Source organism: Euphorbia lathyris, chromosome 1, assembly GCF_963576675.1.
Source record: "Euphorbia lathyris chromosome 1, ddEupLath1.1, whole genome shotgun sequence".
Lineage (NCBI taxonomy): Eukaryota > Viridiplantae > Streptophyta > Magnoliopsida > Malpighiales > Euphorbiaceae > Euphorbia > Euphorbia lathyris.
Genome location: NC_088910.1, coordinates 119,778,744 through 119,850,832, shown reverse-complemented (window position 1 = coordinate 119,850,832; position 72,089 = coordinate 119,778,744). Strand labels below are relative to the sequence as shown.

Here is a 72,089-nt window from a genome sequence, read left to right as displayed (position 1 = left end):
CAATTTCAATATCAAATCAGTTAAAAAAAAGATGCACCAAGGATCTCAATGATAATTAGCTAATTAATATATCTTATTTATGTTTGTTTAGAACCCTGATGGAATGATAACTAGCTACAACTCATAACAATTGAGTATATAATCTGATATTGGTTAACTTATCTATAGCTAACAAACTTAACATTATTCTATGCATCTTGATGATATAGTTACTGTTAAAACAAAGTTACTATCATATGGATAAATAACATACCTTGCCCTATTGAAATGGCGCTTGACGATGTGATTCAGTGGCCGATACAATGTATACACGCAACTGATCCATCTCAGCTCTCATCTCTGCAAGTGCTCCTAACACTTTTTCAAGACTAGAATCAATGCCATCCATACGTGACTGATCTGATTGACGTCCAACCATAAGAGTTTGGATGTCACGCTGCATTTGCTGGATTTGGTCAGTCATCTGTGGAATTTGAAGTATGGATGGACCAGATGAAGATGATACACCAGCTGTAGACCTAGACTGAGAGGTGTAAAAACCACATCCATCTCACAGCCCGTAGACTCTAAATCTATTATTGAATCCTCCAACCGCATCAAAATAAACTCTATACTCGTCAATAGGGGTGGCAACGGTGCGGGGCGGGGACGGTTATGCAATTACCACTCCGTCCCCAAATGTTTACGGGACGGTTTCGGGGAATCCCCATTAAGTGATTCGGGGATTTTTTCATCCCCATCCCCTCCCCATACGGTTTCGGTACGGTTTCGGGGAATCCCCATGCCCAATAAATTAATAGTACTATTTGTAATTGACAATTAAAATAAACCTAATTTAAATAAACTAATTATATTCCGTTGAAATTAGCTAGTTCTCAAAACAAAATAAACCCAATTAAAATTAATAATACCTCTAGCAGAATTTAAATCACAAATCTATTTGAGCTAGAAGAATTTAAAATATAAAATGGTAAATCTAATAATACTTTGTGTAAAGTCTAATATGAGTTAGAAGAATTTAAATCACAAATCTGAGTTAGAAGAATCTAAACAATCACAGATCATCAACATAAAATTTGATATGAGTTAGAAGAATCCAATATATGCTCAAGTAAAGTTTGATATATATATTATAAAAGTCCGTGTATATATTCTGTCATCCTGTTACTAATTTATATGATACATTGGTATAAAAATAATAGTTAGAAATTAAAATTAATAATTTTATTCGGGGATCCTTACGGGAATTTACACGGTAACGGGGCGGTGATCCCCACGGGGCGGATATAGCACTCCCCATCCCCATCCCCATTTAGATTTCGGGGAAAAAAATTTCCCCATCCCCGTCCCCATCCCCAATTTTTACGGTTTTTCCCCATCCCCGTCGGTTCGGATACCCACGGTTTTCGGATAATCCCCTCCCCATTGCCACCCCTACTCGTCAACTTGAGTATCCACTTCCTGCATCCTATCTCGTGCGGCGATAACCCTCTCCTACAAATATTATTTACACCAATAATTATTTAACATCCAAATTATATGTAGTATAACCATATGTATATTGAATAATTATAATATCACTTACGTTTATTGCACGAGACCTATCATCAACAAATGTGACGCCATCATGGTTCCGCGTGTGAGTATAGACAAATAAAGTATAGGGATCTACATGCCGACCTAATTCACGCGTCTGCCAAACACAATTGTCAAATATCAGTCATTGAAACAATTATCAAAATTAATAAATGAAGTTTTATTATGGTATAGTAGGGTGTGATGATTGATGATTAAATTATACAAGAATAGAAGTGGTTCCATTAGACATGAAAAATAAGTTATAATACTAACAGGAAAATTAGTTATAATCTATCTATGTATATATTTTAGCTATTTTAAGCTCTCCAAATCCACTAAATTGTAGAAGCAAAATGGAATCTCAAATAAGCCAAAAAAATCCAGTTCTTGTCCATTCAGTAAGTACCGACTGGGTGTTTATTAAATCTGATTCCCAGCCATATAATGCTCTAAATATATAATAAAATTAGCTGACAAACAATTAAGATAAAGAAAAATGAGAATTAACTATCTAGTCCTATTATTGATTGATTAGAAATTAAAAAGTGGACCCTTAGATTTCAACAGGTCACAGGTTCATAAAAGAAAAGTGAAATTTTGTGGAAGAAGCCCAAAAAGAAGAATCTGCAATTTTAAGGGAAGAAGGAAAAACCAATTTAGGGAATTTACTCATGCCACAAGTTATATCTACATTTGCAGCAAATTTTTGGTAGAGCATGACACGTTTCATTATAAGATTTTTCCTCTGCCTAGTCCATAACTTTATTGAGAGCATCATAATTGAATTTACAACTTCTAGGCTCTACATATTCAACCAAATGAAGGAACAACATAGATATCCATTTTATTAATTAACTACTTACTAGTCGGTCACGATGCTCGAGCATAGATAAGGATCCACCGGTATGACATGACATTTCTCCATCTTCAGTTCCACCACGTCGACAAAGTTTACCAAGCTCTGATTTCTTCTTTCCTTCAGGTGACTCCCAATATGTAACCCACGAGTTATAAACATCCGTAGACATGAATTGTTGGCATGCTTCGTAAAAAAAATAGAATTAAAATATTAAAGTTAAAAAGATGTTGAGTTCTAATATTAGTAATTAATAAATTAATATAAACAGAAATTCCTTACGCCTATGTTTCACTCCATATACAAATTGCCTATACGCCTTCCCCATTATGCTTGGGTAAGCTCTCTTCACTAATTGCTCTATAGCTTCATCCCACATGCATCTTTTCTGCAAATGCACAATTATATATACAATCAATATAAAATAAAACCTTAAACTAACAAAGCCATAAGAAAGTATATTATGAAATGTTACCTTAAATTTTTAATGGTCATTTTAGTTGAGTTTTGGTTGCTGGACTATTTTTAGTTAGAAACTTAATTTTTAGTTAGAAACTTAATTTTTAGTTGAGTTTTGGTTGCTGGACTATTTTTAATGGTCATTTTATTGTCTAGTTGGCTAATATGCATGCTACAAGTGGTCATTATTAAACTATAAATTATCATTACACAAAGTGTAATTTCGTCTGTTTATTATAATTTATAATAATAACAATAACAAGAAGACAAAATGGAAGAGAGAATATGATAAGAAACAAAGTGGAAATGAAATGAGCAGATGCCTTTTTTAATGAAATGAACATATGTCTGGTTATGTATTTCTATGGATATATGAATTTCAGTTTAACAAAAATCAGCCACTTCCTTTTTGCTTGCTTTATTTGGTGGCTTCCTCTCATACATTTATTTGTGAAGATTCAAGACGGTTGTCTCGTTTGCTTCCTTTGAACTTTCGGTATGTATTTCTTAAATTTTAATTTAGTAAAATTTAACTCCAATGTTTATTAACATGTTTTTCTTAATGGATGAAATTATTACGTTCGAATGCTACATACTTACTCGGCTTTTGTTCTTTGCAAATGACCCGGTTGAACATTATTTTCCGGATAATGTTAGATTAACTTGGATAAAGTCGGACGAAGTTTTTTCAACATTTTTATACCTTAGTGTAACACAAGCATTAAATTTACATTACACTTCCCAACGGGAAAAGTCGGATGAACTTCATCCAAGACTTCCTTGTATTAATAAGTCCTCTATTGAAAATGTGTTTTTCTAAATGAAGATACATTCAGTTTAAGTTATTCAGTTTTTAGACCTAGCAAGATAAATTAGACAATAAAATGGCCAGCAATCAGCTATTTTGTGAGATCAAGTCTCTAAGTTGCCATTGAAAATTTAAACATTTTTATAGAAAAATCTAATAACTAGTTGTTAATAGTTGTTATGTTTATAAATTATAATGGTTTGACACATTTTATATCAAGTAAGCTAGTCTTCTGAAACTTAAAATAGTCTTATATATATTTGAAACTTTATGCATATAATAGGAGTAGGTCACACTTCACATGAATTTAAACAAACATCTTAAAAGAATTAAACTAAATACTAACAGAAATTCTCTTAAGTTATAGAGTCGAAGAGTTTATTTATAAATCTAATTAGAAAAAGTGAGTTTGTTCTTAGAACTGACATAAGTTATAATTGCAAATCTAATTTCTACTTGAAACTATCTTATCATCCTCCCTTATAATTTAAATTAATCATCTTATTAATATTTACTTATAATTATATATCTAATTTTTTTATTAAGATTGATTTCAATCAGTTCGGTTAATTCGGTCTTTAAAAACCAAACCAGCCGAAATTAATGAAATATTACAAAAATAAAAGAGAAACTGAATCTAATAGATCGAAAAACAGAATCCAAAAACCGAAATTATTCTATTCGATGGTTATTTCGGCCATGTTCGGTTTTTTTAACACCTCTAGGCTAGGCTATTGGTTCATGCACCTTGCAGATTTGACCAGTTTTTCAGAATTTCATTTCCAGTAGTAGAAGAAGGATATATAATTAGATTTGACCAGCAGACACCATATTATGTTTGGATCGAATATTGACTATAACAAAAAGTGTGTTTCTGCACATTAGAGGCGGGCTTTTGAATGTTCTGGGATTTGTAGGCTTCCTATGAGATTTATAGATTATCTATAAACTCCTATTGCTTCAGCGGAACCATATTCTGCAATTTTGGTAAACTAAATGTGGCTTCTGATGAACCCTGGGAGAAGAAGCAGAAGGTGCAAGAGCTCATAAGCATTAGCATTGAGGAGAGAGTGAAGACAAAAAACAAAGGAAGCAACATACATTAAAGAAAATCATGTTTATATTACTAAAATTAAGAAAGCTTAAGCTTAATCATATTTATATTTTATTAAATCAGATTTTTGATGCTTAAACATATGTTTTAGCAGATATATTAATTAGGCACGTTGGTTTTGAAGCATCTTCTAAGATTTCCCAAGCTCTTCCATATGAAGAAGGATAGAGAGATACTTGAATATGGGTTCTCTGTTTTGATGTTTCACTTTGTCTTTAATTAATTTAAAGGAGATGGAAATTTCATATACTATATGAAAATTAAATTGTCATTTGTCAATTAATTTCATACACTTTGCATCTGTTTCTTGGAGTTCTACATAAAGCAATCCAAATCAGAGGCTGAAATGCTACTGATACAGAACATTGGATCATTTGATCCCCACCATGAATTTATCGACAAATTCTTAAACTACAAAGAAATGTTACCAGCAGATGTGGTTGAGATAGCCTTTCAGAGTCGGAATGATCGAACGACAGCTGAGGTAGGTGCCGGAGACATGAATTTCGACAATGCAGGTGTGAGGGACTTTGACCAGGACATGGCAGATGGTTCAACCAAGGGTGGAGGAAAGAAGAAAGGGAAAAAGGGGAAGAAGGTGAGTCCATCGGTTTTGGGATTCAATGTTGTGATTAACCGGATCATGATGGGTGAGATTCATTCAGTTGAAGATTAGGGAAGTCGGCACTGGTAAATAGAATTAAATTTATTTCAACTTGTTGTATAATTCCTTATTCCTCTTTAGGGTCTGTCTCCATAGCAACTACAGTTTTAGTTTTATCTGCTCATGCAATTTTATGGAGTGATATTCCTGTGCTAGAGTTTTGATATGCTCAGTTAAATTTACAACAGTAGGCAGAGTTTTGCTGTCCGAAATCAAGTAGACCTTTTTGTTCTCCTTTTAATACGATTTCTTCTAACTTCCATTTTTATATATTCATACACTTTGCATCTAAATATGAAACAAAGTGTGAAACTGTTATAGTAGATATTTGATGAAGACATGATATGAGGCCTGCTGGTCAAACTAACAGTTATATCTTTCTTATGCTAATTTAAATGAAAATGTGAAGATCTGTCTCTCAAATATTCACTTATTTGCATTAAGAAAATACAGGAAACCCATTGTAGATTAAATTTATTTTATCAAGATGGACATGACTTTGATTGTGGATAGCTAGTTATTCAAATTGATTATTCAACATTTTTCTCTAGATGTGCCCAAGAATGGCAATTTACATCGATTATATGATATGCAGGTAAGACAAGAAGAAATTAAGACAAACAAGAACAAAAAAGGTAAAAGATTAGGTTACCTCTCTTTTGCCCTTCCCTCCAGCCAAGAAGACAACCCAAACACTCTTCTCTTCAACCGTTCAGAGCTTTAAAACACAAATTTATAAACAATTAGCTTCAGGAAAAAATGCAAATATACACAGCAAGAAAAGCACTTACATTTTCAGTTTTAGTTAGGCTTTTAATGGTTGAAGTAGCAATTCCAGGAAGCTTTTGACCTAAGAGATTTTATGTCCTGAAAAATCAAAACAAACTCTAATCAACAACATAAATAGAACTAGAAGATGTTTGGGTTTCAGAGGTTAGTGGGCTATGGATGTTTGGGTTCGAGAAGTTAGTAAGCAGATTTACAGACTCATCTAATTTTCTTCCTATTTTTCTTCGCCTCGCTCTGTCTGATAACTTTTTTTTACCATTTTTAAAGCCTAAACCTTTTAGTCTCCAACAGAACAACAATAATGGAAGCATAAATCCAAAAGATTAATACACTAAACATTAACCCTAAATCCAAAAGACCCAATCGAAATTAAATCTCATAAATACAATAGCAAGGCAACTTACCTCAACTGAAGAGAAACCTAGAGAAAAAGAAATGGTAAACGCAATCTGGAACTCAACCGTAAAGACCTAAATCTGATCGTCTTCAATAGTTGTGGCTTTTGGAGAAACAAACTGCAAGTACATCTGGTTATTGTAAGGAGAGAGGTTTTGTGTGTTCGATTTAGTGATTTAGGGTTTGTAGAAGAAGAGAAAAAGGAGAAGAAGGTGAAATCGCAACATGAGGGAGAGAGTGAAAAGACCCATCCCGCGTTTGGTGAGTGAGAGAGTCCTGAAAATATCTTCTAAAAATTCTATTTATATATTTCATTATTTAATATTAATATATATAAATTCAGTTTATTTTATTTTTTTTTAAAATAACATTTTCAACGGAAATAATAAAATTGGTCAAAAAAAAGCGTCAATCTACGTTTGACGGAATAAATTCCGTCAACCAAAACGTCAAGCATGAAAGGCGGGAAATCTCCCGCTCAACATTTTGACGGATAAATAAATTCCGTCAACCAATTCCGTCAATCCGTTTGACGGTTACATCATTGACGGAAATTCCGTCAAAGATTTCTGACGGAATGTCTTCCGTCAAAACATTCCGTCAGTAAATGAGTATTTTCTAGTAGTGAACAATTGCTCGATCCTCAATTGACAGTGAGTACAAAGCTATTGTTAATGCCATGACTGAGCTTCTTTGGTTTAAATCCCTGCTTTCGGGCTTGAGCTTTCCTCTACCTACACATGTTCACCTTTGGTGTGATAACGTTGGGGCAGTATATCTCACTTCGAATCCAGTGTTTCATACTCGTACCAATCACATTGAGCTTGATTATCATTTTATTCGTGAATAAGTTCAAAGTGGATTCCTCAGCGTTCGTTTCATCCCAACTGATGATCAAGTTGCAGATACTCATCAAGCCACTAGCTACTGCTCACTTCACTATGCTTTGCTCTCACCTTTATGTCCGTGCCCACAATCGGCTTGAGGGGGGGGTGCTAGAGATAATGTTACACATTATCTCTTAATTAGATTCTTATCTAGTTAATTAGTGTTTATATTTATTCATAGCATATACTGTGTACTAACTCATGTATTTATCACTATAAATAGAATACATCAGGCCTAACCTTAATTAAGGGAATTCATTATATTCTTATATTTCTCTCTATCTATCTCCGTTTTACATATATTCTTATATTATATTCACCGATTATTTATTATACATTAACAGTAATATTATTTTACATGATATAATAGCAAAAAAAAATTAGGAAAATGTTCTTCGACAGTACCTTCGAACAATTTCTTTTTCTTACCTTATATATTTGTGTAAATAAATAAAGAGTTGTTATTGTTATTTAATTTTCGTGCATGCATGTCATCAAATATTTGATTGGATCGTTGATTATTCTATATTCTTTTGTTACTACTATACTATATATGTATCACGATGACCTAATAAGAATGGCCGTATATATTTTCATTAATTATATTCTATAATATAAAATGGTTGGTGCACTTGTTTATTAAAAGGAAATGGAAAGTTGCAAATATTATATAATTGTAGTTAATAAGTTGCCATCAATACAAAAAAAATAAAAGCTTAATATATCATTTGTTCTCTTAATTTATCAAAAAAAAAAAAAAAAAACACTTGATTGGCCTTTTTGAATTTTTAAAGTGTCTCGATAACCTTCTCAACTTGTATAATATGTTTAGTTAGTTCACTGAACTTGCATAAATGTTATTAACCGATTACTCAGTTACAAAAAAAAAAAAAAAGTTAAATACGGAAGATGTATTGCATGTGTCGTAGAATGTTATTACATAATTCACAGACTAGATTAAAAAAGAAGTTCTTATTTATTCAACTATAAAACTTATCTTCTCTAATGTTAGAACCACACACCCCGAACTTGATCATTTTACTTTTTTTTAGACGCGTGCAATACATTTTTCTTATTTAACTTACATTTTTTTTTGCAACCGAGTGATCAATTGATTACATTTTATATAAGTTTAAAGGGATAACTGAACATTTTATACAAATTGAAGGGGCTATCGAGATATTTTGAATGTTCGGGAAGTTCAGCTACAAGTGATGTATTAAGAGAAAAATAAATTAGTGATGAAGAAGCTCTAAAGCTTTGAACAAAGTGGGTCTAAACCTATTCAAATGAAGGCTTATATTTTGATTATCAAAGTAAATAGACTTAAAAACCATCCAACCCTGTTTCTGAATGGCATAAGGGTCTCTTAATACGACGTCGTCAGAAGGGTATTGTTGTACTAATGAACTTTCATCAATACTTATTTTATACTCCAAGTATCTTATATTCATATCCTTAGAAGGCTCTTCAAAATATCTTTTGGATACCCATTCTGCCCCTCCAAAGGGTACCACTTGAATCAAGATAGCATTTTCCGGGAGGAAAAGAATGTTGGTTAAACCAGCACCATGAACTCCCAAAACGACGTCGCAGGAGTTCATCACCTTCGCCGAAGTTGTAACATCTGCATCTGGTTCATGTACAACCACTTTGAATCCCAACGTTTTCGCCATTTTCGCAATCGAATCAACGTTCGTAAAAGCTCGAGATCGTTTCCTTGAAATGATTAGAAGCCGAGGCCGAGATCGAGATCGAGATCGAGTCATTGAAATGATTTTGAGAGCTCTTGTCTTTTTCAAGGAATAGGAACTTCTCAGAAACTGCCGGAAATCTTTCATCGGAATAGGATCAACGCTAAGCTCTCTGTTGGATTGGCGTTTAAGGCCGACAGTTATGCTATTGAAGCAAAGGATACCGGCGGTGCTTCTGTCGGCGTCGATGATGTCGAATTTCGATAAGGCGTTGAGGATTGTTCTGAACTTGGAAAGCAACCAGGGTTTGTTGTCGGTGACGAGGAGTTGTACGGAGCCGTTGAAACGTCGGGCGGTGGAGTAGAGAGGGAGAATAACGTCGGTGAATAAGTGGAAGTGGTTGCCGGAATATCCTCCGAGGGAGAAAAGGATTGCGGAAGTATTGTATGTTAGAGAGCATTGAGGGGGATTGGATAGGGGTTTCAGAGACCATTCTCGGACACTGTTCATTGCTTGGAAATCGCCGTTCCGGGCATAGGGACGTATTCTCCATTGTGGTTGTTCAGATGAAACGATAAACACAGTAGATATATTTCCATTTATTCTTATGTCCCCTTTCATCTCGCACAACTCCGTTCTTTCTCGCTTTTCGCACATTTCTGCATTTTCAATTTTAAAATGTATCAATAAAAGTATTTTTCACATCCACCTTGATGATCACGTGAATTTGGTTATTTGCCGTTAGATGTAGGCTGATTAAATCTAAATCTTAGGATGTTTTGAATCTCCACCTTAGGATTTTAATCAGCCTAGATCTAACGGTGAATGACCAAATTCACCATGATTATTAGGGTCCGTGTGAAACTACTAGAAAAAAACATGTCCAACAGTTGATACCCACAACCACTCAATATAAATGCTACATCATCAATTTAATAAACTTCATTTTATTAAACTATCTAACTTAAATAGTTATCAATTTAAACTTTATAATCACACGAAGGATCTACCAATTAATTAATTAGACCCTACTATATTATTTTAAAAATAAAAAAATATATTATCAAAATAGTTAAAAGCTCAATATCGAGTAGTTGATAAGTGTTCAATATATTAAACCCACTTCAATAGAAGAGAGTTTAATAAAGGAGTATAATAAGTGATTTATTAGAGCATCTCCAATGCAAGGTGCTTGAAAGAGTTCTTAATGAGTTGGAGAGTACTTGAAAGAATGCTTGATGAGGCTGAGGATAGGGGTGCACGTGGTCGGTTAACCAGTCCATTAAGGTTAATTCGGTCGGTTAACCATTTTATCGGTTTTTTAAATACACTAACCGTACACTAGTCCACTAAATTCGGTTAACCACTAATCGGTTAACCAATTATTCGGTCGGTTAACCTTTTTATTTCGGTTTCTAACCATTAGTAACTAAACATAAAAATAATAAAAGAATTCAAATTAAAATTTATTGCCAAATAAAATAAACTGATACATTTTAAAGTTTATGACATTAACTACCAACCAAATCAAAGTTTAATAAACTGACTTATAAATATTAACTGAAAATATCAAATCACATGATATGGTAAGGTTTTATTCTATCCTAAGTAGAGACATATGCAGAACTTTCTATCCCAAAAATTAAAACTATAAAAGAATAATGATCATGAACCCTAATTTTTTTTGCCTCATGTAAATTAAAATTTCTATAAACTCCATTTCAACATAGGATAGTTAATGGATTGTATATCAGTTTTTTTTCCGAAACTTAGTAACTTAGTAAGTGTAAATAAAATAGCATAATAATAAATTAATAATGGATGGATTGTATAATATAATCGGTGGAATAGAGTGGATTAATATTGTTAATATAATTGATTTTTTATATATTTTTAATATTTTATAAATATTCGGTCGGTTTCGGTTAACCACGGTTTTTGAAATACAAAAACCGTAACCGTAACCATTAACCACTATTTTTAAAATTAAAAACCGTACACTAATCCATCGGTTTCGGTTAACCTTATTTTCGGTTTGGTTTCGGTTTGGTTTTTCGGTTTTTCGGTTTTCCGGATTTTTGTGTGCACCCCTATCTGAGGATGCTTGAAAGAGTGCCTTTTATTGGAGTAACAAATGTTGTTTAAATAATTATTCCAATATTGTCGATTTTTGGCACGTATTTGACACCCTTACTTTTTTTTAATATACAAAAATAATTTAGTTGCCTACTATTAGTGTAATTAAATTACAATATTTATTATTAAAATAAATTATATATAAAATAATGATTTGTTGGACCATAGTAACAACTTTTAAAAGTTCTTAGCATTGAGCCAAAGGTGATGCTAATAAGAGAGAAAATAAAATATTATATTTTGAGATTATTTGTTAAGTTTTAACATCGTTTACTGTTACATTAAGACTGCCCTCAATTTAAAAATGTATCCATATTCCAAAAAATTCGGTACCAAAATAAATTATCCAAAGAAAATCACCTTTTAGTAGCATTGGGTGAGAATTTGTTGTATTAGAGAATATGAGCAGATTCTTGTCATTCTTTATGTCAAGTTTCACCTCTTCAACATAAACAAACATCATTATATATGTTACCAACTAATTAAGAGTTAAACATTAATATTAATTGTCAATTTGGTTAGAGTTGTTTGGGTAAATTACATCCATTGCCATTAACTTTATCCATTTTAACATTATGATCACCATACTTCAATTCTTAACGTATAACTATTGAACTTTACACTTTTTAACACCTGTAGCCACTCAATTTTAACCAACTCCTCAAAATAACCGTTAACGACCTCAAAATGAAAATATTCAAGAATTAAAGTTGTTCAAAATGATATTTACCATGAAACCAAATTTTTAATTTTCCAAAATCACATTTTCTGGAGCTTTATCTCTCCCAACCAAACAATACCTAAATGACCTCAAAACGAAAATTTTCAAGAATTAAAGTTCCTTAGAATATCATTAACTCTTTGATTTTTTTTTATTTTGAGACCGTCAACGATAGTTTTGAGACGTTGAATAACCGTCGGTATTAAAAAGTGTAAAGTTCATTGACCAAAATGTTAAAATAGGTAAAATTCAGTGGTCATGGGTGTAATTTACCCTACATATGCAACACTTTTTCTTATTTCTCTCTTTTTAAATAAAAGAGGAATCATTCTCTTTACTGCATTGAATTCTATCAAACTGAACTGATTGATACTGAAATTAAGTAACAAATAACGGGATCTTAACTCACTTACCAGTATCTAATTTCAATTTGTGAGATGTGCTAGTGTCATTAGTATCTAATTTCAATTTGTGAGAGGTGGTAGTATCATTTGGCAGGAGGAATGTAACTTCTTCTTCTGCATATTCAAAAAGCAACATTAGATTTAGACAAGATAATGGGAAAATCTAGTGATGATGTGTAGAATGGATGAAGAAAACCAACCCTTGTTAGAAGAGAATATGGCTGTAACATTAAGAGTGTTGAGTTTTTGGTCACTTTTAATGGACAACCTTAAATTCACTACAAATCAAACCAAACCAATTAGAATTAGACGATACCGGTTATGTTCACATGGACTCTAATGACTAAATAAATCTGTTCATTCACCGTTAGATCTAAGCTCATTTACAGAATACAAATTAGCCTAAATCTAACAGTTAATGACTAAATTCATACGATGACAGAAAAGAGAAAACTTGTATGAGAGTTGTAAAAACTTACAAACTGGAAAAGGAGTGAAAAAAGACTTAAAAACAGTAGAGAAACTGAAAAGAAAAACAAGAAAAACAAGCAATCCTCCATATCCCAACTTCTTCTTCTCTTGCTTGCTAAAGCTTCTGGAGAGCAAACTATCATACATCTTTGGTTTATTCAACCCTGAAATGAAGCAGAAAGATTGAGTGAGTGGCTATTTTTATTTAATGTGATATTATTGCTCCGCACGTATATTAATATATGCTAACAAACTTCATCAAATCATCATTTTTTCCAAATTGTTTTAGAGAATTTTGTGGTTGACTCTACTGACAATTATCATTTTCCATGATTAGTTAGGTATTACTTAATAAATATATGTTTTTGGATTCCAGCTTCTGATTGATAGCTACAATTTAACCAACTATATATATATATACTAATAATCATCACCATCACTACAAAGTTTTCCTCATATTCCTTTGTTATTTCACCTTCATAACATGTAAACTTGTATATAAATATCATTTTTATATGAAAATTTATTTAAAAGTTTAAAATAGAAATTTAGATACCTTTTACACCCCAAATATGAGTTCATTTCGTCTTTTTATAACTACGTTTATAATAACAACTTTTCATATATATATCATAGAGAGAGTAGACCAAAAAGTTGGGCAGTCCTGATTTGTGCCCAGCACCAACCTTGATAAACAGAAAATAAATGAAAGGAAGAAAAGAAAGAGAGAAGCAAATTAGATGAATTGTATTAATCTTAGTTTAATGAACATTGATATCGTACAAAACGAATCACGTGGTGGAATTGTGACCCTAAGATCAATCGCCATGTGTAACAAGTCAAACCTATGGGGGAAACTCCTATGCGGCTAGGTCAGGAGTTCCATATTACAAAGGACTTCTCCTATAACCATACTCCTAACATTTAAAGGATTCCTAGCAAACAAAGGATTCGACCTAACCCTATATATAGACAGGCATAACAACATCCTACGGTACGTTAATTATTATCTTACAACTAGTTCATACTCTTCAACCCTTCCTAAGCACCTAACTGACTCCGACCAATCTAACCTTGGTTTTGTTTTATAGGTTGATATAGTCAAAGTTCAGATATACACGGTTATCATTAGTGTGGTGAGCGTGGATTGAGAACAAAACGAATGATAAATCAAATCATTCAGAGATGGCAGAATCAAGTCGCATCCTTCCAGAAGTTTAGCGGAATAATAGAGAAGAATCCAATCAAGAAGCTGAGTGTCGGCCACAGTTGGAACCTCAATACCAATTATTGGTGGATGAAGTCTCTCGAAGATTTGGGCAAAACTTGGTGCGATGCAAAAAGAGACGGACGATGTAAGAGGTGCACACGAGATAGAGATGGCAAAGCTCAAGCAACAATTAAAGAAAGCGGAAGAGGATTTACGAAACAACCTCAATGACACGACAGAATTCAATCGTCGGTCTATAAAAACGCTTAGAGAGTGTTCCCAAAGCCTTTCCCACATAAGGAGATATTCCCGATCAAAAATCCCCCCAAACATAAAGAAAAAGAAAAAAGTCCCAAGGATAAGCGGAAAAACCATTCGAAAGAGCGAAGTAAAAGCAGAAAATGATCCCCTCAAAAACTTCCAGTTGATCATAATTAACAGGCACGCGAACAAGAACAGGCCGAATGAGGAGGATGAAGATAAGCTGGTCAGTAAAAAGGAGATAAACAAAATGCTTAAGAGGGAGGTATTAGGTAGACCTAGCACATACAACACACATTCAACCTTATCATACACGTGCACACTGTTATCGAAGGAAATTCGGCGTTAGCCGATGCCCAGGGGGTTTTGTATCCATACTTTCAGCCAATGTGGAGGTAATGGAGATCCGGTAAACCACGCCAAAAGCTTCTTGTCATGCTTTGATTAAAGAGTATTTTGATCTTTCAGAGTTGAGACTTGAGACTTTTATGAATTGGGTTTGGAGAATGTACTAAATTCTAATGTACATTAATTTTTTTTTTATGAATGTTGTAAATTCTAATTAATTGGTGAATGTTCTAATTTATAATAACAGGTCATTGATTTTTTTTATTTTTTATTTTTGTGAAAGTTCTAAATTCTAATTAATTGTTTATGTTTAAAGAATACAAGTAGATACTTTGTATAGAAGTGATAAAATTATATCCTGAAGATTCAAATTTGTTTTCTCATGTATCTTTATAGTTATTTATGTTGTCTAACTTGTATTTTGTGAATCCATGCTCCCATTTTTTTTAATATAATCTATTTACTCTTTTTTGTTTTTATTTCTTTTTTTTTTTGGTAACTAGAGGCTAGTGCTCTTATGCTTGATAATGACATTTGTTACATTGATGAATCCGATGAGATAGATATTAAAGACCAGATAATTTATCTACTTTTTAGACTTATATATCAATTGCACAACTATTTCTAATGTTAATATCATTAGATTTGAAAGTTGCAATTCATGAAGCCATGAAACAACACACAATAAGTATAAAAAATACAGAGGATTTTTTTGTATAAATATTGAATTTTATGCATATAGTAACTCTTGGCTATTTGAAGTGAAACTCTTTTTATATTGAAACCATTGTCTTGTTGATTAATTATTTACATTTTAGGATGTTGTGTGCATTTTGTGCATTAGACATTTCAAGAGTTGTTATTTTAAAGTGTAGGTGGCTAGAACTTCACTCCTCTCTTGAAATGTGTTTTCCATAAACAGATTGAGAAAAGACTAGTTTTAGTTGAGGAATTCTTTAGTATATAAGTATTTTGTATTGAAATTGTTATTGTTGTTGGTCTATTGTCTCTCGTTAGCATAACATGACAAACAATCCATAGATGTTCAATAATTGTATAGCTATTAGCAGATTTAAAAGTATTTTATATAAATTGTTACTCATAAGCATAAGCATGTAATACTAAAACGATTATGAATCTTATAAAATATAAATCTTATTATATTCTTCTAATATTTGTATTTCTTTAAATTCAACAAAAAAGTTGTTCTCATTAATATAAGATTAGTGTTGGGCTTTTCTGACCCATGAGGAGCCCAATTAGGGTTAGGCTCATGCTTTAACCCTAGGAGTATATAAGGGTAAGTTTAAGATAGTTTTTTAAACCTAATTTTCGGCCACCACAAAGAAAGGAGAAAGAGAAAACCTATTCTTCTTCCATTCCGCCCAGCCACACGAAATTGCCCATAGCCGGAGATTGAACGTTGGATCGTCGTGAACTTTGGACAGGAGCTTCCTAACACCTGTTCGCTTGTTTTCACCGGAGCGGTCGTCGTTCGGAGGCTTGGAAGACCAGTTCGTACCAGGGGCAGATTGTAGACAGATTGGTGACTTCTTTGAGGTTCTTCTTTTCTTTTGTGTTGTGATTGATTCCATACTTCTTGAGGGAAAATTCCAAGATTGTATGTTGATTGTGTATGCCTCTAGTGTTATCTAGGGATGAACTTATGTATTGCCCATTATTATTTGATATAGTGGAAGGTTTAAGCGGACTACGGTTCCCGTGGTTTTTACTCCTTGCATTGAGGGGGTTTTCCACGTAAAAATCGTGCTTGTTCTTTGTGTTTGTGTGGCTGCCATTTTACTATCGTTGTTGCTTCGTTGTGTTTGGTTATTGCTCTACTAATTATTTTCCTCATAGATTCATTCAAGTCGGGAAAGGATTAATAACGAAGGTTAAGTCCGCATTATTGTTGTTACCGTTGTTAGTCCGTTTTTCCCATCAGATTGGTATCAGAGCTTGGCTATTGTTGTTGTTGGATTTGTTTGAATGATGGAGGCTACTACAAGTAGAATGGTGAATTTAAATGGTTCAAATTACCATGTCTGGAAAGGGAAAATGGAGGACCTTCTTTATGTGAAGGATTATTATCTGCCAGTGTTCAGTAAAGATAGGCCTGAGGGTAAGTCTGAGTCTGAGTAGACTATTTTGCATCATCAGGTCTGTGGTTATATCAGACAGTGGGTGGATGATAATGTTTTGAATCATATTAGTGGAGAAGCAAATGCACAGGAGTTGTGGAACAAGCTTGAGCAGTTGTATGCTAGAAAGACAGGGAATAACAAGTTGTTCTTGATAATGCAGATGATGAATTTGAAGTACCGAGATGGGGCTCCTTTGTCAGATCACTTGAATGCCTTTTAGGGAATCGTAAATCATCTTTCTGGAATGGGAATCAAGTTTGAAGAGGAGGTACAGGCTTTATGGCTCCTTGGTACATTACCGGACTCTTGGGAGACGTTTAGAATGTCATTGTCTAACTCTGCACCAGATGGGATTATTTCCATGGAATTGGCGAAGGGAAACATGTTGAATGAAGAGATTAGAAGAAAGTCACAAGGTTCCTCTTCACAGTCAGATGTCTTAGTCACAGAGAGGCAGGGGAGAAGTCAGAGCAGAGGTCCAAGTAACAGAGGGAAACATCGCAGCAGTTCCAGGGGTAAGTTTGCCAATGTTGAGTGCTACCATTGTGGCAAGAAGGGGCATACCAAAAGGTACTGCAGACAGCTGAAGAAAGATAACAAGAAGGGTACTGAAAACAATCAGAAGAAAGATGACAGTGGTAATGGGAAAGCCGAGGTAAATGCTACTACTGATCATTTTCTGATTTGTGGTGATTGTGATGTTATTAATGTTGCCTATGATGATAAAAGTTGGGTTGTTGATAGTGGTGCTGCATGTCATGTTACATCACATAGAGATTTTTACTCATCCTACACACCAGGTGATCATGGTGATGTTCATATGGGTAATAATGGAAAATCAAAGGTTGTTGGTATTGGAGAAGTCTGTTTGAAGTTTGACACTGGAATGGAGGTGGTTTTACACAATGTGAAACATGTTCCAGATATGAGAATGAATTTGATTTCTACAGGCTTGCTTGATGATGATGGTTACCACAACAGCTTTGGTAATGGTCAATGGAAGCTCACTCGAGGTTTTTTAGTTGTGGCAAGAGGAAGTAAGCACTCTAGGTTGTACATTGCACTTCGAAAGATCTCCAAGAGCATTGTTAATGCAGTGGAGAATTATGATGTGGTTGACTTGTGGCATAAAAGACTTGTCCATATGAGTGAAAAGGGCATGTCTATTTTGTCAAAGAAGAAGAAGCTATCTAGGTTGGAGAATATACAATTGAAGAAATGTTCTCACTGTTTGGCTGGTAAACAGACCAGAGTTTCATTTAAGAGTCATCCTCCTCACAGGAAGGAGAAGATACTTGATCTGGTTCATTCCGATGTGTGTGGTCCTATGTCAACTAGGACAATTGGTGGTTCTCTCTATTTTGTTACATTCATCGATGATTATTCAAGGAGGATGTGAGTGTACACCTTAAAGACAAAAGATCAAGTGTTAGATGCTTTTAAGCAGTTTCAAGCATTAGTTGAAAGACAGACTGGGAAGAAGCTCAAATGTATCCGTTCAGATAATGGAGGTGAGTATATAGGTCCCTTTGATGCTTATTGTAGAGATCAGGGTATTCGGCACCAAAAGACTCCTCCAAAGACTCCACAATTAAATGGCATAGCAGAACGGACCAACATGACTCTAGTTGAGAGAGCCAGATGCATTTTGTCTCATGCAGGGTTGCCTAGATCATTTTGGGGTGAAGCTTTGAGTACTGTGGTACATGTACTAAATCTTACACCTAGTGTTCCTTTGCAATTTGATGTTCCTGACAGGGTATGGAGCGGCAAAGATGTTTCTTATGATCATTTACGTGTCTTTGGATGCAAGGCTTTTGTGCATATTCCCAAAGATGAGAGATCTAAGCTTGATGTGAAGACTAGGCAGTGTGTGTCCATTGGCTATGGACAAGATGAGTTGGGTTACAAGTTGTATGATCCAATTCAGAAGAAAATTGTGAGAAGCCGAGATGTTATCTTTGTGGAAGATCAGACTTTGAAAGATGTTGAGAAGGCAGAGTCAGTTCCTCAGCATATTGATGATCTTCTTGATAGGGTTGAGACAGCTCCTCAGCAGACAGATGGCCTTATTGACTTGGATCCAGCTCGACATGTTGATATAGGAGATGGTGTTCAGAATGATGACCAACATGGTATTGATGATGTTGATGCTCAACAACGGGAAGAGATGGATGAGATTATCAATGAGGAGTTACCAGTACCAGATGTTCCACCATTTGTTCCACTTAGGCGGTCTATCAGAGATCGTCATCCTTCCACCAAGTATCCTGCAGATGAGTATGTGTTGTTGACTGATGGGGGAGAACCCGAGAGTTATGCAGAAGCTATGGAAAATGAGCACAAGAAAGAGTGGGTTGATGACATGCAAGATGAAATGAAGTCCTTGTATGAGAATAATCCTTTTGAGTTGGTGAAGTTGCCTAAGGGCAAGAGAGCTTTGAAGAACAGGTGGGTGTTCAGAAAGAAGCAAGAAGAGAACTCTTCACAGCCACAGTACAAAGCTAGATTGGTGGTCAAGGGATTCAGTCAAAAGAAAGGTATTGACTTTGATGAGATATTTTCTCTAGTTGTGAAAATGGCATCTATCAGAGTTGTTCTCGGTTTAGCAGCTAGTCTTGATTTGGAGGTTGAGCAGATGGATGTCAAGACTGCATTTCTCCATGGTGACTTAGATAAGGAGATTTACATGGAGCAGCCTGAAGGGTTTCAGGTGAAAGGAAAAGAGGAGTATGTGTGTAGACTTCAGAAAAGTCTATATGGTTTGAAGCAAGCACCAAGGCAGTGGTACAGGAAGTTTTAGTCAGTTATGGGGGAGCAAGGCTACCAGAAGACTACTTTAGATCACTGTGTTTTTGTTCAGAGGTTTGGCCCTGATGACTTTGTTATTTTGTTGCTTTATGTTGATGACATGTTAATTATTGGCAAGAATGCTAGAAGAATTGCCCAGTTGAAGAAAGAGTTAAGCAAGTCTTTTGCTATGAAAGACTTAGGGCCAGCAAAACAGATTCTTGGCATTAAGATTGGCAGGAATAGAGCTGCCAAGAAATTACATATGTCATAGGAGAAGTACATTGAAAAGGTGCTTTGCAGATTCAACATGGATAAAGCTAAAGTGGTTAGTTCTCCTCTTACTACCAACTTTAAGCTCACTGGAAAAGATTGCCCTTCTACAGATAAAGAGAAGGAAGAGATGGATAGAGTTCCATATGCCTCAGCAGTAGGAAGTTTGATGTATGCTATGGTGTGTACACGGCCTGATATAGCTCATGCAGTAGGTGTTGTAAGCCGTTATATGTCAAATCCGGGTAGGAAGCATTGGGAAGCAGTTAAGTGGATATTCAGATATCTACGAGGTACTTCCAAATTGGGTCTTACATTTGGAAATGGGAAGCCAGTGCTTGTTGGGTACACGGATTCTGATATGGCAGGAGATAAGGATAACCTGAGGTCTACTTCTGGTTATTTGATGACTTTTGCAGGGGGAGTTGTGTCATGGCAATCAAGATTGCAGAAATGTGTTGCACTTTCTACAACAGAGGCAGAGTATATAGCAGCAACAGAAGCAGGTAAGGAGATTTTGTGGTTGAAAAGGTTTGTGCAAGAGCTTAGCTTTAAACAACAGCGGTATGTGATTCTTTGTGATAGTCAAAGCGCGATTCATCTTGCTAGAAACTCCACTTACCATGATCAAACAAAGCATATTGATATAAGGTATCATTGGGATTAGAGATGCTCTTGAAGAAGGGATGTTTGAACTTGACAAAGTTTATACCAATGATAATGGTTCTGATATGTTGACAAAGGCTTTAGCAAGGGAGAAGCTAAAGGTGTGTTGCTCTATCGTCGGGATGGCGGATTCATCCTCATAGTCAGAAAGGGGGAGATTTGTTGGGCTTTTCTGACCTATGAGGAGCCCAATTAGGGTTAGGCCCATGCTTTAACCCTAGGAGTATATAAGGGTAAGTTTAAGATAGTTTTTTAAACCTAATTTTCTGCCACCACAAAGAAAGGAGAAAGAGAAAACCTATTCTTCTCCCATTCCGCCCAGACACACGAAATTGCCCAAAGCTGGAGATTGAACCGTTGGATCGTCGTGAAATTTGGACAGGAGCTTCCTAACACCTGTTCGCTTGTTTTCACCGGAGCGGTCGTCGTTCGGAGGCTTGTAAGACCAGTTCGTACCAGGGGAAGATTGTAGACAGATTTGTGACTTCTTTGAGGTTCTTCTTTTCTTTTGTGTTGTGATTGATTCCATACTTCTTGAGGGAAAATTCCAAGATTGTATGTTGATTGTGTATGCCTCTAGTGTTATCTAGGGATGAACTTGTGTATTGCCCATTATTATTTGATATAGTGGAAGGTTTAAGCGGACTACGGTCCTCGTGGTTCTTACTCCTTGCATTGATGGGGTTTTCCACATAAAAATCGTGCTTGTTCTTTGTGTTTGTGTGGCTGCCATTTTACTATCATTGTTGCTTCGTTGTGTTTGGTTATTGCTCTACTAATTAGTTTCCTCATAGATTCATTCAAGTCGGGAAAGGATTAATAACGAAGGTTAATTCCGCATTATTGTTGTTACCGTTGTTAGTCCGTTTTTCCCATCAATTAGTTACGAAAATACTAAGGCTTTCAAAATATTAAGACTCGTAGAAGATATTATAAATAATACTATCTTTGTTTCATATTACATGTCTTTCTAGAAACTCTTTTTTGTTTTATTATACATATCATTTTATACGATCAATACACTTTAAGTCATCTTTTTTCATGCTATAAAATATGGGTCTATGAAAATTAATTAAATAATTGACTTATTATAAAATAAATAGATAGTGGAATCAGTAAATAAGGGGCAACAATGTATTTTCTCTAATATTCTTAATTTATATGCAATTCTATAAGACGACATGTAATATAAAACGGAATGAATATTAATTTATAGAATTTATATTGATATGTTGACACCACTATATAGTTTTTTTCTTTTTTCGGAAAAGGTATTGAAATAGTTTGTTTATTGTGTTATTATTAATCTTTTTGTAATATATAATTTATCTCCACCAATTGAAAATCCTAAACATCATTTATGTTTCAATTTTGACAAGTTAAAAGTATTTGCTATTCAACTTTCAACTTATCCAAAAACATTTTATGTGGCACTGACATATTATTGGATCACATTTGACTCCTGAAATATCTTGATTCGTGAATTTTATCCAATTTGGATAGAGTTTAAAGAATTGTGATCATATTGACATGCGACAAGTCTATGTGTCAAAATACTATCACGTATCAGGGCATATAACGGTTTTGTACTTTCCATCCAAATTGGATGAAATTTCAACTAAATATAATCAAATAAATGACAAAATTTTAAAATAAATTAGGGCTAAAATATATTTAAGTCAATGTATTTTTGTAACAAATTTCGGAGTCATCTTATCAGAGTAAACTAGACATGTTCATGAGCTGGGTCGGGTCGGGCCTAATCGGCTTGTCACATAATTACTTTGTTCAAATTCAATCAAGGCCGCACTATATTTACAGCAGGCTCGGACCGGACTGGACCAGGCTAAGAGAACTAATTTCCAAACCCAACCCGGTCGGTCCAACTAATATCTTTGTATTTTTGAAAAATTAAAATTAAACTAAAAATTAAACTATAATTATACAATACAATAAACTAAACTTTAAAGTATTATTTCAATAAGAATCAATTAACCCAATCCTAAATAATAATAAAAAATACTCCTTTCATACCAATAAATAAATCAATAATATAAATATATATATGTGAAATTAATTGCATATAGAGAATTTTATAACTTGTTTTGTATTTAAAAGGTTTGGAAATTTATAAGTTTAAGAAATTTAAAACTTCTATTTTTGGAATATAAAATTTATTAAATTAAAACTATTATTAAAATTTCGGATAGGACTGGATTTGGATTTTAAGATAAATTCTACTCTGTATTCGGATCTAAACGGATTTAAACCGGACTGTACCTATATTTCGTATATATGTCCAAGTCCGATCTTTGAAGAGCCAAACTTGGACTGTCTGGGTAGGCCTGTGGGCTTGTGACAGGTCTAGAGTAAACTACCATTTTCGACAATATTCCGGTGCTACTCCAGTTACGCGCCACCTCTACCGGCGGGGTAGTATGTAGAACTTTCGAGATTGCCTGTACCAAATGAACTTTACTGGGGATATCTCATTTTTTTTTCGGTGTTTGGCATATAGCTTTGTATACTCTGTGATATCTGCCGTTTTTTCCACTTTCATCCACCAACTGCTTGTCCGAAGTTGTAAGAGAAAATGGGCAAGAAAGGAGGTGCTAAAAGGCTACTGAAAGCGCCCAATCTGCCTCGCAGTTCAATTACATTAAGGCAAGAAACAACCGCCAGAATACAAACTAAAGGGGCTGCTCGCGATTCAAAGTCCTTAAAATTCGATCACTTGCAAAAGCTAGCATTATGGGCCAGCAGAGAAGCGTCAATCCCCTCTCTCGCTGTCTTTTTCGGGCGCCAATATGCATCTGCTGGGGAAGTTTTTGGAATCCTGCCTGATCCTTACCTATTTTCTTGCCAGAGATTGGTATGCCAAAACTTCTCGTGTATGTATGTCTATTTACTGTTGTTTTAACAATCATTGTTGAAATGGGATGTAACCAGGTTTAGAGTTATATGCTTCATTTATTAATAACTATTTAGTGGATAATTAGAGCAGTTCAGATAATATATTGCTTTTCCTTTTACCTTTGGGAGAAAAGGAGCTGCCTTTTCGTTTCTTGATGTTCTCATTGATTACACTTTAAGCTCGACCTGATAGTTAAAGGTACGATTTAATACTAATATCTGACATATATTACAATATCTTTCAATTAAATCAACAAATGCAGCTGCCAGGAATAGAACCCTACACCACTTGGTCAAGTTGGCTATGATACCATGTCATGGCATCATTTGAACTAAAACCTCACGCTGATAGTTAAGGCCATCTTATATTAATCCCTGACAGTTACAAATGCTAGTAGCAGTTTCTTTTGAACTTGTAGTTCTTTGAATTGAGCTTAAGATGTTCCACTTCTAGTTAATTGCAATACTTAGCTTCATGTGCATCCTCTTTGGCAGATGTGAGACAATGCTTCAGCCTGGTTTCAACTGCACGGTGCGAATTGAGAGAACTTCTGCAAAGGCGAGACTTAGGTGCAAGAAACCTAGTATCTCCTTGCAGAATAACGTGGTATACAACTGTCACTTCTGTTCCCACAAGAACCTGAAGAGAGGAACTCCAAAAGGTCATATGAAAGAAATATGTCCTGCTAAAGCCAAGCAAAAACCACCTGCCAAGTCAAAACCTTCAATTCCCCTGCATCAGAATTCTGCCAGCAAGGAAGCAGCTTTACCCCCTGTAACTGCAGAAACTTCCATTACAGACGATCCTGCAACTCCATCTGTAAGAACATTATTGGATGCGGCGAAAAGAAAGAGAAATAGATCAGGATCGAAAAGATCAGAAGGATCCGAAAGCAGTAATGCTGCAAACAAGGATGAAAGAACTGGTGGTGCATCAAGTAAAAGAAGAAAATCATGGATGAGCCTTAAGGAAATCACCGAGAGTAATGAACATGGCAGCAGTCGGAATTTTAGTAATTCAATCCCATTTTTAATATGAGTTAGCCAGGCATTAAGGTGTTTATTTAAGTGAACATTTATTGTCAATTTTTTATTGATAATCAACCTTAAATTTAGATGTACTTTATTTATTTATTTTTATATAATCTACTAATCTCTTGTTTTATTGATATTTGATGTCAAGGGTTCACTAACTGAGCTTTTAACTGTTTGATTTCACTTCCTTCACTATTGCCAAACAACATATTTATGATCCTTTATGGAATTTTTGATAGATGAAGTATGTGAAACCGCTGGCCTTGTTTCGTGACCTTCTAAAGGCAAAAGCAAAAGGAGGCTTGGATGTTGGTTTAGCCATTTCAGAGCTTGATAACAAAATTGCTTCACCTCTAGGGGTATGATTGATGATATGCTTTTTGTGTTTATTTCATAATGATGATTTATGTTTTTTTGTGCTTGACATGTTTTCATAATTGTAAACACTTTGCAGTGTTATGATGAGGAAGCAATCAAGCATAAACGACATGGCCAGTGATTTCCAAACTCTTGTGAGTTTTTTTTTTATTTCTATGTATTTTTCTTTTCCTTTTACATTTTGGAGGTTACTTACAAGTGGGTGAAAAATAAAATGAAATTTTGAGAGAATCCTATGGGCTAAGGAAATTTCATGTCTAGCTTCTTTTGTCTCATGTCTGGCCTTAGAAACCAATTGATTGTCATTGTAGACAGTGGACTTTTTAAAGATAAAGAATTTGGTAAACTTTTTAATGATTTTCGAACTCGTGGAGATGATATCCTCGTTAGAGTACATAACAAATTCCATACCTTTCTGATCATGTATTGCACTGATTCTATAATGTTTGAATAACTGTTGTTAGAATCTTACAATTCACGATTCGAATCATACGATTCAATTCGATTTAGTTCTATTTCGAGCCAAATCTATAAGATGAATCTAAATTGTACAGAATCTTACGATTCGATTCAGCTCTATTTCGAGTCGGATCTTCATCATTGTTCATCAAAAACTTCAACAACACTAATTACTAAATCCACTATCATCAACTCAAACTAGTTTCATTCCATCATTGTCAAGTTGACAATAAGGCCAAAAAAAAAAAAGTCAAAGCTCAAACTCTTCATCTCCGCTAAGTTATTAAATAGAGTCCGATTTGTGAATTAGTTTTATTAGGATTGTATTTGCATTAGATTTGAATTGTAAGTACTTGATTGATATGATTTCTTTTTTTTACATTAAAATTGCATTGCTAGACTAACATTTGATAATATTTTGTGTTCAACATAGTAAATATTTTATTTTTTTTATAATATTATGAATTTGAACTGAATCTTATGATTTGATTCACGAGTCACGATTCACAAAATGTGGATTTCAATCTCGATTTGACAACTATGGTTTGAATTGATGGTTACCTATCTGCAAATGTACGTCATTAAGTAATTAGGGCAATCAATTTCTGACACGATAACACGATTTATATAGACACCTTACTTGGCATGATTATCATTTTTGTTGCTTTTATATCATATGTAATCATGTGGCACATATATATATTTATATACAGTCTTGATCACGTGCACTTTAATGAACATGTAGAATTTGCTCATTCACCGTTAGATCTAGGCCTATTAGAATCCTAATGTGGAGATTCAAAACATCCCGATACTTAGATTTAATAAGCCTATATCTAACGGTGAATGAGCAAATTCACTTGCTCATTAAGGTGCATGTGAAAATTCCTGTATTTATATATATAAACGATTGTGACACAATAACCCATTATGACACCTCTATAAGTAACCATGGGAGGGTAGTAGGTAGCATAATGCTGAAAATATGCTTATTTGTATTTTTAGCCTATGCAGTATATGTAGACATTTTAATATATTCATCTAATGGATCTTAGTAAAACATTGACCCTCTTGAACACAAACAACAGAAAAAAGCATACTGTATTCATTATACAAATAGTATAGTATGTAATTTTTCTTATTGTTTGCAGAATGCGGAATTATTAATAAAGCCTCTACCCTAAGTTGAAGCTAAATCCATTCTCGAGAAGGAAAATTTCTACTAGTACTAGTCCTGTTGTTGCGTCAACCAAACTGTAAGTGATATTATCTGAATGGAGAGACCATTACTGATCCCCTGTCCACAGCAGAATTTCTCGTCTAAAAATATGCTGCTTGTGATACTTCAGAAATTTGTGGGTCCGCTAGGAGCTTTCTTTCCGTGACATTTATGGAAAATTTGAATTGCTGAACTGGTATTCAACGTGAATATAAATGTAGAGTGTTCCTATGTGGTAGTTGGAACACAATCAATGGGAAATACTGTTAGCCTGCATAATTTACTATATACTACTTTTGGGAAGAAAATAATTGAGTCTTCACATACCTTTGTGCATTCAAACTGCAAATTCTCTGATTATTTTGTTCTCTTTTGGAGAAGTTGTACCGGTGAAATGAAGAGCTGATTTAGCATAAAAAAAAATAATAATGTAATTTCAAGCATCATTATAACAGAAAATAGAAAATGAGGTTTTTTTTCTTTTCACATACAAATACAAGTTTATGTTCTGGGAATTCGTGTTTTGGTCATTCAATAAGGTTTAAAAGTGCACAATTGCTATTAATGATGTTTGAAATTGTACCTTCTGTTATATACATTTAAGCGGAACTGAATGGGATTTGATGGGTATACACAATGTTATCATGCTAAGCAGTTTTATAGTATGAATGAAATTAGTGATAAGAAAGGTATTAAAATATTATTATGAGTAATTAGGATTTGTGTAAAATGTAGATATGAAATGGTGGAGAAGTGAGACAAGAAAGTGGAAAATGGGGTCAGTAATAGCGGCTTAAGCAGGCACAAAATCAGAATTGACTTGACTTTAAGAGGGTGCATAATAATTCCATCACTAACAATAAGAATAATTCCCATTATCAAAATTTCAACACAAGACTCATGGCTTTTATTAACTTTAATGACCTTATTTAATATGCTAATTTGGTAACAAACTCTCACTTTCCCTATTCTCTCTCCAATTCCCCCCTCTCCAAGGATTCCAAGTAGTAGTAGTTTACTAACAATAAATACCAAAGCGAACTAAATAGGGATGGAAATGAGTAATTGTATTGACTCAGCGAAAATAACAATCGCATACGAATATTTTTCGATAACCCTCAAAATTCAAAGAACTTTCGAGAAAAACAAAATTTATCTATTCAATATCAAAAGCTAACTCTTATATCAGAGATTGTTCCTTAAATAGCATAAGAAAAACCCTAAACTGAATAGGAAAATACTAAAAAGCAAAATTACACAAAAATCTCAAAACAATAGTATTTTACAATTTTGAAGGATCAAATGAATGAATTTGGAAAGACACAAACATCACGGCGAAGTGGTGAATTTTGTTCATTAGTCTGTTTCCATCCAAAATGGGGTCTAAATTCAAAATCTGGCAGAAATGATAAAATTACCACTGTATTAAAATTTATCAAAATTCTCCATGAATTTGCAGGCTAATTTTTCAACCGCATTGTTCCCTTCAAGTTGAACAAAATTTGTTCTCGAATTGGCATCATCGTTAGAATCACCTAGATATGGAACAAGATGTTTCACATTGAATACATTAGCGGTGCGTATATGACTCGGGAACTTGAGGTGATAAACATTCTGATTAATATTCTTCAAAATCTTGATAGGTCTAATATTTCGGAAACTCAGCTTGTCATAACCACCAATAGAGACAATGTTTCTTATCAACAACCTACTTATATTTTAGATGACAATGTCATCTACCTCAAATTCTAGATGACAATGTTTCTTATCAGCAACCTACTTATAGTTTGCAGCAAAACTCTCCAAATTGTCACAGACAATAGGTTGAAAAGCTTGCAAACCTGAAAAAAAAATCAGCGACTTTCCCGTGGAGATGAGTATTGTAAAACACCATCAATAAATTCAAAGGACCCTTAGGCACAAAAGAATAAAATGAAACTCGAGCTATAGTTAACAACATGATTTTGTGCGAACTCAGCTTGGCACAACTTCTGATCACATCCTCGACAAAACACCATAAGAGATCACAAAGTGAACGATTCAGCACCTCAGTTTGGCCATCCGTTTGTGGGTGATAGGCACTACTGAATTTCAATTGGGTTCCCAGCATTTTCCTTAAACTATGCCAAAAATGGCTAAGAAAACAAGTGTCACAATCCGATAGAATTGACTCGGGCAGCCCAAAGAGGCGATAAACATCACGAAAGAACAATAGAGCCACATTAACAACATCAGTGATCTTCTTGCAAGGGATAAAATGAGCCATCTTGGAAAAACAATCAACAACAATAAAAATAAAATTGTTACCATGTTCTGTATGGGGGCAACTTGAGAACAAAACCCATGTTAATGTTGACCCATGGCTGTGAAGGAATAGGTGGCATCATGTACAAACCCACATTACTAGTTGTACACTTAGATAATTGGCAAATGCGATATGTTTCACATAGCGATATACCTCTTTATCCATTGAAGGCCAAAAGTAAGAAGTCTGAATAAATTGTAGGGCCCTGTGATGCCTCACATGCCCCCCCATAATGAAGTTCCTGGATTATCTTCACTCATACCCTACAATCTAGTGTACACAACTGATTTCCACGAAACAGATATCCATCATGATCGCTAAAATTTATGGATTTGCCTGCTCGAACTATGTATAAAATACCAGCAAAGTGTGCAGCAGTCATAAACAAAATCTCAAAAAGTCAAAACTAAGTACCTCAACCTGCATGGTAGTTAATAAATTGCTCCTACGACTCAAAACATATGCAACCCGATTACTCACTTTCGCTGTATGTTTCACCACAAATGTGAAACGTTGCAAATATGAAACCAACAAGCAAGGTGATGAGCCAATTTATCCTACATGTTCAGATGTGTTTAATGCTTTATGATTTGTATACAATACAAATTCCTGCTAGAAAAGATAGTGGCACCAATGTTTAATAGCTTGCACAACAACATAAAATTCCATGTTATAGGTATTATACTGAAGCTTCGGGTTGGACAACTTCTTACTAAAATAAGTCACGTGTCTGACATTTGACTAAGCACAACACCAGCGTCGACTTTGAAAGCATCATTATGTAACTCAAAAGGCTGTGAAAAATTTGGAAGCACTACGATTGGAGTGGAGAGGGCGAGCCTTGGCGCAACGGTAAACGTTGTTGTCGTGTGACCAAGAGGTCACGGGTTCGAGTCTTAGGAGCGGCCTCTTGCCAAATAAATTGGTAGGGAAAGGCTTGCTCCCAGTACACCCTTATGGTGGGACCCTTTCCAGGACCCTCGTTCAGCGGGGACGCGTAGTGCATCGGGCCACCCTTTTATGATTGGAGCGGACATAAGGCGCATTTTGATTGGGTGAAATGCTTGTGCAGCTTTATTTTTCCAAATAATCTTCCCACCCTTCATACAGCATATGATTGGTGCCATGATACCAATGCAAGAAAACTACACACTTCCTTGAGAGTCCTCGGTTGTGGCCATTGTCGAACTGCTTCCACCTTGGATTCATCAACATGCAATCCATCACCAGAGATAATATATCCAAGAAATAAAAACGTATGGGCCATAAAGATGCACTTCTGGCTAGCGGCGTAAAATTGCTCTCGCCTCAACGTGGTAAAAAATTCCCTCAAATGTTGCATATGCTCTACCAGATCAACACAATAAATCAAAATATCATCAAAGTACACCACGAAATTTTTTCCAATAAAAGGCCTCAAAGCTTGTTCATCATACACATAAAAGTACTCGGGGGCATTAGGCATTTTAAATGGCATAACTAGCCACTTATACAAGACCTCGCGAGTTTTAAAGGCAGTCTTCCACTCATCTTAGTCTAATATGAATTTGATTAAATCCGCTTTTCAAATCTAGCTTTGTAAAAATTGTGGCATCTCTAATCTGATCAAGCAAGTCATCAAGTCTAAGGATGGGAATCAATACCTAATAGTAATTTTATTTATGGATCGGCTACCAATGCACATACACTAGGCACCATCCTTCTTTGGTGTTAACAAGGTCAGAACTACACAAGGACTCAAACTTTCAGGAACATTGCCCCTTAGCCACTAACTCTTTTACTTGCATGCGCAACTCCTCGTGTTCACTAGGGCTCATCTTGTAGTGTGCTCAACTAGGGAAGGTTTTCCTCAGCTCCAAATCAATACAATATTAGATATCACATAGTGGAGCTAAACCATTGGAAAGCTCTGTGGAAAACACATCCTGAAATTCTCGAACCAAAGAGAGAGCTACTTGTGGAAATTGAGTGGTCTGAGCAACCTCTATACTGACCAACACGTATACTGTTAGCACCATTTTATATAGTGTTTTAGGCATGGTTTTAGCCCTATTTTGTGTGTTTATCATCTATATACCTTAGATTATGTGGTATTTTTTTCCATTATCTGCTTGGTATGCGCTTTAAGGTGTTTCAGGTACAATCGGGGAAGAAACAGAATAAAAATGGAGCAAAACAAGGAATGAATAATACTCTACTCGGCGAGTAGGGCTTGCTACTTGGCGAGTAACATCAGCTTCTCAACGAGTTGAAGCTACTCATCCAGACCAGACACTTATCAAGCCCAGTCAATGAAATAGAGCTAAAGTCAACCTTAATTACCCGATCTTGGATACCTACTCGGCGAGTAAGTCTTTCTACTCGGCGAGTAGAGATCGATTCATGCTCCAATTCTACTTCGGATATTCCACTCTAAATCAAACTCAAACAACAGAATCCAACTCTAAGATGGGAAGAAAACCTAGATAGAGGAGGAATATGAAGAAGAGCACTATAAATAGAGGCTTATGTTATGTAGTTATTATTCAGTTTTCATTCAATAATTAATTAGACTAGTTCTTAGATTAGCTTAGTCTTAGTTTAGTTTTATTTCCTGTCTTTTATATTTCGGTTTAATTTATTATTTTCATTATGTTATCAGTTTAGTTAAGCAAACTTCATATTTAATTGTTTTTCACCTTTTATGAATCAAGTTCAGTTTATTTGGTTTCAAGCTCCATCTTCCTTCATCTTATCTTGAATTAATAAACCTAAACTTAATGAATAAAAGTTCTTATTCGGCCCATCCCATTATGCCTCTGTGTATTAGCTCAGGCATGAGCTAAAACACTATAGGCTAGGATGGCGGTGAACTATGTTTAACAAATAAGGATCATTAAACAAGTGTTTAGGTTGTATTGTAGGATTAAACGAGAATTAACTAAAAGCAATGCTTATCTTTATCTAAGAAACCTAACCAAGTAATTGGGTAGAGAAATTGAATTGTGAAACCTAATCAAGTAAACGAGTCAATTGAGCATATTAATTAATCATATACCCTAACCGGATAGTGCGGCTTCGTGGTCTAGGTTACGGCTTAGCCTTGGTTTTCATAGCGTCTAATGCCTTCAAGCAATATTAGGGATTTTGCCTAACCAAGCATCGGCTTGATAATGTTTGAGGTAGATTTAGTAAGTTGTTGATAAGAGTTACTATTTTCCATTGGAAGATCACCGTCTCGAGTTAACCTTTAAATTCACACACTTATCGATTCGTAGGAGTTAGCATAGGGATCCTAAATCCTAGTCTCTCATTCATTTATTTAAACTAATTAATTGTTCAATTGCTTTGCTAGTTTTATTGCTTTATTAGTAGTTAAATCCTTAGATAATATAGATTTCGAATACGAATATGGCATTAGATACTAGTCTTTGTGGGATCGATACTGTTCTTCGAAACATTTACTACTTGATACGATAGAGTTCACTTGCTCTTTAGGAGTTAAGTAGATTTTACCCCTATCATATACTACCTCTAATTCATGAATCTCCTTTTCAAATCGGGCCAGTGACAAGAGATTCTTATTTTTCCCGATAGTTGCATGTTTCTTGCTAGACTTACTAGGAACCAACATAATTTTAGCATTGTCAAACACAAAAGAATAAATATTAGCTCGTCCATTATGGTTGTATGGCCAAGGTCTCCCCAATAATAAGTGACAAGCGTCTATAGGCATAACACCACACCAAATTTCATCGTTGTACTTAGAGCCTATCGAAAAAGGAATACGAGCTCGTTTAGAGACATTTACCTCTCCTCTCTTTTTAATCCAGGCCAACTTAATTCCCAGTTTCTACACAACCACGACAGAGATAATATTCTCCCGACATCAATGACAACACGATTTTTTTCCCATAACAGTGCAAGTGGATTTAAAAATGTTATGGCGTAACCACTCACCGATGTTTGCCCGCGGTGTAAGGTAAGAACGTCGCACCATTAAGTCCACCTTGTTATTACTATGTTTGATCCACTCCTCTGCCTCCTCATCACCTCCATTCTCCTCATTGAAAAGAGGTCCTTCAACAGTCACATCTTCCTCTACCCCTCATCAATATCAGTAAAAAACGCCTTCTTCCCCGTCACTCTCTTAAAGAATTAAAGTTGCTTAAAATATCATTTAATTTTTTTATTTTTTTATTTTGAGGTTGTTATCAACCAAATTTGGAAAAATAAAAATTTTGCCAACAAGAGGTACCAATCTATAAAAAATATGAAATCACAGGGTTTTATTTAAAATTAACCATTTTTAAAATAGAAGGTTAAGTAGTATTATATTTAAAAAATACTAATAAATTATTAATCATGATTTTTAGCAAAAAGTAAAAAAAAACATGTGGTTTCGAGCTTTGTGATGACCGTCTCGAGCACACATTTAAAAGACTACAAAGAGACAGGTGTATCTCATCGTTATGAAGTAATAAAATTCCGATTAAAACTAGATATCGAATCTACAAAAGTTGCATTATAACAAACATTAAACTAACATGCTATCAATGTTATTTCGATGACTTAAAAGTCAAGATTGATATCTAATTATCTTACAGTTTATTTTAACAAAATTTAAAGATTATATTATGTGATTTTTTTATAATAAAGAGATTAACTAGTATTATATTTAAAAATACTAATAAATTAATAATCTTGATTTTTAAAGAAAAGTAAAAACATGTGGTTTCCATCTTTGTGTGATGTGATTTTTAATATTTTTTTTATTAAAACGCGTTTTAAGGCCACGTATGAAGACTTGACTTGAAATCATTGCAAGGTGATATGGTTAAGAGTTGAAATGGAGATTTCACTTAACATATCTATTCAGAGTTAATTCTATCTGAACAAGTGAAACAGACCTCTCATTATATGTAACTTGACATAATCCATAGTTACAAATTCGTTTAAGGATATAGCTGGTGAAAGATCAAATTATATTGGAACTAATACGGAAAAGTAAACAACGGATTCGATATGTCTTCTTATTACTCCGGGAGAATGTTTCTACTATCCACAATCCACACATTCATTCCGTTATACAATCGGTTGAATATAATTTGGAGAAATTAATTCAATAACTGTATACGGCTAGTAGTAATAAGAACCTATTGGGTCATCCATGAAACTTGAAACCAGAAGGGCAAAATGGTAATTATAGTAGGGGTGTATAAAAATTAACCAACCCATCAAATATAACCAATCCAACCCAACCCAATTCATATTTTTTCAATCTAATGGTTTTATCTATGGGTTGGATTACTCATGTAAGGAATTGATTGATTGGGTTGAGTTGGGTTGGATTGAATTTTTATTCAAATATTTGTATGTATTTTTTTTATTCTCTTATTTTCCATTTAAAAACAAGTTTATTACAAAATATTATTATAATTTATATATTAAATTAAGAGTGTTAAATAACAAATTGTAATTTAAAGTATGTGCAAATGGAAACTTTATTTATTTTAAAAACATAAAAAATGAGAAAAAAATAAAAAAAGTTAGAAAAAAGTGAAACAAAATGTGAAAATCGTGAAAAACGAAAAAAATGGAAAAACAAGAACAATAGAAAAAACAGTAAAATAAAAAAATGGTAAAACGAAAAAAACATGAAAACATGAAAAATTGACAATTAGAATCAATTGATATGCAATTGAAATTGAAAATTAAAAACAAAATATCTGTGTTTTTTAATAATATGTGAAATTGATCAAACTTATCAATATTATAAATAAAATTGGTTATAACTGTCAACTTTATGGATAAAATTGTTTATACCTATCAACGTTACGGAAATTTTTGTATCTAATCAGAGGATAGGTTGAACCTTATCCCATTAAATGATAAACTTTTGTAAAATAAATTCTGAATTTTAATTATAACAAGGAAGAAATCTAAGCCTCTTGTTAAAGATATTTTAGAATTTCAGATTTCTGGAATTTTAGAAAGTCTACAATTCTAGAAATTCTGGAATTCTGGGATTCTAGAAATTCTGAAATTTTAGAAATTGTAGAATTAAAAAAATCTAGAATTTCGGAATTTCAGAAATTCTAGAATTCAAGAAATTCTGGAATTTTAGAAATCCTAGAATTTAAAAAATTTTGGAATTCTAGAAATTCAAAAATTTTGGAAATTATGGAATTTTTAAAATTTTGAAAATTTAATTTCAGAAATTCTGGAATTCTAAAAATTCTGAAATTCTGGAATTTTAAAGGTGTGAGTCATTTGTTTTGGAGCAAAAAAACTCACATGTACCGATCTATGAAAACGTGACATGAATCTTTTTTTCCAAAATTAACTCAAAAATTAATATCATTTACGTTCTATTTGGTGCAAATATTTGTAAGTTCATTAATGTAGTCCAATGTTTAATAGCTATAAATTTATATTTAAAATTATTTGAATTAATAACCAACCCAACCTAACCGAACCCAATATTTTGAAGTTCAATATTTAATGGGTTGGGTTGGTTTTAACAACCAACCCATGAATTATTTCTTTTAATGGGTCGGATTAGATTGTAACCCAAATGCAAGAAATTAATTCATTGTACACCCCTGAATTATAGGATGGAGTAATTGAATGAGCCGAAATTTATAGGTATATATATTAAGTGAGAATAATTGATTTGTTCGCATAATTATAATTAGATTATAATTATAGTTAAATCGATAAAATTTAATTAGAATTTTAATGAGATTAAATCTCTAATTAATATTATCCTAATCTAAAGATAAGTTATCTAATTTTGATTAGAGATGATATTTATATTTATATTTATATGGGATATAGATATAGATAATATGATAACTAATCCTATTTATCTAATTGACAATCCTAATTAGAATGAAATTCTAATTAAGTGTTTTAATCTAATCCTAATAGGGTTTGGAATCAAAATTAAAACTATATATACCCCTACTATATGTATTTCAGCCAAAGCTTTTAGAAGAACAAAAAATTCTTATCCTCCAGACTAATTATTATTCTCGTCTTCTCTCTTTGACCTCGTGTTAAAGAAAATAGGTAAAAAAAACTTATATTTCCGCTACACACTGTTTGCCAAATTATTATTTTTTTTTTTTTACTTATTCCTAACTTTTATTCGTAGAACCAATTATTCATGTACAAAAAATAGACCCAATGTATATTCCTCCCTCCCTCCATGTGAGTTCAAACAAGTATGTAAAAGTAGTTTTTGAAAATCATACATAAGAAAATAATGGCATACATTTGAAAAAGTGGGGCTATCTATGGGTTTGTAAAGACAAGATTGTAGTCTTAGGTCTGAGGATTGCATAATGGAAAGTTAAAAAAAAGTGAAGAAAATTAGAAAAATTGGGGGAAAATTAAAATAATGGAGGGGGTGCCCCAAGACTTGGTAAAATCTGATAAGGACATCTGGTGAAGTGGTTTTTAGTACTACTTTGGTAGGCCACCACACTGTCACAGTGTCACTCACTCCCACTCTTTAGTCAAAATTAACTTACAACTCTCAATAAACAAACAAAAGCTTCGCTCTTTATTTCTAAAGCTCCTATCTTTTTTCTTTTTTTCAATTCCTTCCTTCCTTGTCTTTTCTATGCCTTCTTTTTCTTTTCCTTTCCCTTTCCCACCTGCTTCTGCAATTTTTCTCTCAAAACCCTAGATTTTGAAATCTAGGGTTTTGTTTTGTTTTTCCCTTGTTGGGTGGTTTTGGGTTGTTTAGGTTATTGGGGGTTGCTGTTTGTGTCCTGTTTTTTATGCTCTTTTCACATTGGGTATTTGTTTAGTTTGAGTGTTATTCTGTTTAATGGTGATTATGGAACTGGTTACTGTTTAGCATCGTTTTTTTTCTTTACTGGGTTTTAGTTGAATTTGTTGTTTATTTGTGTTGATCCTGTTTCTACTGATAAAACCCATGTAAAACCCTCCTTTTTCTCAAATCTTTCTGGCGTTCGTTTTTCGAAGATTTAGGGTTAAGTTTTGAATTTTTTGAGTTAAAAGTTTTGAAATTGGTTGTGTTCTTGAGCATTTGTTACTCTGAGAAAAACCCTTCCTAAACCTTTTTTTTCATTAACTTTGCTTGTGGCTTTGTGGCTTGTTTAATTTAATTTCTGTTTTCCCTGATTTAGTTTAGTAGTTAGAGCCAAAGGGGATCTAAGGAAGAAAGGGAAAAAAGTGATCTTTTGTTCTTGTGATCTTACACTAAATGCATGGATGGAAGAGAAGCCATGGCATTAGCTAGTGGGTCAACACCATATTACTTTCATAGAGGTGGTGCAATTGGTGGTTCTGGACCACAATCTGGTGGATATAACCCTAATCATGGGTTTAGAGCCTTGTCGAACCCGAATTTACCAGTTCAATCCAATGCGAGGCCAGGTTCATCTGGACCAGCATTTGCTATGGAGCCATCACATGCCAATTTTGGTCACGGCATTGACATTGCTGTTCCTTCTGGGGGCTCAATGAGTGAGCCATCAGTGAAAAAGAAGCGAGGGAGGCCACGGAAATATGCTCCCGACGGGCAGGTTTCTCTTGGACTGTCTCCTCTTCCTGTAAGACCAAAGCCCTCTTCATTACAGGATCCAATGAGTCCTAAACGGGCAAGAGGGCGGCCACCCGGGAGTGGGAGGAAGCAGCAGTTGGCTCTTCTTGGTGAGTCTTCTTTCCAGTTGGATATTGATATGTTTAAAGCTTGTGAAACTTTTCATGTAAAGTTGCTATCAGTTAGTATGCACCTTGCTTGTTCAAATTGCTTACTTTCCATTTTAAGTGTAATGTTTTGCGTTATGGATTAATCAAGCATGATGTGCAATGAAGTATGTATTTGTTCTTTTAATCAAATTCTGCTATTGTTTTGATTGTTGAGAACATTGTTGAGCGCTGCATTACCTTTTCCACCAACCCTTAGTTGATGCCAAGTCCATTCTTTATTATTAAATGAAGAGATAAGGTCCATTTGCCCCTTTCGATTCTGGGAAAGTGCAGATTTATCCTAACGTATTAAATGGTAAAATTTTATACCTAACGTTTCCAAAACAATATCAATTTCGGCCCTCTTCCCCTTCAAATTTCACAAGCTAAAAAATTGAGGTAAGCTGAAATTTTGCAACTATGCTTATCAAGATGTGTAGACCTGACGGTGTTTTTATCTGAATATGATATACCAGCAAAGGTAATTGTACCATTTCGTACAATTTATCTTGAAGGTAGGTAGGGATAAAATTGATCTTGCTTGGAAATGTCAGGACTAAAATGTTACCATTTCGTATAATACATTAAGGGTAAATCTTCACTTCACCTAAAACCATAAGGGCAAATTCGGAACTTATGCCTTGAATGAATAAAGAAATGACTTTTTGTATTCATTCTTCAATGGGTAAAGAAAGACATGTTGTAAACCTATTCCTTCTAGGTGATGGTGTGGAGTTTAGACCTTGATTTTATATTGCAGCTCTATTGTAATCTTTCGTGTGGATTAGGAATGAGGTCGCTGATTCTTGTCTTGTCTTGTTTACTTGCTTATTCTCCTCAAGAAGTTTGGTGGTTGTCTACTGGTTTTCTTCCTACCCAGATAATGTTTATTAGGACTGGGAACTTCTGTTAATTTTTTTTGTTGCTTCGTTGATCTTTCTAGGTGAGTGGATGAATAGTTCTGCTGGAATAGCATTTTCACCACATATAATCCATATTGGAGCTGGAGAGGTATGGTGTATCCTATTCATTATCTTTATTCTTGCACTTTGGATTTCAAGTGTCTCGACGCAGAAAGCCACATCCTCAATCTGAGGCACCGGATACACACTTAGCCGGGTTGAGTCGACTTACAGAGTCTTTCGATTCTCAAATTGACGATTTGGCTTTCTGCGTCGAGAGACTTGGTGATCATATCGTCTACGTAGACTTCTATCTCGCAGTCTATAGAGGAGTTTCTTAATGCAGAAGGCTTAGGGCTGTCAATTTCTGACTTGATAACATGATTTACAGAGACTACCTGCTAGACACAACCCTTTTGACATGGTTATCATTTTTTGTTCCATTTATATCATATGTAATCATGTATAGGATTAGAATATATAGATCATATAACACGATTATGACACAATAACCCGTTTTGACACCCCTACTAAGGCTCCATGCTTTGCCATAGTGGGTTGGGTGTTGTCTTTTCACTACCTTCCCCTTGCCTCTCGACTTGAACCGACGACATACAGTCATGTAGGAGCAATCTTACCTTTGCTCTAATGCTTAGCTTGTATGATCAATTTGTGATGATATGTTGTTCTTTGGGTTTAAAGAATGCATATATCTATAAAGATGTCCCATCCTATTTGAATATTAATTGTTTTAGAACGTGGAGCTTGTTTAGAACTGTTGGAATTGTATTAATGAAAAAGGAACCTTTTGGAGAGGGAATAAATGGATGCTATGACCATTAGACATGTACTTATTTCCCCCCGACATTGCAGCCTTTTGTTCTGCACAAGTTGAGATATTGTTCTCCTGTTACATAGATGGTTTTAACTGCAGGCTGATCAGTCAAATCGTTAAGGTGTTAATTCAATTTGGAAAAAAAGGGTTAATGTAGGAGATCTTTTGGGTGCATGCATACATGCTCGTCCAGATAGAGTTTCATATATTCACTTCAGTCAATTTCCCTGAGGGTGTTGATTTTAAAGTTTTCCTGTTTTTTTATTGAAGGATGTTGTCGCAAAAATACTGGAATTTGCCCAACAGAGGCCCAGGGCACTCTGCATCTTGTCTGCAACTGGTACAATTTCTTCAGTAACACTTCGCCAGCCAGCATCTTCGGAACCATCCATCGCATTTGAGGTGAAATAATTATATTGCTTTTGTGCATATTGACATTTTTTTTTGGAATTTTGCATGTCTTGTTTGATTGCTTTTTTATTTCTTTATTATTAATGCTATGAAGTTAAGCCTGTCTGTTTGGCGTTATTATCAAGTGGATTTGTAGTTTTCTTTTATAACGTGTAAGCTATGTGTAGTCAACATAATTGTTGTAATCTGATAGTATCTAATTACACCTCAACAAATGAACGGAATGAGATGAAAGTTTGTTATATTAATGGATCATGATAATACTAATCTGTCAAAAGTTTGGAAAACAGCGGAATTAGATAAATTAGATGCAGCTAGGTGTGGAAAATAAATATGGAACTCAAATTGAATCCTTCATAAAAAAGATTGGATAATCAACTTGCAGATTGGTGTCTTATATGATTAGGAGCTCTGAGCTTGAATATAGAAAGGGGTAGAAGAAACAGCAATGCCTGATTTATAGGCTCGTATAGATGTTTAAAGTTCGGCTTTATTTTGGTGCTGAGCATGGGATTAGATGAACTGCACAAGGGCTCAGGATATATGAAATGGGGGTAGGTACATATGTCATGGTGACATGGGCCTTCATTTGAAAATCAGTGTGGGTTTGGGCTGCACAAAACTAACTGCAAAACCGATTTCCGAAAACCACACCAGAAAGTAGGTTAACCCTAACCGATGGACTAGGGAATAGTTTTCATTTTGAAAACTGATGGTTGAAAAATTAACTGATTATGTATATATATATATATATGGTTAATCGACTAATAGGTTAATCAATATATGGTTAATTGAATCTAATGGACTGATAAATTTTTCGTTAATGGACTGTTCTGCTGACCATGTGCATCCCTAGCTTCATGTATTGCTGTTTCATGATGTGATTAGATTTATAACGTCTTGCTTAGTGAGTTCTAGGGATAGAAAACACGGTGAAGTCCAGTTGATGTGGAGTGATAGTGATACATGAAAAGAAAGTTATGGTAATTGATCTTTGAATAGACAGAATGAACAACGTTGGTGCAGTTCACGATAAAATTATCTTTCCTGGTATATCTTTCTTGGATGTGTGGTCATACGAGAAAGGATCGGGTGAGTAATGAAATAATTAGGACAAAAGTAAGGGTCACATCTATTGAGAATAAAATGAGAGAAAACCGACTAAGGTGGTTTGGCCATGTGAGACGTAGAGCGCTTGATGCGCCGGTTAGGAGAACCGAAGAGTGGCAAAGGGATGTAGTGGTGAGGGGTAGGGGAAGACCTAAGCAAACTTGGAGGAGGGTGATCGAGAGTGATATGAGTTTGCTGGGAATTGAGGAAAATATGGTAGTGGATAGGACGGAGTGGAGGGAGCGAATTTGTGTCGCTGACACGACTTGATTTCACGGTTTTATATGATGGTTCATGTTAGCCGACCCCGAATCATTTCGGGACTAAGGCTTTGTTGTTGTTGTTGTTGTTGTGGTATATCATGTTCGAGATAAAACACGGTGAGACAGTGGAAGAGATATGAGAAGAATAGGAAAGACCCGAACTTTGAATATGCTGCTGTGTGCTTTAATCTGCATAAGGGCTTTCGGACCCAAGTTGTGGAGATCAATGTCTGCTCTTTCTTTACCTTTGCTTCTATGTTATTATTTTGATAACACGATTTGAATCAATTTATCACATGTATCATGTGCAGGGTCGTTTTGAGATATTATGCTTGTCCGGCTCTTATTTGGTTGCTGAAGAAGGGGGGCCTCGAAATCGAACTGGTGGTGTAAGTGCTTCTCTTGCGAGTCCTGATGGTCATGTCGTTGGTGGTGCACTCGGAATGCTTACTGCAGCTGGCCCTGTCCAGGTATTGTTTTGCTTGCCTGATATTGCGTATTCATTTATCTGTTTAAATAATGCACCTGCATAAGTTTTCGATATCATATATGCCCTATAACACCATGAGATGTTGAAACTGCAGGTGGTGGCATGTAGTTTTGTATATGGTGCTTCTAAGGTGAAGGATAAACCGGTTGGCCGCCCCAAAACAAACCGGGACGGGGAGTCTACACCCCAGGGCAGCAATGATAGATCAGGTACCTCAAAATCAGGTTTCCCGGTGACAAATACAGCAGCACATCAAAATTTCATGCCGTCAACAATGAATGTATGGTCGGTCTCACCACGGCCAGTTGACTTGAGAAACCCTCACACCGATATTGACTTGACTCGAGGATGACAGGAGTTGCAACAGACACATGGCAAATTTGTACATATGTGTTGTTGTATATGGCTCAGAAACCTGTGGTAGATTTGAACATTACGAGTTCCTTGTTAAATGTGGTTGTTTCTAACGTAGTTTGTAAGAGAAGCCATGATTTGAAGACTGAAAAAGTGAGAATTTCTTTAAATTTTTTGTTGAAATATTTATCAATTTGTAGGATGAAATAGGTAATTATACTCCATTCTCATTCTTTCAACTCAGTTTTGTTAATTGCTGTTCTCTTTTCTAGTATCATATTATATATTTTTGCATTGCGTTACATATCTGTAATTCCTGTCTAATATAGTTCGATCTTTGTGATGAAACCTCTTTTTCTTAGAAATTTTATTGACATGGGATCAATTTTTGTGAAGAAACCTTGATTTCTCTCTTGGTTCTTTTGAGAAATTCTAGAGGTTGGTCCTGCATCATGGCAGATGACATGTTAGCAGAGCAGAGAAGTTTTATGGTGGTCTAGGTGTAGTTAGACATGTACATGGCCGGGCTCAGGTTGGGTCTAACGGGGTTTATCTAAAAATATTCAATGCGAGTTCAATCTAGTCTGCTGTATAATTTAGGTGGGTTCGGGTTGAATTGAGTTCAGACTTAAAAAAACAAATTTAATTTATATAAGTCACCTAAAACAAATACATAATGTTTAATTATAAAAAATAAATTTATATTTAGAAGTAAATATTTAATATATAAATTCATTAATTAATATTAATAGAGCAGGTTGGGCTGGATCGTTTTATCAATCCCAATTATTAATCCTAAGCCCACCCGTTAAATAAGTGGGTTTTAAAAGGTCTGGGTTTAAGGTCCAGTTTCCTTGTTCAAGATCAAATCAGGTTTCCTTGTTCAAGATCAAATCAGGTGATACCTGGGTGGTGGATATCAAGACCCGTGGACAGGTTTAGGTAATGGATTAGACTAATAAAATAAGATATGTAACACTTATTGTAAAGTGATTGGTGTAAAGAATAAAATTGTAAAATTGTTATTTTTTTATTAGTAAATCGCGACCATAGTGGATTAGGTGAAATAGATCCGACTAGGTAGAGAATGATTTGATTAAAGGAATGAATCTTCAATCCTTTATTTTGTATTTATTTTGTATTTATAGTTATCGGTTGATAGAAGATTGAAGACTAGAATAATAAAATATTAGTAGATAATGTTTAACTTAAAATATTATAATAAATATTTTGATTTGTCAAAATAAGTAGTTTTTAACTTAATTGATTAATTTAAATAGTGAAGAAATAATTGTTTGTTGTTATTATTAGCATATAAATATTAATTGATATATGGATTGACTTGAGTGTTTAAGGAATTCAAGTCGCTTAAACTAGATCTCGATATATAGAAAAAGCTTTAATTGAAAAAAAATCTGCCTAAAGAGTGCATAACGAGCCACTAAGAGCATGCTCATCTCTATCATTGAGCAACATCTTGCCACTCTTAATCACCTCCTTATTTCATTTTTTATTAATAATTTTTTTATTCAGTAGTTTCTTTTCTTTTATTATTAGTAAATATAACAATACTTAATAATTTTAATGATAAAATAATAAATAAAGAATGAATATGATAATATTATTAGAGATGATATATATTAGTCATTTCTTAAATCGCTAGTGAATTGTTTAAATCAAGAAATTTATCATGAAATTATATATGACATGGATAATAGTTTGTAATCTGTCACTACTCCACTGGCTCATTGTAAGTAGATTCTCACTGATGTTTTGATATGTCCAGGCAGGAGTAGTCAGATTGACAATGAATTTGTATCTATTTCCATTTCATTTACCCTAAAAACACTAAAACTGGAATCTATTACATTTCTAATTGTTAAGTTAGAGATAATTAAATTATGTTTTATTCATTAATTTAGTGCACTATGTGATTATCATCTACCTAGTTAAAGGTAATTGTTTATATTCTTTGTACTTATCTCCAAATATTAACAAATCTAGGACGTTCATATACAGTAAAACATCTATAAATTAATAATGTTGAGACTGTGCGATATTAATTTATAAATTTATAGAGTGATGAAGTTGGAGATAAAACTGATGATGATTCAGTACATTTGGAACAGGTCACAAGAAATGAAGCAATTATAGCATCAACCATTCTTTACAATTTTTTGTTACAATTTGACAAGGGTACACCAAAACTTTTGAATGCAACGAGAACAATTAGGGATGAAAATCAACTAGATTTAAATTTCAAGAAAAAACAAAGTACTATAGAGTCATATTTTGCTAAATTATCCTAAATATATATATATATATATATATTTGAGAAATTATTAATTTATAGAGATAATAAAATAAGGTATTTATAAATGGTTGTTAACAAAAATTATTATCTTATTAATTTATTAAAATTGATCATTTTTTGAACTAGCTCAAGTAGGGACTAGAAGAAATTATTATTTTAAAGAGATTATTAATTTATCAAGTATTAATTTATGAAAGTTTTACTGTATAGGTACTATTCAATGCACATCTAATTAAGGGAATACTAAATCTTCAGTTTCTGCAACCCTAACTAATGTGTTAATTACAAATCTGACCCATTTTGAAAGTCCATTTACATATTAAACCCAGTTATTCAAAATCTTATAAATATAGACATTTTTACTACACTTGGACAAACATATCCTTATCTTCATGTCTTTCCTTTTTTTTTCATATATGTGTAAGATGATGTATATAAGATGTATATGTTTCCCTCAAAAAAAAAAAAAAAAAAACAAAATGTATATGTTAAGGATTAATGAAAATAATTTAGGTTTATCCAATTCAAAACCATACATCCCATTAAAACTCTGCATTTTCAACAAATTCTCGTAATTCTGCAATTTTCTGCAATTCCCGACATTTATCACATCTGTCGCATTTCGACCTAATGAAACAATAGTGTAGCGTTTTTAATGTTGTCGCTTCTATCGCATTTTATATTCAATATTGGATCATCCATGGATATTTATTTTACGAATATGTTAGATAATCCTTTAATTTGATATAAGTTTCTCAACTTGATTTACAGTATCACTAGATAGCAGAAGTTAGCCAGCTAAATTTGTAGTTTGTTTCATCAGTAGTGATTTATTCATTTTGGTAGATTCCAATTTGATGATTTAGCATAAAACAAAATTGGTTTCTCAGCATGAATTGATTAAATTCTATTTAATCTTCTAGATTCCATAGCCTTTAATGTCTCAATCACAATCTACCAAATAACATTCTAAGACTACACTATGTTCTCGTCCAATTAAGGATTAAAATGATTTCTGATATTCAACATCAACTCAACTCTAAAATTTGAAACATCATTAACTCTTTCAATCCACATGGCATGATAAAAAAGAATTTGAACAAATTAAACTTTATATTATTTTAAACAAATTACGAGGATAATAGACCAAACACTAATAACAACAATAATTCAATATAATTTTATCAAACACTAATAACAGCAACAATAAACAACTTATTGTAACCGCAAACAGCTAACAGCAATAACAACCGCTATTAGCTAACAGCTAAACCAAACATGCCCTACATATATCCAGATGACCAATATATATCACTTTAAGTAAGTTTTTTTTTTTAATTAAAAGCGGAGGACTGGAGGAGGGATCACTTTAAGTAAGTTCAAAAGCTAACAAAATACCATATGAAAAGAGTAAAGTGACCTTTTAACAATGACAGAATAAGGGAAACAGACCCCTGTTGCCCCTCTAGATCCGCCACTATTAAGAGCATCTCCAACAATCTCTTAGTTTAGCTTTTAAATTAAAATTTGAGGAGGGAGAGTTAAAAATCAGCCCCGACAGTTTCTTAGTGACTCATCAAATTACTAAAAGTTTATCCATCATTTCTATTAATAGAGAGCGTCTATCCACCTCTTAGTGTCTTCTTATTTCATTTTTTTTTTTGTTAAATAACTTATTATTGATGAGTCTCTCTCATCTCATTATTGGTAAATATAACAATAATTAATAGTTTTAGGATTTAACCAACAATTAAAAGAATAGCAGGAGAAACAGTACCTGAAACTGAAATTGCAAACAATTAGATTTCACTTTGGAGAGGAAATTGATGAGATGATGTCAGAACTAGGATTCTGATCAACTAGAAATTTGGAATAGGAAAACGAAATAAAAATAAAGAGAAGAATATATAAGAAAGAAAGAAAGATTTCATTAATTAATTGCATAATCAATTAGTACATGATGATTCTCTTAAATAGAAAACAGGACAAGGAAAGTACAATTGGCCTAATAATTCTAATATACCTTAAATAAGAATAGTAAATACAATCTACCTTAAATCGTTCTAATAATTTTAACCTACCTTAAATATAACCTACCTTAAACAAAAATAGAAAATACAACAATTCACTAAATAAGAAAAAATAAAACTTCATATATAAAATATAAATTTAATATGATAAAATTTCAGTTTTTTCAATTTAGTTCTTTTAATTTTAAAGATAAATTTAAAGCTACTAAATTTTACACTTTTTAACACCCGTTGCCACTTAACGCCTCAAAACGACTGTTGACGATCTCGAAATGAAAAAATCTAAGAATTAATGATATTTATGCAACTTTAATTCTTAAAATATTTCGTTTTGGGGCCATTTAGGTGTTATTTGGTTAGAAGAGAGCGAATTTTTAAAGAGAGAAAGCTCCAAATACGGTGATTTTAGAAAATATAAAATATAGTTTCATGGTAAAAAGTCATTCAGAACAGTAGCTATCTAAAGTTTAATGGCACCGATGTTAAAAAATTTTAAAAGTTAGTTTCTTTTATACTAACGCAGTCATTTTTCTATATATACCTCAAATTTATGCATCTCTAAACATCATTAACATCACAAATTCTTAAAAAATGAAGCAAGTTGGCCTTCATTTTACTCATTTTCTCCTACTCCTTGTTCTTATTGCAGCTGCTGCTGCTCTAATGGCGGAGGCACAAAATTGCAATCCTAGCGGCAAAGTGAGGGGAAAGAAACCCCCAAACGATGAATGTAACCATCAAAACGATTCAGATTGCTGCGAGGAAGGCAAGCTCTACAACATCTATAGATGTTCGCCGCGGGTTTCAAAGCAAACCAAGGCGACTTTAACCATCAACAGCTTCCAGAGGGGCGGAGACGGAGGCGGAGCATCGGCATGTGATGGAAAATTCCATGATGATGATACTCCGGTGGTGGCGCTTTCGACCGGATGGTTCAATAACAGGAAAAGATGCCTTAATTACATTAGGATTAATGGTAATGGAAAGAGTGTGAAAGCTATGGTTGTGGATGAATGTGATTCGACAATGGGATGTGACGATGAACATAGTTACCAGCCGCCGTGCCGGAATAATATTGTGGATGCGTCGAGAGCTGTTTGGAAGGGGTTAGGTTTGAAAGAAAGTGATGATCGATGGGGATGGATGGATGTTACCTGGTCTGATGCTTGATTCTATAATGATTCGGCTACTTAGATGATGTCACGTGATTCCGGTCCATAATAAAATTTATGTTTTCTATGTTTCTCATGTTTTGTATTCACTAGGAACTTCACCGAATTTCAAAACCGAACATTATATAGTCTTTGAAAATTTTCACTTTACTAATATGACTCAGTTTATTGATGACAAACTCAGAGTGAAATACTTTAAAATTTAAAGCTGCTTAGAACCACATTTCAATAAAAATATTATTTTTTATTTTTCAAATTACAATTTTCGAAGCATTTTTTTCAAAAAACATTTTTTACTTTCTAATTAAACACTTAAAACCTCAAAATAATAATAAAAAAAGTTGTATAAAATATTATTTCCATCAACTTTTCAATAAATAGTTATCTCTTATTTGATTGATCATTTGATTAATGGTAAAACGAGTTATTATATTAGTGAAGTTAAAAGTTTGGAGACTACAATATTCGGATTTGAAATTCAAATACCACAACGAAAATAAGAAAAAAGTTTAGTCATGGCGGATATATCCAACCTTTTATTGATATTTTCAGAATTATTGAAGCTTTTCTTGAAATGAGAAGTAAATTCTTGTTTGATTGATTAGTTCGGGTAAAATTTACAGTAGTGCAACTGAACTAAAAAGATTTGCATCTATTTTTGCATGAATCTATCTTTCATGTTGAATATTAACCATGTTAAAAACCATATATATACTAGGTAGTAGATCCATTATAAGGATTTGTGTTTTGATTATGCCAAAATTCTCATTTAAATAACGTAAAAAATTGATTATATAATCTCAAAACTGCTGCTGATTTGTTGATTAAGTAGTCAGAGTCACCATTGATAAAAGAATCGAAATAGAACTTTCTGATTGAAGAAAAATATGAAATCTCATCTTGAGAAAGAAAGACAGAATCAAAACGAAACTCGAACAATGAACAAAAGCTTTACTTCTTCTCTGATACCATATCAAAATTACTCAAAAATAGAATAAATAAAGAAGAAACGCAAAAGATTTCCATCATATTGAATTAGAGAACAAAAAAAGTTAGATTAACTGTTAACTACTCTTGTTTATATATTGAGCTGAGTGTCAAACAGTCAAACATTCAAGTAATGACAAAATATCATAAACAGTCCGTAAATTATCTAAACTATCCTAACTACCCCAATAATTAGGGGTGCATAAAAACCCCGAAAAACCAAACCGAAAATAAGATTAAAATTGAAATCGATAAACTAGTGTACGGTTTTTAATTTTAAAAATTGTGGTTAATAATAACAATTACGGTTTCGGTATTAAAAAACCAATCGAATTTCAATTAAATATTAAAAGAATATAAAAATACATTCATATTTTCTTCAATTCGTGAAAATAGGATAATAAATAAATAATATTTGCATAAATTCATGTATTTATTAAATGATTCATACAATGAACTCAACATGCAATCTGAATAACTTTAACATCAGGTTTCTTGACTATTTTCTCAATTACAGAAATGAGTTGTTTTTCTTTTCGAGTAAATTCCAGAAGCTAATATATAGTTTAGGACATATCGGTCTATCTCTATCACTTTGGTATGGTCTTGTGCTTTCATCAAACATTGTTGGTTAATACAAACAGACTCTTAGGTTTGACAAAATTTACTGATGGTTAGAAATCGAAATCAAAGATTAACCGATCGAAATAATTGGTTAACTAAATTTAATGGACTAGTGTACGGTTATTGTTTTTTAAAAACCGATAATTATATCTTTTATAACTAAAACAAAAAATCATTTTAAAATCAAATTTAATAAGTTTAGATTTAATGATAACCGATCTTCGACACACAAGTAAAAACTACGGTATTTCAAAATAGCTCAATATATACATAAAAGAATGCGATTTTAGGTTGTGCTTGCAAAATTATATATTCATTTTCGTTAATTCCATTTTTTTTTATCATTTGCAGCAAAAAACAAAATAGGTCAATTCCTCACGTTTAATTTGTCTGCAAACACCTAGAATTTGAGGTTGGGATCTTCCTTCTCTGCGGAGCTCTGGGGTATTCTCTCTGGTATCAAGCTTGCTAAAAGGCTGGGCGTTAAAAGGCTATCTGTGGAGTCTGATAACATGGAGGCCATCAAAATGATTTCTGATAATCATGTTATTGGTCTTAATAGCCGCAACCTTATCAAAGCTATTAAAAGACTTTGCTTTTCCTTTGAGATCTTAGAGTTCAGTCACATTTTCAGAGAGCAGAACTGAGTTGCGGATCATGTTACTACTAGACCTGTTCAAAAGCCCATTGGCCCGTCCAGCCCGTCCAAGCCCACTCTTCAAAGACTGGGCTTGGACGTATATGTTTCGTAATAGGCCCGGCCCGGCCTAAGCCCGCTTAGGCCCGAATACATAGTAGGTTGGGCTTGGGATTTGTCTCAAAACCCAAGCCCAGCCCGGCCCGAAATTTTAATAATAACTTTAATTTAATAAATTTTATAGTTTAATAAACTTTATATTCCAAAAATAAAAATTTTAAATTTCATCAACATAAAAATTTCCAAACCATATATCTTTTAGAATTGATGAACATGTACATATTTTTTTATTACTGTTTTATTTATTACTATCAAATGAGTATTTTTTTTTTATTTGTCTCTAAAGTTTAGTTCATTGTATTGTATTATTTATATTTATAGTATAATTTTTTTAGTTTAATTTTAATTTAAAAAAAAATATAAAGATTAGTTGGGTCGGGCCGGGTTGGGCTTGGGAATTAGTTCTTTTAGCTTGGCCCAGCCCAGCCCGGCCCGAGCCCGATGTAAATATAGTACGGGCTAAGTTGGGCTTGGACAAAGCAATTATGTAACAAGCCCGCTTAGGCCCGGCCCAAGCCCAGCCCGGCCCAGCCCATGAACAGGTCTAGTTACTACCCTTTCTGATCCCCCTATCTTTCTCTCTTCTCTTCTTTTATAGGATAGGATTGGGGTTAGCTTTCCTAGACTAATCCCATGATAGTCGTTTTTTGTTTGTTTTTTCCTTTCATGTTTCTACCAAAAAAAAAAAAATTGTCTGCAAACTATTGTCTGGATCACATGGATCCTGAGTGAAACTTTCAAGGGAATACTTGGTGTGTTTTCACCATTGGATTGATTTTATACTCTATCATCCAATGGTGAAAACACACCAAGTAACGGTACTTTGTAAAAAACAAAGTAACCATAGCGGGCACCCCACACCACATATATGACAAATTAAAATAGATTTAATATGTAAATACATACCTAAACTTATTATATTTTTCCATTTGATATACTAAATTTATACTTAATCTATCACACCCTTAACACGGTTAATTTTGGATCTCTGTTATTTTTATATATTGACATAACATGTGACGTGTTTAGAGTAAAATTTGATTTTAAGATGTCATGTCAATTTTGAAATATATCGAATATTTAAACTTATTAATAAGTTTAGATGTGTAATAAATTTGATTATAAGTTGAAGGTACATAATTATATATTAAGTAGCATCTCAAACACAATGCAATTATAATTATTTACCGTTTGCTTGAGTTATTAGGAGAAAAGTTAAAAAGGATAAATAAAATAAATAGAACAATTCAGTGTTTGTTTTTATTGTAAAAGAAAACATGTGATTGAGAATTTTGATAAATGGTATTTTGATTTTCTTTTTATTAACGTGTGATGTTGACTTTGTTTATACTATATTATATTGAAATTATAATTTTATAATGCGATCGACATATTAAAATGATGATTGAGTATACCACATCAATTAATTGTAATTTTTATATTCCATGCTGTAACATGGATTCTTGATTCCTTGGTCTCACAAGTATTTGTATCTCCATCTTCAACTTAAGTTATATCTAAAATAGAATTCCACGTGTCAGTTTCTTGCAAAATCAATATGCTATATGCTGATTTATAATTCATATTTTTCATAAAAAAGAGAAAGAAAAAAATAAAATATATGATTTTATTTAGAACTTAGACATAGTTAATTCTAATTAAAGCTTCTCAACCGTTCTGCTAGGAATATATTTAATAGAAATAGAATCCAAGATTTATAAACTCACTATTGACTTAAATTATTTTTTTGGGTAAAATATAAATTTAATCTTGCAATGTTTTTTTTTTATAACCAAAATTGCAACTTCATTAAATAATAGGACTATCATCCTCACGAATAATGTTTTCTAGCCATGGAGGCATTACACTAAAAAAACAATCGTTAGCATCGGAATAGACACGCCTTGCTACTAAATGTGCGGCCCTATTTGCTAAACGAGTAATAAAACATAATTTAAAATCAGAGAGCGAGTTGATGATAGTCCTGCAATCTAGTATAATCGAACCAAACTCAGTATTGTCTCGTCGTTATGAATTAACTGCATCAACGACTAACTTGGAGTTTGATTCAAAAACAACTTGTGTAAAATTTTGACTAACGAGCCAACTCAAACTAGTACGTACCGCTAATGCTTCGATAATCTTTGGTTCCTTTACTGCATGAATTAAACAGCTGCTCCCGAATAGAAACCGACATGACTCATCCCTTACGACTACTCCTAACCCGCTGCATCTTTCACCCGGAAATAGTGCTCCAACCATATTACATTTGATTGATCCAGCATGTGGTGGCCTCCAGGACGCTGTCACAGCAACCACCCGCCTCGATCCCACTGAAGCAGTTCTCATCTCACCACCATGCGTACCAGTAGCTCCTGGTGGCACAGTTCCCCTGCACGACAATGCCACATAAGCATTCCAATCTCTGGTTTCATCAAGAACCACCCGCCAACTGATATCCCTCGGCCACCATCTTCTCGCCATAGCACTCTGTTCCGATGATCCCATATCGCTTTCAATCCGCAACAAGTTCTCCCTAATCTCTCCGGTGATGCAATATCTAGCTCCTGCAACAACCATTGTGAGAAAGACATATTGCCAACTTGTGGAACCGCTAAACCAGCAATCCTCCAATGATCTCCTGCAAAAGAACAAACTGTAAATAAATGTCGATCAGATCTTCCTCCTCCACACAAACCGGACACTCGAGTGATAATGGCACTCCTCGTTGGAATAGCCTGGCCCGAGTGGGGAAACAGTTTGAACACACCCGCCATATAAACAGCTTCAATTTTGGCGGAATTTTCAGATTCCATAGTTTCTTCCATCCCACATGTTCCATTCCATTAATCTCCCTATTCATTCCTGAGAGATACTCGGATCTAACGTTATAAAGCCGATTCTGGGACCAGTGCCACATCCTCACATCCTCTTTGGGATTAATTGGTAAAATAATATCACAGATAGCAGCAACTTCAGATTCACTAAAATATCCATGCAATTTATTCATATCCCAGCCCTTCCCTCCCTCTTCCAGCAAATCCGCTACCCTCAATTCATTCAAACCTGGAATAACATAGGAATTGATTCGAAAATCATCTAATTGTGGTACTCATGGGTCTTCCCAAACTCTAATACTTTCACCATTTCACACTCTCCATCTCAACCCTTGTTTAAGGATACTCAGGCCACTCCAAATACTTCTCCAAACCATACTAGGATTATTGCCTAATTTGGAGAAAAGTAAGTCCTCCTTTGAAAAATATTTAGCTTTGAACATTCGATTCACTAAAGCATTTGGGTTACTAATCAGTTTCCACCCTTGTGTTGGTCCCGTTTAACGTGACAAGGTTAGTTCCAAGGGGGGGGATAGGAACTATTTAAAATTTTATCCGTTAAGGCTGACTTCTTTGAGAAAAGGTTTACACAGCGGCGCTAAGTAGTTTCAAGACACAAGCTTAGTCAACTGGTGACTAAGTCTGCTTCTTTCCTTGAGTCAGGAGATAGCACTTAAGTCTATTCCTGAACTCAGCTTCTTAGTGCACTTAACTCAGCGTGAGTTCGTTACTTAGTCAGTTTTATAGCAAGCAATATATAAAGGAGTTTAAAGGTTAGAAATCTGTTACTCAGCAGACATATCCTGGTTCGGCATATACGCCTACGTCCAGTCCCCGGAACTCGTTCCGAGCTTTTTGAATCCTCTACTGAGCTCTTTAAAGGTAGAGCACGAAACCTTTTACAACAGAAGCTGAGTATACAAGAGTACCTTCCTCTATTCCTCTACTCACTCCTATAACTACCGCTAAGTACTATAACCGAGTACTCAGCGTCTCCTTTCTATTCTTCTAGAAATGATAAGTGTTTGTCCTAAACAACAATTGCTAAGACACCTTAGATGAATAAAATCACTCTAGACTTTTACACAATGATTGGAATTGGTGTAAGATTTGCTTTGCTTTTCTCACAGAACTTCAAGTATGAATTTGGTCAGCGTTTCGACTTGATTGAAGATCTGCATCGAATGAAGCATTTGAAAGGCCTATTTATAGTGACACTTCAAGCACCGGTGATTTCGAATTTCGAAATAACCGTTGGAGGCTAACGGCTTCCTGTCGCTTTCACTAAGGACGTGCTCAGTGTCGTTGGCCAATGAGATTCTTGTATCTTCTGTCTACAGCAATGCTCAGTAGCTTTTCGTCAGATGAACAGAATGTTTCGACATTTATAGTAAAGTCTTCCAGACAACTTACTGCGTCTTCTGAGATTTACCCAAAGTGGAAATACTCTGTCTCTAAGTTGATTCTGTTCCGCCGCTGACTTGTACTTCTTATCGTTCAACTCAGCAGCTTCATCTTGAAGCAATTGATAGAAGGCTTCTCGATCCTTCTTCATGCTGAGCTAGTGCTTTGCTTAGAACGACTGCGTTTTGTCTTCCTGGACCGTGAGGTCTTGATCTGTTGACTTGGGCTTGACTTCCTCTTATGGGCCTTTAGGCTTTTTATCTTAATGTCTTATAGATCAAATTAACTCAACATTGAACAAACACATTAGTGTGAATAAATCAAAGCATTTAAATTTAATGTGTTAGAATATTTTTATCATTTACATAAATAATTTTGTGAAATCAAAATCATGTGGAAAGGTGTTTCAACAAACTCCCCCATTTTGATGTTGGAAAAAATATTCAGTAAGGAACTCAGTGTTGAGCTCCCCCATGATAGTTGACCTTGTTTTTCTCAAGATACTCCCCCGTAAGGGTTGAGCTACTGACTTAGTTTTACTTTAAACATTTCAAGGTTTAATCAAGTAAGTCTAAGGTCAGTTTTTAGAAATAGGTCAGCTCATGGAACATATTCTATTTAACTCAGTTAAGTTATGCGGAAGATTTAGATATCAGAGTACGCTGAGTATATCTTTGTTCAATGAGTTTTAGTTAAGAGGACATATAAAAGAGGTCAACGTATAGATCAACACAGCAGACAATCATGAAGCAATGTAAGCACATAACACAGTTGATTTAATGAAGATACGTTAAATGTTTAGCACAAAACATAAGTAAGCATCACATAAGATTAGTCAATTTTGAAAAAGGTAGATGCATGCATAGTTTTGGATTAATGGTCAGCACAACAAAATACATCAGGAAAAGAATACAAGTTTTAAAAGCTAAATCTAGCAATCCTAGTCAAGCTATTTTTTCTTGTAGTTGATATGGGCAGAATGCTCTTTGGCTTTTCCCTTTTGTTTCTGCTGACTTCCAGATGCTTCTCATGTATGCTGAGTTCGTTCAGCTTGTTCTTTCTCCCCCGTTTTGCTAGCATCGGGAGGAGGAGGAATGAAGGTGTCATTGAGGGCAGCACGAGTTAACCGGACAGAGAATGCCTTAAGCTTGCGCGTGCTTTCATTTATACCATAAAAAAAAGGAACACCATCATCCAAGACAGAATGGGGAACCCTGACCGAGGCACTGAGCATACTTAGAATGTATTCTTGAGACTTCCCAACCCAGGTGATACTGTCAATCAGCATGGCATAAGCTTGATGAAACATTTTAAGTAGAGCCGAGTCATAATACTGACGTTGAGCATTCGAATGACTTACATGTTTGAAGATGGATTGGGAGTGTTGCAGAAGCTCATTTGTCTTTAGTTGGTCAGTTTCCATCTCTTCCTTACTCAAATTGAGTAGACGAACAGCCTCACTAATTTGCTCAATGGAGCATTGGGAGGTGGAAGAGAGTTGCTCATTGGTTCTGGCTTGCTCAGAGTGAAGCTGGGTGAAGGGTTGATGAACTTCAGCAGAAGTTGCATATATAGAGTTCGCAGCTGACAGGTTTTGAAGTTGATCCTGGAGAGAGTTCATGTGATTGACCATTGTCAGCTGGAGTTCGGCCAGCTTTACTATTGATTCCTGCTTGGGCTGTTGAGACTGGAGTGATGTCATAACACTCAGAAGATCTTTAAGACCTTTGATTTCTGTGAGAAGCTGAGTGACAGAGGAAAGTTGAGTTGGCTCAACAGGAACTGACCCAGCGGCGTCAGCATTGGTTTGATGAAGGTCTTGGAGTAAGGCTTGAGCTGAGTCAATGATTCTTTGACCAGACTCAGTAGCGTGCAAGTAGTTGTAGGATCCATCAATGTTTGGCCCAAATGCCGGAATATGAGTGGAATCGGATAGAGGAGGTGTTTGGTTCAGTTCATTATTGGAAGTGCCAGCAAGATCAGCGGTTGGACTTGAGTTTAGATTGCCAACAGGAGCTGACCGGTTGATATTATGCACTTGAGGATGTGGAAGAGGATGATTGGCAGAATTATCTACTTGCTCAGAGTCAGGCTGAAGCTGACTGGTTTGAGGAGGTTGAGGTGTTTCAGCACTAACCTGATCAGGTGTTTCCTTTGTTATCTCAGTATGTTGAGGAGCAGGAACTTCGAGCACTTGCTCGGTATCAACTTGATGTTGAGTAGCAATTGAGTCAACATGTTCCTTCGGTTGAGAAACAGCGGCTTGCTTTTCCGGGTGCTCTTTTGGAGGAGACTCAGTGGGATTGGAGAAGAACTTAAACTGCATATCAGATAGATCAGTGATCGGATCCCGTAGTGGTGAGTCATCCATAAGATCAAGCACTGGGGATTTATGAGCCTTCTTTTTAAGTCTCCTTAATCTCTTAGTCTTTTGAGGAGAGGTGTCAGCAGGAATGGACTCAATTGAGTCAGTAGGTGAAGTTGCCCCTTGATCAGCATGATCCTTTGCTGTTGGCTCAGCTTCTTCTTCAACCTGCTCAGTGTTGGTTGTCTCATGTTTCTCAACATCTACTGTCTCCTCAGCATCAAACTGACCTCCCAATTCTTTTTCATCTTGGTCAGTTGGATTTTTCTCAAGATCAATGCCCTGACTTCGCACAAAATGAGAGTCTTCAGAGATAACGACGCCAAGTGGAGGAGCATTGATAGGGCATAACCCAGAAGAGATCTTCTTCTTCTTTCTCAGTGGTTGCTCAGGAGTGTCCTCTTTTTCTTCTTCTTCCTCAGGCTCAGCTTGCCTTTTGAGGTTTTCTGCTGACTTAGGTCCAACCTGACCTTGTGCAACTTGAGGCTTTGTTCCTTTGGACACAAACCGAAGCTTTTTCGGTGGAGTGTCAGCGTCTTTGGAAGAGCTTTGAACATCTTTCCTCTTTCTGTCTTGCTAGTCAGCTTGAGCTTTCCTCTTTTTCTTTCCTTCTCTGGTCTGCATCCCCTCTGTTTCCTGAACATCGGCCCCTTTTCCTTTCTTAGGGATAATGGGTTGATCGTAGACCAAGCCGAATAGTGCAGCTGCAGTAATTTCAGTCCCCCAAACATTAATTTCCTCAACCAAATTCACCTCGTGATCTTTGAGGATTCTGGTAATAATGGAGCCTAACCTAAGGGTTCCAGTACTTCTTTGAAAACCACCGATTAAAAAGACTGGCATGTTGATCGGCTGGTAGGTCAGCATGTGCCAGATGAAGCCCTGCTCGAAGTTCGACGCTAAGGAAGTGGAGTTGACCTTTGGAAAGAGGAAGTTGGTCAATATGTAATGAGCCATCTTTTGATTCTGGCCCATGGAGGTGCTCGAGATTTCCCCAACATGACCGGCAGGTTTGCAAAACTCAGCGGGATAATCAATTTTATCTTGGTCACCTGATTTTCTAAGTTTAGCTCCTTCGGTTTTCAGCTTTAGCAGTGAGGCAAGGTAAGGAGGGTTGATGAAGATATCTTTCCCTTGAACCTTGATGACCATGTAGTCCCGGTTATCATCAGCGGCTCTTAGGTTAGTGTAGAACTCCTTCACTAACTCAGGGTAGGTGGCTTCTCGAGTCGAGAATAGCTCGGTCCAGCCGTTCTTTGAGATCCACTCAAAGAAGGGTTGCTCAGCTTCCACAAAACCCTTCGAGAACCAGCAGGAATGGTCAACTTTATATCCCCTTACACTGCTGTAAACCAGGGAGTAGGTACATTCCATCGGTTTCTTTCCCTTATCCTGCTTATGTTTCCCTTTCGAAGAGGTAGCTTGGTCACCCTAGGTTTTCTTGCTCGGGGCAGTGACCTTAGAGTGGTCACGCTGACCAGGTTCTTGAGACTTGGTGGGAGTCTCACTATATTCATGCTGAGCAGGAGATGGAGGGTTTTCATCGGAGCGGTTATCGTCGTAACCGGCACCGGAGACATTCTGAGAATCGTTAGACATGATTCTTAGAGAAATTTGAGAAGTTTGGGAACTTTAGAGAAGAGAGAATTTGAATACCAGAAATTTCTAAGCGTAAAGAGGTACAAGTAGGAATTCGTCCACTATTTATAGAGGTGTCGAGTTGATCTGAAGCATTGAGGTAGCCGTTTGACCTCGAGATACTCAACCGACAAAGATTCTGGCATTTATGACACAATCGGCGCATGTATTTTCTAATTATTGCGCTTACATCATCCTAGGTGGCTATTTAATTCGCGTATTTAGCATTAATTTGTGCAACAGATCTTTTACTCAGTGTTAAGAATTCCTAAACATTTAATGTTCTGAGTAGTCAGTTCTACGCAAAGGAATCATTCGAGTTCTTAGTAGCTCAGCTTAAGATAACCACTCAGCGTGTATATCTACTCAGCATGTAATAGTTATTGATTTAGCATAAATCACTCAGTATGGCAATCCACTCAGCATGCATATATCATATATTATACTTGGAATTTACTGAAGAGGATTAAACATACCAATGGCTTCTCTAAGTATGTTGAATTGCTCACGAGCCAGTGGCTTTGTGAAGATATCAGCAAGCTGCTCATCCGTTGGGACATAGGTCAGCTTGATCTCTCCCTTGAGTACATGATCTCTGATGAAGTGATGTCTTATGCTGACGTGCTTCATCCTGCTGTGCTGGATTGGGTTCTTTGATAGGTCAATGGAACTCTTGTTGTCACATTTGACTTCAATTGTCTTAGTCTGAACGCTATAATCTTCTAGTTGTTGCTTAATCCAGAGGACTTGAGCAACACAGCTTCTAGTAGCAATGTACTCAGCTTCAGTGGTTGACAGGGCTACTGACGACTGCTTTTTATTGAACCAAGACACAAGACAGCTTCCAAGGAAGTGACATCCTCCTGAGGTGCTCTTTTGTTCAAGTTTGTCTCGTCCGTAGTCAACGTCAGTGTATCCAATGAGTGTGAAATCATAAGTATTGGGATACCATAAACCTGCATTTACTGAGCCTTGCAAATATCTAAGGATTCTTTTTACAGCTATGTAATGAGATTCCTTAGGGTTAGATTGATATCTAGCACAATAACATACTGAGAACTGAATGTACGGCCTACTAGCAGTTAAGTAGAGTAGAGAGCCAATCATACATCGGTACAGTTTGCTGTCTACTGACTTACCATTTTCGTCAGCGCAGAGGACATTGTCAGTGCCCATAGGGGTAGATATTGACTTGCAGTTCTCAAGTTCATACTTCTTCAATATCTCCTTAGCATACTTAGTTTGACTGATGAAGATGCCATTTTTCCCTTGTTTGATTTGAAGTCCAAGGAAGAAGTTGAGTTCTCCCATCATTGACATTTCAAACTCAGTCTGCATCTGCTTACTAAATTCCTTGCACATGGACTCATTAGTGGCACCAAAAATAATGTCATCAACATATATCTGAGCTAGTAGGGTATCTTTACCCTTCCTCTTAATGAATAAGGTTGTATCAGCTTTACCTCTGACATAATTTCTAGTCAGCAGGAAACTGGTCAGCCTCTCATACCAAGCATGTGGTGTTTGCTTGAGACCATACAGAGCCTTTTTGAGTTTATAAACGTGGTTTGGGAACTTGGGATCCTCAAACCCTGGAGGTTGATTAACATAGACTTCCTCGTTTATAACTCCATTAAGGAATGCACTCTTAACATCCATTTGAAATAGTTTAAAGTTCATATAACTTGCATATGCACATAAAATTCTTATAGCCTCTAGCCTTGCCACTGGGGCGAAGGTCTCACCGTAGTCAATACCTTCTTGCTGACTATAGCCTTGAGCTACAAGTCTTGCTTTGTTCCTGACCACGTTCCCTTGTTCATCTAGCCTGTTGCGGAAGACCCATCTTGTTCCTATGGTCTTCTGGCTTCTTGGATTTGGCACTAAGTCCCATACTTCATTTCTTCTGAACTGATCAAGTTCTTCTTGCATTGCACTCATCCAGAACTCATCGTGCTCAGCTTCAGAGAAGTTCTTTGGTTCCTGAACTGAGACGAATGCTACGTTGCTGAGGTATCTCCTGAGTTGATTTCTTGTCATCAGGGTGTTTTCAGCAGCATCAAGAATGGCACTCTCTGAGAGCCCTCTTGGAATTCTGATCTCTTTTGGTAGAGTGATGTCTTGAGCTGGTTGTGTTTCAACAATCTCTGCAGGTATAGATTGGTCAGTGAAAACAATTTGAGTTTCGCTCTTACCTTTGGTCAGCCCTTGAGGTAGTGACTCAGCGGCTGTTTCTTGGTCAGCGGGTGCTGAGTATGGATCATCCTCAGTCAGCTGCTTGTCTTTTCCTGCAGGGTTAGTTTCATCGAACTCAACACGTACTGACTCTTCTAAGACCTGAGTTCGTTTATTGAAAACTCTATATGCTTTGCTGTTTGTTGAGTAGCCTAAAAAGATAGCTTCATCAGCTTTTGAATCAAACTTAGCAAGGTTGTCTTTAGTATTTAGAATAAAACATTTACAGCCGAAGGCATGAAAGTATCCAATGTTGGGCTTTCGTCCTTTCCAAAGTTCGTAGGGAGTCTTCTTTAATATGGATCTGACTAGAGCCCTATTAAGTATGTAGCAAGCTGTATTGACAGCTTCTCCCCAAAAGTACTTTGGAAGCCTATGCTCACTCAGCATTATCCTGGCTATTTCAACCAATGTTCTGTTTTTCCTTTCAACAACCCCATTCTGTTGAGGCGTTCTAGGAGCAGAAAAATTATGGTCAATGCCGCTGGCTTCACAGAATTCAACAAACTGTTGGTTTTTGAATTCTCCACCATTATCACTTCGGATGTGAGCTAACTTTAGGTCTTTATCATTTTCAAGTTTTCTTACTAATGTTGAAAATGTCTCAAAGGTTTCATCCTTGCTACTCAGCAAGATGACCCAAGTGTACCGAGAAAAGTCATCTACAATGACCAAGGAAAATCTCCTACCATCCAAGCTCAGCGGCTGGACTGGTCCGAAGAGATCCAAGTGTAGCAACTCAAGTGGACGCTTGGTTGAGACAATGTTTTTACTATGAAAGGATGTTTTAGTTTGTTTTCCAGCCTGACAAGCGTTGCATAATTGATCCTTTTCGAACTTAAGTTCTAGCAGTCCCTCAACTAATTGCTTTCTTGCTAATTTGGCCAGGAGGTCCATGCTTACATGACCAAGTCTCCTATGCCATAGCCAGGAATTTTCTTCCTTTGACACTAAGCATACATTTTTCGAAAATTTCTTTTCCAAATTAAGCATAAAGACATTATCAATACGAGGGGCAGTTAAAATCAATTCATTTGTTTTTCCCTCAAGTATTTTACATCCAGTGTTATCAAATATAACTTTTCTCCTGTTATCACATAACTGAGCTACGCTGAGTAAGTTATATTTAAGTCCACTGACTAGGGAGACTGACTCAATAGTAGGATTACCACCAACGGTTCCTGACCCTACTATCTTACCCTTTTTGTTGTCTCCGAAACTTACGCTTCCACCTCATTTACGCACAAGTGTGATGAACTGAGTTTCATCACCAGTCATATGCCTCGAGCATGCGCTGTCAATGTACCACATTTTTTACTTCTCAGCACAGCTCAGGCTCACCTGCAATATAGCTAGTTATCTTTAGGTACCCAAGTCTTTTTGGGTCCTTGTTTGTTAGGCTCAACAGGTAAAGCATCATATTTAATCTTATGACGACACACTTGGACAGTGTGTCCATTTTTCCCATAGAAGTCACAGCTGACCTTCCATTTGGGATATCTCACTAACTGGTCAGCACCCCAGTGCTGAGCATGCCAGCACACCTTTGTGGTGTGTCCCTTCTGTTGGTCCCGTTTAACGTGACAAGGTTAGTTCCAAGGGGGGATAGGAACTATTTAAAATTTTGTCCGTTAAGGCTGACTTCTTTTCTTTGAGAAAAGGTTTACACAGCGGTGCTAAGTAGTTTTAAAACACAAGCTTAGTCAACTGGTGACTAAGTCTGCTTCTTTCCTTGAGTCAGGAGATAACACTTAAGTTTATTCCTGAACTCGGCTTCTTAGTGCACTTAACTCAGCGTGAGTTCGTTACTTAGTCAGTTTTATAGCAAGCAATATATAAAGGAGTTTAAAGGTTGGAAATCTGTTACTCAGCAGACATATCCTGGTTCAGCCTCTCCGCCTACGTCCAGTCCCCGGAACTCGTTCCGAGCTTTTTGAATCCTCTACTGAGCTCTTTAAAGGTAGAGCACGAAACCTTTTACAACAGAAGCTGAGTATACAAGAGTACCTTCCTCTATTCCTCTACTCACTCCTATAACTACTGCTGAGTACTATAACCGAGTACTCAGCGTCTACTTTCTATTCTTCTAGAAATGATAAGTGTTTGTCCTAAACAACAATTGCTAAGACACCTTAGATGAATAAAATCACTGTAGACTTTTACACAATGATTGGAATTGGTGTAAGATTTTCTTTGCTTTTCTCACAGAACTTCAAGTATGAATTTGGTCAGCGTTTCGACTTGGTTGAAGATCTGCATCGAATGAAGCATTTGAAAGGCCTATTTATAGTGACACTTCAAGAACCGGTGATTTCGAATTTCGAAATAACCGTTGGAGGCTAACGGCTTCCTGTCGCTTTCACTAAGGACGTGCTCAGTGTCGTTGGCCAATGAGATTCTTGTATCTTCGGTCTACAGCAATGCTCAGTAGCTTTTCGTCAGATGAACAGAATGTTTCGACATTTATAGTAAAGTCTTCCAGATAGCTTACTGCATCTTCTGAGCTTTACCCAAAGTGGAAATACTCTGTCTCTAAGTTGATTCTGTTCTGTCTCGATCCTTCTTCATGCTGAGCTAGTGCTTTGCTTAGAACGACTGCGTTTTGTCTTCCTGGGCCGCGAGGTCTTGATCTGTTGACTTGGGCTTGACTTCCTCTTATGGGCCTTTAGGCTTTTTATCTTAATGTCTTATAGATCAAATTAACTCAACATTGAACAAACACATTAGTGTGAATAAATCAAAGCATTTAAATTTAATGTGTTAGAATATTTTTATCATTTACATAAATAATTTTGTCAAATCAAAATCATGTGGAAAGGTGTTTCAACACCTTGTTTCCCTAAAAGGGCTATATTAAATACATGCAAGTTCTTAAAGCCCATTCCTCCCAAGTCTTTAGAATTACATAGTTTAGCCCAGTCAAACCAGTGAATTCCCCATTTCCCATTTGTTTTCCTACCCCACCAAAAGGACTTCATTAATTTTTGCAATTCATCACAAGTAGAAAGAGGAATAAGAAACGTACTCTGTTAACTTGAGGAAAAATCCTTGATCGGAGCACTTCCCTATGAGGTGCCATTGGGATCGGCCGGGGACACTCCGATGCCAAAGTCAGTAAGATGGATCAAGGAAACCAACGAAATTGACAAGAATGGTGAGAATGTGTGTGTACCTTGATAACCTAGGGGATCAGGCTATATATAGCTGGGAAGTTGTAACCTTCAGGTAACTAGAAAGTCTCCATTAATGCCTCATTAATGGCGGTTACGGGTTATTCTGAACCTAGCGGATTAGCTAATTAATAACTCATTAATGATCTTTTATGGCCAAGTCAGCGGCCAGCCGTTATAGAGGCGAAGGGAGAGATTCACCCTATAGGTCCGCCAGCGGATCTCTCTGAGCTGATCTGGGGAGATCCGCCAACCAGCTTCCTTTTGGAGACCACTACGCGGCGTACTTTGAGGTGAATATCCCTTTTGGTCCTCAGGATAATATCTCAGTGTTATCAGAAGCCCCCCCCCCCCAAAATGTCCTTAAATTCCTTTAGGGCTTTTGAACTTCCGCGCGCCGTCATAAACACTTGCATTAATGAGCACATTGTTCAATGCCATTGGATGATTGACACGTGTAGTGGACACACTGTCCCAGGAAAAAGAAAACTTCTTTCTTCTTCTTACGCTTTCTCTTTCTTCCTCATTTCCCCATTTTTCTCCTGCGCTCGAAGCTTTTCTGGGATTTCTTCTGGGTTTTGCACCAAGCTTCCGATTTCTCATGTAAGTTTTTCTTTTCACTTTAACTTTTCCTGGATGTTTAGAAGTTCGTCTTCATCTTCTAGATCAACTTCAGAACTTTTTAATTCCTCTCCTCCTCCTGAAATTGAAGTAGATTTTAGCTGGACTACCTCGTCATCGGAGAACTCCCATTCTTCCGAGGACACGGTTAATTCCGATTTAGCTGAGTTTGATAACTCGGCGCGTAATCATTACCAGACTCGTTCCACTAGGAATCCCTCTCTTTTTACTTCTATCTCTGGCACTGCTCCGGCCGGTGACCCTAGGTGGTTCCGAGGATCAATGGCCTCTTCTTCGATTCCTCCCAAGAAAAAGAATCCCCGAGCGGAGTCCACTCCGTCTCGCATGAATACCGCGGATCTAGCGAATCTGGTGGATCGCTTTCCCTGGATCAAAAATTATGAGACCCAGCTCGCCGCATCTCATCAACGTCCTTCCTGTCCGCCTAGCGGCTTCCTCACAGTGTATAGTAGTCATGTGGAGAGAGGGTTCCGACTTCCTCTTCCAAAGATGATGGCGGACATCCTCTCTTACTTTGACATCACAGTCAGCCAGCTACATCCTAACTGCTGGTTGGACATTGCTTTAGACTGCTACCTTGCCTCGAATTTAGGATTTGTATACACGGGCCGTATCTTTAGAGCTTTTCACAAACCCTCAAAAAGGAAGTCCGAATCTTATCTCACGTTCGCCAAGTTCGGAGCTTATTCGCCTTTTAGCGAAAAAATGTCTAATGTTCATTGCTGGGATGAGAAATTCTTCTACGTGAAGATAAAGGATGGCGAACCATTGGGCTTTCCTTCAGTCTGGAATCCCAGGCCACTACATATGGCGGGTGACATGCGAATTTTAACAAACAGTGATGAGGAGGTGGCGGAGCTCATGAAGCAGATTAAGGCGGATGCATGGACTTATGCAGATGCCTTAGCTTTCATGATGAGTGATATCCCATTGATTCGCCGGGAAGAGGATAAATTTATTTACTCAAAGATTGCGCAATTTGACCAAGGTACCCTTCATTTCTTCGTGAACTTTGATTACTTTAATGTTTTCTTTGGCAGGGGTGTATCTAAGGCCAATCACGCTCTTGCAGAGACACGCAGGAAGTTTTTGGAGGCTGAAGCACGCAAGAAAGGTCAAGCGGTGAATCCTCAAGCTGATACTGGTAAACGTCCCGCAGAGAAGGTGGTTGATCCGCCACTAAAGAAGAGGAAGCCCAACACCACTGGGGGCTTTAAGCTTATGGCGGACGCCATGAGGTCCGCCAAACCTGCTGAGGAGATTGCACAGGTAGTCTACCTTTTGATTTCCTTTCGTTCATCAAGTTTCGGACCAGAGTATGACTCTTTCATGTTTGTGTAGACGACGAAGCCTGATATTGGTGGATACTGGTTCTCCAAATTGGGAGCCCAAGGTTCTTTCGAGAACGAATCCATCCTAAATGATCTGGATGAGGCCTTGGGTCAGGTGGGCGAAGTGCAGAGGAACTATGACCAGATTCCTGGTTCAATTCATGCTCAAAAGGGGAAGACGGAGCTCCTTTCGGTGAGTTTCTTTTAGAAAAGATGTAGAAAGTATTAGTTCCTTAGTCCTTTTGCTTTTTGATTGAATCGTTTGTTTTTGACAGTTGTATGCTCGCCTTTGCACCATGGAAAATGAGCTCCTTCAGAATGTGGCGGATAAGGCAACTATTGAGAGGTTGGAGAAAGAGATAGTGGAAGCTAATTCCACTATTGCTTCTATTAATGCAGGTCTTGCTTCTGCGAATGCAAACCTTGCTTCTGCCACAACCGCCTTAATTCTCAAGGATGAGGAGATTAAGAGTCTAAAGGCAAAGATTGCATCTGATGCCAAGAGCCACGAAGACGCCCTTGGAGAAGCTGAATACACGGCGGGTGTGCAAGCTTTTTATTACGGCGAGATGCTTATGGCATACTTCTCCTTGGCGCATCCTGAGATTAACTTCACAGATCCGCAATTCGCCGTCCCTGAACCGGAAGATGTGGCGAAGTTCAATAAAATGCCAGACGCTAAGGAGTACCTCCGTGATTACATTCGGAGATGGATGAAGGGACCTATGGAGGAAACCAAACCCTCTACTACGGTCTTAGTGGATGAGCTTGATGAAGTGCCGCTTAAGGCGGATGCAGAACCAATTCCTGACCAGGCTCCTCCACTTGGTCCCGTATCTTTAGTGAATAAGGAGGTATCTCCTGATGGCGTATCTGCGAATGTGGAGAAGGAGGATCCCCAAGCAAGCACCGTGGGCGAAGAAAGCGCAAAGGAGGATGCTCCTATTGTTGTTTAGCTTGCTTTTATTTGGGATATTGTAAAAACATTTCTAAGTACAATTTGTTTTGATCCTTTATGGAAACTATGTTATTTTACCTTTACGTTTGCGTAAGGAAATATATAGACACCTAGGATTTGGAGTAGGTGGCCAGCCATACTCCACTGTATGAACCTTTGTGAAGGTTTGAAAGCTGTTCTATTCCTTCTAGAGGAAGTAAAGCTTCCCAGGGGATCGATTTGCTACCTATCTTTGAGGTGAAATGATCCGCCCGTAGGACTTGTGAATTCCTTTCTGGGAAGGATAAGAGAGTGTAAAGACCTTGCGTCCAAGGATCGTTTTAACTCTATTGGAGATTGGGATCCGCCTAGAGGCGGATCCGCCCATAAGATTGATCCTCTTATGTTTTTAAGGGCATCGAGGACGTATCTCTAAGATAGCGATACATTGCAAATGTGGAGAGCGTTGGATGCCCCCCCCCCTCTTTTTAAGACTGGAATATTGATATTGCTGCAGTAAACAATAAAAAGAACATAGATAATAGAACAAATGATGTTTATTAATGGGAGAAACCTTATTACAGCAAGTAGGTCTTATAAGTGAGCCTCGTTGAAACCTTTAATAAGAAAAACCACATGGGAAAAAGCTTATTAAAGGAAAAAGAGTACTCAAGACCGTGTATACACTTCATTTTCCGACAAAGTATTTGCGGAGATTTTGGAGGTTCCACGTGCGTGGTAGTGTATTGCCCTCCATGTCCTGTATTTTAAACGTGGCTGGTCCAATCTTGTCCACTATCTGATATGGACCCGTCCAGTTAAGTCCTAGCTTGCCCTTGCCTTCTCGAGATTGGACTTTATCAGCTTTACGGAGCACGAGATCTCCCACATTTAGATCCACAAGTTTGGCATTTTTATCATGGTAAGCTGCAATCCGCTGTTTGTAAGCTGCCATGCGTACATAGGATTGATCCCTGCGATCTTCAATCTGATTTAGGTGCTCCCTTAGTCGTTTGCCGTTGTCCTCTTCACAATAAAAGGCTACTCGGTCACTGGGGACCTGTATTTCGACTGGAATAACGGCTTCAACGCCATGAGAAAGGGCGAACGGTGTTTCCCCTATAGTCGTCCTTGGGGTGGTGCGATAAGCCCATAAAACACTTGTTAGTTGATCCGCCCATTTCTTATCATGCTCTCCCAATCTCTTCTTTATCCCCTTCACGATCGTTCGATTGGTTACTTCGGTCATTCCATTGGACTGGGGATAATAAACGGAGGCGAATCTGTTCAGGATGCCCAACCCCTCATAGAAAGCCTTGAATTCGCCACAGTTGAACTGTGTTCCATTATCGGTGATGATGGTATGTGGAACACTGTATCTTCCTACGATGTTGTCTTTGACGAATTCCACCATTCGTTCTGCAGTAATGGAGGAAACAGCTTCGGCTTCTACCCATTTGGTGAAATGGTCCACTGCCACTACCACGTACCTTCTTTGCCGACGAGTCGGGGGAAATGGGCCGACAATATCTATTCCCCAGAGGGCGAATGGACGTCCTTCTATGATTGGCCTCTGAATGTGTTTGGTAGTATGTGATTCATTCGCATGAATATGACAATTGTGACAAGATTCTACCAATTTTTGGGCATCCCATTCAGCCGTGGGCCAGTAGAAACCTGCTAACCTGGATTTTTTCAAGATGGCGGCGGATGCTTCATGTGCCCCACATGATCCCTCATGTAGCTCTTTGAGGATCTATTGCCCTTCTTCCGGTCGAATGCATTTCAACCAAGGATGACTAAAGGAGTTTCTGTAAAGGTCGTCATTGATCAAGGAGAAATAAGCTGCTCTCCTGACTATCCGTCGTGCCTCTTCCTTGTCTTCAGGTAAGGTTCCATTTAGCAGATATTGGCGAATGACCGATCTCCAATCATCTTCTACCGTTGTGAGTAGGGATACCTCCTCTGAGGCAAATGCTGGAGCTATTTTAACTTCGAAGGGACAATCCGGATCTGTCCAGTTTTCTTCACAAGAGGCCATTTTGGCCAAATGATCAGCCTCTGTGTTGGACTCCCTTAGTACGTGAATCAGCTCCCATTTAGTTTCCTTAGCTTTAAGGTGATCCAACAACTTTTTGACTTCCGCTACGTATTTGGCCAGAACCTCGTCTTTCACCTCGTAATTCTTGATTACTTGGTTGACCATTAGTTTAGAGTCGCTATAGATTACGATCCGCTCCGGAGTGATTTCTTGGAGTAGGCGTAATCCCAGTATCAGAGCTTCATATTCAGCAGCATTATTAGTGGCATGGAAATTTAATTTTGCTGCGTATCGTAATTTTATGTATTGGGGACCTTTGATCACAACGCCTGCACCCGCTCCATCCGCCGAGGAGGCTCCATCGGTGTACATTGACCATTCCTCTATCGGAGGCTTGGGATGATCTATCCCTTCGTTAGTGAATTCATTCACGAAGTCCGCCAGGACCTGACTCTTTAAAGCTGACCTGCTTTCATACCTCACATCGAATTCACCAAGGCGAATTGCCCACTCCATCAACCTTCCTGAAGTGTCTGGTTTCTGCAACACCTTTCTCATTGGTATATTTGTTCGAACCACTACAGTATGCGCCTGAAAATATGGCCTAAGGTGGATTGCCGTGGTTACAACAGCCAGTGCCATTTTATCAAGCTTTGAATACCTGGTTTTGGCGTCTTTCAAAACCTTGCTCACGTAATAAATCGGAAACTGCTGGCCATCCTCTTCTCGTATCATGACCGTGCATACGGCTTTATCTGTGACCGATACATACATGTAGAGATCTTCTCCCTTCAAAGGTCGACTCATCATGGGTGGCTCTGTGAGGAACTGCTTGATTCCTTCGAAGGCTCTTTCACAATCCTCATTCCACTCGAATGCCTTTTGTTTCTTGATGACTTCGTAAAAGGGCTGGCATCTGCGAGCTGAACAAGAGATAAACCTGCCCAAGGCTATGATACGCCCATTAAGGCGTTGTACCTCTCTAATATTCCGTGGTGCTTGCATTTCCAGGACTGCCTTAACTTTGTCAGGATTTGGGCTAACTCCTTTTTTGCTGATCATGAACCCTAAGAATTTTCCATAAGTTGCCCCGAAAGTGCACTTCTCTGGGTTTAACTTAATGTTGTGGCGTCGGAGTACGTCCAATACCTCCTTTATATCATCTGCATGCTTTTCTATGGTCGTACTTTTGATGATCATATCATCTACATAGACAAAATAATTACCCCTTTTACTATCTGCGAATATCTTGTTCATCATCCTCTGATAAGTTGCACCTGCGTTCTTAAGCCCGAAGGGCATAACTTTGAAACAATAAGTGGCTTGGTGTGTTACGAACGAGGTCTTGATTCTATCTGCGGGCTCCATAGGGATCTGATGATAACTTGACTTCACATCAGTAAAGGAATACATTGCGTGACCGGCGGTTCCATCTACAAGCATGTCAATACATGGCAAAGGATAGTTGTCCTTGGGGCAAGCTTTATTGAGATCTGTAAAGTCAATGCACATACGGTAAGATCCGCCAGCTTTTTTCACCAACACGACGTTCGCCAACCACTGAGTGTAAAGTACCTCCTCGATGGCATCCGCCCTCTGGAGCTTGGCGATCTCTTCCTCAATCACCTTCTGCCTTTCCGGGCCATGATTTCTCCGTTTCTGAGCCACAGGAACTGCATCCTTATCAATGTTGAGTTTGTGAGTGATTACGTCTGGGCTGATTTCGGGGAGAATTTCATCCTTCCATGCAAAGACATCCTCCGCCTCACAGAGCACTTTGGTGATTGCATCTTTAATCTCACCCTTGAGCCCCTTCGCCATTCACACCTGCTTTCCATCCGCCATAAGGTACATTTCGGTCTCGCCCAAGGCCATTGTGACGCGCTCCTCTTCATCTTCTTCTTTAGACTGGGGGCGAATCATTAATGATGCCGAATACGTCTCTTGGGCCACCTTTTGGCTACCTTTGATCATTACACCTCCCTTGGCTGTGGGAATGTAAAGTGTTAAGTGGCGAATGGAGATAAGAGCTGCAACTTCAGAGATAAAAGGTCGTCTGAGGATGATATTGTAAGCTAACTGACCATCCAAGACCGAAAACTCTAAATCTCCCCTCCAAACTTGATCATCGTCTGTAAGCTCACAGTCTAAAGTAACTTGGACTTTTGTTTGAATAGTATGTCCCGTTACTCCCAAGATATCGACCACGGTTGGCTCTACTTGAACAGGATCAATCCTGAGTTTGGCGAAAGCTCCTCGGGTAATGACATTGCATGAACTTCCAGTATCAATCATTACCCTTTTCATCTCCCAGCCTTCAACCATCATAGTGACGACCAGAGCATCTGCATGGGGTGGTATCTCCGGACCTGCCTCTGAAAAGGGGCGATTTAATGACGTCCTATCAAGGGCAGTAGTCCTTGCCTTTTTCAACGTTGGCTGGTACCCAGGTCCGCCTGCTATGACATTGATGGTACCCTTTCCTTTCTTCTTTGGGTCCTCCTTGGGTCTGTCACCTTCTCCTCTTTTGCCTTCCGTTTGGAAGAACCGATCCAATTTTCCCCTTTCTATGAGACGCTCAATTTCTCGAGCTAATTCCCAGCATGCATCAGTGTCATGGCCATTTTTCCTGTGGTACTTACAATAGTTTTTAGGGTTTTTACCATTATTGGTATACTCCCCCCCCTTTGGTTCGGGGTATGAAATGCTCCGCTTGTGTTGGCTGTTCTCGATCCACATAAGAACTTCACTCTTAGAAGCATTGAGAGGTGTAAAGGAGGTGACAAATGTTGATTTATTCTTAGAATCTCTTCGCTTGCTTCGGGAGGAAGGATCCTGACGCTTGTCTTTGTCCCGATCTCGAAGACGAGATTCGCCCCTGTCTATTTTTGGCGATGATGGTGAACCTCGGCGAATGTCGTCCACCTCTATAAAATCTTTACAACGCTCCATCAGCTCCGCCATGCTGGTGGGTTTCTTTCGAATGAGATCTTCCTGCAAACTCTTGCAGGTAGTGTTTCTTACGAAACATTCCACAACTACGGAGATATCTACATCAACGATTTGTATGCATAATTGATTGAAAGTGTCCACATACTCCCGAAGGGGTTCATTCGCTTTCTGCTTTAACTCAAAAAGCTTTCCAGATTTCACCACTATAGGAATACAACCGGCGAATTTAGCACAAAATTCCCTGCTCAATTGATCGAAGCTGTTTATCGAGCCCTGAGGTAGAGATTGAAACCACAAATAGGCTGGGCCCTCCAGCGTGGTGACAAACATTTTGCAGAGCACGGGCTCAGTGGCTCGGTTGAGCCTGGCCAGTATTCGATACTTTCGAACGTGAGCTTCTGGATTATCTTTGCCTGTGTATATTGCGAGATTGGGAATCTTAAAAGCTCTTTCTGTCTCCTCCGCCTCAATCCAAGCTGCAAAAGGCGAATCTCTATTGGCGAACGGGTTGTGCCTGGCATTTTCTTCATTCATACGGAGCACCAGGGCCCTTACCCTATCATCAAAAAATTTCGGATCCGCCCTGGGACGGCCTCTTCGTGGC

General features: G+C 36.3%; 4 protein-coding genes across 5 annotated transcripts; 3 read left to right on the top strand and 1 right to left on the bottom strand.

Moving 5' to 3' along the window:
• Window positions 1–8,629: 8,629 nt before the first annotated feature.
• LOC136219275 (alpha-1,3-arabinosyltransferase XAT3-like) lies at window positions 8,630–13,124 on the bottom strand. The gene is made up of 4 exons (XM_066006610.1): window positions 12,986–13,124; window positions 12,707–12,784; window positions 12,516–12,620; window positions 8,630–9,904 (listed from the first exon to the last, which is right to left on the bottom strand). The coding sequence occupies exons 1-4, from the start codon at window positions 13,122–13,124 to the stop codon at window positions 8,787–8,789; spliced, it is 1,440 nt and encodes a 479-aa protein (XP_065862682.1). The 3' UTR covers window positions 8,630–8,786.
• Window positions 13,125–23,005: 9,881 nt separating this feature from the next.
• LOC136214395 (uncharacterized) lies at window positions 23,006–27,112 on the top strand. 2 transcript variants are annotated; one of them, XR_010681497.1, is made up of 5 exons: window positions 23,006–23,541; window positions 24,078–24,638; window positions 24,857–24,976; window positions 25,072–25,129; window positions 26,606–27,112. XR_010681497.1 is itself a non-coding variant. In XM_066002875.1 (5 exons), the coding sequence occupies exons 2-3, from the start codon at window positions 24,088–24,090 to the stop codon at window positions 24,889–24,891; spliced, it is 543 nt and encodes a 180-aa protein (XP_065858947.1). In that variant the 5' UTR covers window positions 23,006–23,541; window positions 24,078–24,087; the 3' UTR covers window positions 24,892–24,976; window positions 25,072–25,129; window positions 26,606–27,112. The 2 variants fall into 2 exon arrangements, 1 of the variants encoding a protein (XP_065858947.1); XM_066002875.1 differs by having other exon boundaries at window positions 24,078–24,595.
• A 9,447-nt stretch (window positions 27,113–36,559) lies between these two features.
• Window positions 36,560–42,357, top strand: LOC136210788 (AT-hook motif nuclear-localized protein 5). Its single transcript, XM_066002197.1, has 5 exons — window positions 36,560–37,645; window positions 38,628–38,695; window positions 39,692–39,823; window positions 41,517–41,675; window positions 41,790–42,357. The coding sequence occupies exons 1-5, from the start codon at window positions 37,201–37,203 to the stop codon at window positions 42,045–42,047; spliced, it is 1,062 nt and encodes a 353-aa protein (XP_065858269.1). The 5' UTR covers window positions 36,560–37,200; the 3' UTR covers window positions 42,048–42,357.
• A 4,627-nt stretch (window positions 42,358–46,984) lies between these two features.
• Window positions 46,985–47,563, top strand: LOC136210789 (kiwellin-1-like). The gene has a single exon (XM_066002198.1). It carries the CDS (start codon window positions 46,985–46,987, stop codon window positions 47,561–47,563), a length of 579 nt encoding a protein of 192 aa, XP_065858270.1.
• Window positions 47,564–72,089: the final 24,526 nt, after the last annotated feature.

What these genes read in the sequence shown, in the direction of transcription:
- LOC136210788 (XM_066002197.1), top strand. Translation starts at nt 37,201, where the DNA reads ATGGATGGAAGAGAAGCCATGGCATTAGCTAGTGGGTCAACACCATAT. An exon ending in GCAGCAGTTGGCTCTTCTTG is followed by an intron (nt 37,646 to 38,627) that starts GTGAGTCTTCTT and finishes TGATCTTTCTAG; the next exon opens with GTGAGTGGATGAATAGTTCT. An exon ending in AACCATCCATCGCATTTGAG is followed by an intron (nt 39,824 to 41,516) that starts GTGAAATAATTA and finishes TATCATGTGCAG; the next exon opens with GGTCGTTTTGAGATATTATG.
- LOC136214395 (XM_066002875.1), top strand. Translation starts at nt 24,088, where the DNA reads ATGCTTCAGCCTGGTTTCAACTGCACGGTGCGAATTGAGAGAACTTCT. An exon ending in TGGCAGCAGTCGGAATTTTA is followed by an intron (nt 24,596 to 24,856) that starts GTAATTCAATCC and finishes AATTTTTGATAG; the next exon opens with ATGAAGTATGTGAAACCGCT.
- LOC136219275 (XM_066006610.1), bottom strand. Translation starts at nt 13,124, where the DNA reads ATGTATGATAGTTTGCTCTCCAGAAGCTTTAGCAAGCAAGAGAAGAAG. An exon ending in TTTCACTCCTTTTCCAGTTT is followed by an intron (nt 12,785 to 12,985) that starts GTAAGTTTTTAC and finishes TTTGATTTGTAG; the next exon opens with TGAATTTAAGGTTGTCCATT. An exon ending in CATATTCTCTTCTAACAAGG is followed by an intron (nt 12,621 to 12,706) that starts GTTGGTTTTCTT and finishes TTGAATATGCAG; the next exon opens with AAGAAGAAGTTACATTCCTC.
- LOC136210789 (XM_066002198.1), top strand. Translation starts at nt 46,985, where the DNA reads ATGAAGCAAGTTGGCCTTCATTTTACTCATTTTCTCCTACTCCTTGTT.